The following is a 72,089-nucleotide window of genomic DNA, read 5'->3' as shown; positions in this document are numbered from 1 at the left end:
ATAAAATGCAGCAGCTATTCATGATAAATATTTTTGACACTTAGCTTTCATAAGTGTAAATACCAGACACCTATAACAAATATATGTACAATATAAGATACATAGTTCTAGAATAATTTACATTAAAGTCAGAGATAAAATTGTGACCCCTTATATAAATAATAGCATTGTACTCAAAGTCCTTCCCATTGCAATAAAACAAGAGGAAAAAATATGGAGTGTGGTTGTAAAAGAGAAGATGAAAAATATTGTTTGCAGACAGTATCATTTATGAACAATTCAAGATAATCAACTAACAAAGTACTAGAACTAAGAGAAAATTCAGCAGCAGAACATAAATTTATATTGACAGCTATCAATAAGATTATGCTATTTTATTACATTTGTGCTTAGTATACCAGAAGTAAGAAGGGAAACGGAAGCCTGTTGAGTTGGTTTATCAGGTGGTTTGTCAGTTGCATGTGGTTAAAAAACAGTAGTTTAATGATATTAAGGGAAATTATTTAGAAATAGATTAATCATTGATAAATGATTTTTTTTTTTTTTTGAGAGAGGCAGGGGTGGAGCAGAGGAGAGGGAGAGAGAGAATTTTAAGCAGGCTCCATGTCCAGCATGGAGCTGGATCTCATGACCCTGAGGTCATGATCTGAGCTGAAATCAAGAGTCAGACACTTACCCAACTGAGCCACCCAGCCCTGAGATATGAATTTTATTTTTAGACTTACTCCTTAAAGCTAAATCTACCAGATAATTGTCAACTACATTTCCAACTTTATCCTGTAGAGATGCAGTTTAAATGTGAATTTCCATTAGAGGAATCTAAATAAACCAAGAAAGTGAAATTTAAACCACAGACATCCTTCCTTGTTTTTGTTTTTAATACACTCCCAAAATGTTAGCCGAAAATCTCTGAGAAAGAGCAGAGTTAGTTTCTTTAGTGGAACAAAATGTCCTGACTAATAAAAATAATGTGTTCAGATCTCTTATTCAAAGGAATATGGGTTAGTTAACGAATGATAAGGAGAGATGAAATGATGTTCAATGCAAAACACAGCTACCATCATCAGAGATGCTACTTCAAGAATAATATATAACCTTTATTACTCCATTGATACATAGCTATGACAATAAGTAGACATTGTTTTGAGTTGATAACAGCATTCTATCAGTTCCTGAAATGTATGTGTCATGTAGTTTCTTGATTTAATGTACACGCGAATAAAAAGAAATCAATGCAAAACTCATTTTTCATATGGAGATGAAAAGGAATGAAGAAACCGAGATAACTACATATGCTTTGCTCAACCCTACTGCAATGAATTGTAGCACATTGAAAGCATTTTTATTAGATTTTAAACCTGTTGATTGATGAGCTATTTTTAATATTCTTTCTCTTGGAGATGCACTGGGTATGCACACACATAATGCAATTCATTTCTCATATACAGAACCACTTAAAGTTGAATAAAAACAAACAGCATTCTAATCTCATGACATTTGGAAAACAGCATGTGGAAAAGAAATTAGAGTATAGATTTGGCAGTAAAATAAAATGACAGAATTGGATTCCCTCCTCTATTCTTCTCCAGCTTGAGAGAGACCCAAATTTAAGAAGTTGGTAAAGAAGGTAAAATGAGCCAATTATAAGTAAAGCCAACTATTTAAAAAACATTTCACTTTTAAATGTGCCAGTGATTTATTTATCTACATATTGCTTAGCACGTTTCTTTAACTTGTAAATTTTGGAAGTTTGCCTTTGTGGCAAGTTACTGACAACGAGCTCAGGCTTTTTCAATTTAGGAAAATCAAGTCTACTTGAAACGCTAGCAAACTTTTACAAGAAATGCAATCCTGCCTCTACTGTAATAGATTTAGAAGCCTCCAATGCAACAGTGCTAATAATAAGATTGAAAGCAACTTTAGCCCAAGGAGTCAATGACCTGTTGAATTGATTCTACTTCACTGAGGGTGTATTAATATGTCATGTCTTTGGACTTCAGAAATAATAGATTTATTTCACTATAAATACAAAAGCAGTGAAGTCAACTTTATTTTTGATTTACTAAATTATTTCCTGTCTACATATTTTACAAAATATTATTTAGAATTAGATACTTGGGAACTACTTTAGCTCTTAAATGTGTATAGCTTCTGTTGAGTAGGAAAATTTTCCCTTTTACCCTTCTAGGTTCTTTGACTACTCTAATAATTAACAGACATTAAGAGGAGAAAAACAGATTTTTTAAGTAGATTTTATTTATTTATTTGAGAGGGAGAGTGAGAGAGCACAAGTTGGGGGGGAGGGAGAGGGAGAAGCAGACTCCCTGCTGAGCAGGGAGCCCACATGGGGCTTGATCCCAGGACTCTGGGATCATGACCTGAACCAAAGGCAGTCACTTAACTGACTGAGCCACCCAGGTGCCCTGAGAAAAACAAATTTAATTTCATAAGTACGGGAGCCCCATAAAAACAGACCCAAAAGCAAGTCAGGCATTTGGGGTTTATATGCCATCCTGAACTAACACATGGGATAGGGGCCTGGGACTTCAGAGGGGGGGAAGGTATTCACAGGACAATTAGAAGAGCAGGTATTTGGTAATTAGATATTTGTCCTGCCATACAGAGGGGTCATTCAGATAAGAGTTATCTCTGGTAATAGCTCTCTGTCTGAGCCAGGCCTCCTACTCTAAATTCTTTCAGGTAGTTAAGAGAGAGGTAAAGTTTTTCTTGAGTCTGCTGGGTCTTGATTGTCTTCAGCTCAAAATAATCCACATGCCAAAGTGACATATTCTGCTTCCCTCTGCTTCTATTGCCCAAATGCATTATTTGAATCTATTATTATACAAAAAATGTTCCTTTTGATAGGGTGTATAGGTAAGTTCTACTTTCTTGCTCCTTTTGATAGAGTGTATAGGTAAGTTCTTTCTAAGCTGACATTAAAGCAGTTATTTAGCATTCTGATGATAAGGACTGAGATTGATGGTATGTTTCCTGTAATACAGGGAAAATGAGAATATATTTAGGAACAATAAATTCAAAAGATAAAAACACATTGTCAGTTGTTGGTGCCATCTAGTGCTGACTGCATGGCAGAGGATGGGTGAAATGCTGTTATACAGAGGAAACAAAGAGTACAGAGCCATCTAGTGATTTTTTTTTAGCACTTCAAAATAGTCATATTAAATAGGATGTATGAATTGTGTTTAGGAGGTGTTCCACAAATGTATTTTCAGTTTTTAGACGGCATCAAATTTTATTTCATCTCATGGATCTTGACCCTCTAAAACAAATGTCAGCAAACTATGGCCTACAGGCCATATTTAGCTTGCTGTCTGTTTTTGTACATTGCATAAGCTAACGATGGTTTTTTCATGTTTACATAGTTGAAAAACTTAAAAGGAAGAATAATATTTTGTGGCATATGAAAATTGTCTGAACTTTCAATGTCCATAAATTTAATTGGAGCACAACTATGCCCATTTGTTTACCTGTTGTATGTGGTTGCTTTAGAGCTACAGTGAAAGAATTGAGTAATTATAACTCCGTGTGGCCCACAAAGCCTAAAATATTTACTCTCTGGCCCTTTACAGAAAGTTTGCTGACCCTGTTCTAAAACATACTGGATTTTGGAAAACACCCCAGGAAAGAAAGAACACATGCATATATTATACTTAGAATGTATAGTGTATGTGTTTATATGCATGTATGTGTATGTATAGACCTATTTCTAGTTTCTTTAGCACATCTATTTGTCGTATTATTTATTCAGTTATAATTAAACATCACTTTCCATGAATACAGGATATGATCCTTTTTTCGAGCTTTTCTCTCAAGGATTCTAGGGTACAAGCTTCAAGTTTGAGCTCCATTATTTTTTCCTTCCTTCCTTCCTTCCTTCCTCCCTCCCTCCCTCCCTCCCTCCTTTCTTTCTTTCTTTCTTTCTTTCTTTCTTCCTTCCTTCCTTCCTTCCTTCCTTCCCTTCCCTTCCCTTCCCTTCCCTTCCCTTCCCTTCCCTTCCCTTCCCTTCCCTTCCCTTCCCTTCCCTTCCCTTCCCTTCCCTTCCCTTCCCTTCCCTTCCCTTCCCTTCCCTTCCCTTCCCTTCCCTTTCCTTTCCTTTCCTTTTTTTCCTTTCTTTTCTTTCTTTTCTTTCTTTCTTTCTTTCTTTCCTTCGTGAATGGTTCTTGCCTTGTCCTGAGTGCACAAAGCCTCCAAGACATTCCTGCAATGTATAGCCCTCCATCCTGCATTGCACTATTCAGGAGTGTTTCACGCCATCTGGGTAACATTTTTAAAAAAGCCCTACATGGTGAAGAGTTGTTAATCATTGCTTGGCATTTCCAAAGGGGTGACAAAAGGGATGGAATTTCTATTAGCATTGCTTGAGTAGGACAGGCCAGTCCCCATCTTCCCTGTCTGGAGAGTTCGATAGAATGATGTCTCTATAAAATGAAAATAGGCCCAAAAGGAGGATAAAGATGCCAATAGTAAAGGTTAGAAAACTCCAATAAAATTACTCTAAGAAACATGCAGGCATTCTGGTTGCTTTTGACATGTAAAAAGGGAAGAATGGAAAATTGCAGGAGGGAGATGAATTAATGTATTTTTTACTGCCATGGACATCAGGCTGCTACTCTTGTGACAGAATGATTTTGAAACACACTTGAGATTTGTCTGATATTTATCTTCTCAGACTTCCCGGACATACAGAATTCATTTGTAATTTGGTTTGTAGAACAGTGAGACATAATAAAATACATTTTAAGATGAATGTTTTTGCAGATAAGCATTTAAAGTTTTATACCGCCCCCCCATTATACAGCCTTATTTTCCTAATTCCTGTGATATGGGAAGTTCATGCAAAAAGCAACCCTTATATGAATGGAGTACTTTATAGAAACTTCATACAAGGCCTCTACTCTAACCTCTCTGGCCCAGTAGAAGATACTCCTCATCAATATTCCTGTCAATGCTTTTTGGGAAACAAATGATTGGGGTCCCTTTGGGGAATGGTGTTAACAGTGCCTCTGAGCCCGGGACCCAGAATTACTTCAGTCCTACCTAGCCCTGAGGGATCTTCCATATCACCTTGCCAAGGAAGGTACATGAAAGGCACAGAAAATAAAGAGGTACTTGATTAGTCAGTGGTGCACACAGAGCAGGGCAAGATGACCTAGGTCACCTTAATCCTATAGTCTCGAAGAGAGATACTTAGAGCTTAGAATCAAAGCAGCTTGAGTGGCCTTCTTTCTGGCTTCCATAGACTTGCAATGAAAAATTTTTGTTTACTATTTCAACTAGACAAAAGGCTACACCCAATTGTCATGTTAAATCCTGGCCCTTAGACCCCACTTCTGTGAACAAGAAAAGACTTGTGAATGGTGTAAAAGGATAGAGGTGCTCGTATGAGGCTAACCCATGAGGGTGAAGAGGAAGAGAGAATATGGGGAAGGGAGGGAAATATCAAGTTCATTTGAGAAGGCCCTTAAAGCACTTAGCACTAAATCTAATCAAGGATTGACTCACCAGATGAGGACCCTTGCACATTGGGTGTACACATTTTTTGCCTTCATCATAACTCTTTATTGAAAAAAGAATAATAAGGTCATAGGGACCACTAGAGATTTACTAATGGGGGTTGCCTATTCATTTGTTTTAACGTTTGGAAACTTTTCCTTTTATTGATGAAAATTTTACCTCTATTTCCCTTGTAACTTTTTCTCAGTGATTGCTTCGAGGTCTGCCCTCTGGATGTACGTAGTTTTTCATGAAGCTGCTGGTGTTGTAGGATTCACCTCAGATGAAAAACTTGATTGCTACTCCCTCACTATACACATACACACAGGCAGAAAAAGCTAACATCTGAATGTTTGAAGAACCCTGACTTTAGGGGCGCCTGGGTGGCTCAGTTGTTAAGCATCTGCCTTCGGCTCAGGGCGTGATCCCGGACTTCTGGGATCGAGCCCCGCATCGGGCTCCATGCTCCACTGGGAGCCTGCTTCTTCCTCTCCCACTCCCCCTGCTTGTGTTCCCTCTCTCGCTGTCTCTCTCTCTCTCTGTCAAATAAATTAAATCTTTAAAAAAAAAAAAAAAAAAAAGAAAGAAAGAACCCTGACTTTAGGAAACCACAATCTTTTAAAGGGGGCTTCTAGCAACTCTGCCCAACCTTTGCCCTAGAAAGAAAGTCTTTATTGTGGCTGGCATCTGAAGTGGGGGAGGTGGGGCAGACATCCTGCTGGTGTCTGAGAATTGCTTGGTGCTGTGGGAGACCCCCCGCCCTGCACACACAAACATTAGAATGGGGTCCTGGAACCAAAAAGGAGGAGGTAATTAGGTTTAGATGAAGTCATGAGGGTGGAGTCTCCATGATGGAATTAGTGTCTTTATAAGAAGAGGAAGAAACACCAGAGCTTTCTGTTTCTGCCATGTGAGAACACAGCAACAAGGTGGCCTTCTGCAAGCCAGGAAGGAGGCCATCACCAAAAGCAAAAATCTGCTGGCATCTTGATCTTGGCCTTTCTTGCCTCCAGAATTGTGAGAAATAAATATCTGTTTTTTAAACCACCCAGTTTATGGTATTTTGTTACAGTGCCCAAGGTGACTAAGACAGTATTGGCATACCATAACTAATTAATAATTCCAAAGTATTCCCCCATTAATGCCCTTTTAGGTTTTTTCTCCAGTATCTTGTTGTTACCAAAAAAAAAAAAATGGGGTAAACATCCTTTCTACATATAGCTTTGTAAATATGTTTGAGTATTTCGGTAGGAAAAATTAATAGAAATGGAATTCCTTGATTAAAATGTGTACATTGAGAAATTTGAAGGATAGTTTCAAAGGCCTGTTTTCCGAAGAGTGCTCACATACTTATGATCCCACTAGGGATGAATCTATAGAAAGATATGATTTAAAATTAACATTGCATAGTACTTTTGAATTTAATATAATTTTCCCTTTACATCAAATTTATCCCTGCAGAAGTGCTGGAAGCTGCCTTTTATTAGTTCTAATTTTAGGTATAAACCAAGTAAGGCATTTCAGTAAATGAAGCTATGGAAAAGAGAGATGTAATCAGAACTTCTGTTGCTAATTTCTTATATTTTGTATTCGGTGCTGCTGGCTTCCCCTGACATAAATAAGGTGTGTGCAGTCCAAGAGGTCATATATCAAAAAGAATGCAAAGACTTTCAACTGGAGCACTTCTAGAATGTATTTCATTCCCCAAAGGCAGGTTTGCTATACAGCTTCATCACATTTTCCAAAATTGAGTTTCATGGCAGTGGACCTGCAGCCAGGGACTCATATTGAGCTCGAAGTCAGCTAAACCTCTAGTTTTGGTTGTTTGCTGCTGCTGCTGTTGTTATAGTCTTAACATAAATGACCACTTAGCCAGCTTTTCCCAACCCATTTATATATGCAGTGGATTTTTTGTAATCCTGAGTAAAGAAATTTATATGTATCCTTAGAGGATATAAATACATCACCTTGCTAATATTAGCTCATGTATCCACTTGTCAAGATCTTGACACTGATTCTGTCATCTGTTATATAAGCTGACTCTTCCATTTTTGCATCATCCATACATTTAAAACATACGTTCTGTGAATCCGTTCAACTCACTTATTAAAATGTTGAACAGGACATATCCAAACACAAGCACACATCTGTGCCACAAGCATCTTCTCTAAATGTGGACATCATTCTATGTCCGTCTGTCTCATCTTTTATCAGAAGAGCCATGGCCCTGAATTGAAATGGCTCTGATGTCACTAGCCCAGGTATGGGGTATAGGAGATGATTGTGGCAGAAAAAAAATGTAATAAAAGGGGCAAAGCTGCAACTTTTCATTCAAATCTGTATTTAAACTGGCCTCATGGGAAAGATAGTATAGAAGGACTGCATTTAAATTGAATTAAATTCTTATAAAATGAGGTGCCTTTCATTTATTTTTTCCTGAGCATTGGCATCATGAATAATTAAAAATGCCCATTCTTTTCTTAGATTTTCAGGACATTTTTCATATTCACTTGACAGGTTGATTTGCTGATATTGTTCCTTTTTTCAAAGAAGTCATCTACCTACTCAATTATATTTTTATCATTTTGGCAATTATGTTTTTATAATTGAGATATAATTCACATAACAGAATTCACCATTTTAATCATTTAAAAATGTACAATTCAGTGGTTTTATTATATTCACAATGTTATGCAACTATCATCAATAAATAATTCAAGAACATTTTCCTCACCCCAAAAGGAGAGCCTATACCCATTAAGCACTCACTCCATTATTCTCTCCCTGGCAACCACTAATTTACTTTCTGTCTCTATGGATTTATCTATTATGGACATTTCACATAAATGGAATTATGCAACAAGTGGCCTTTTGAAACTGGCTTTTTAATTAGCATAATGTTTTCAAGGCTCATCCATGTTGTAGAATGTATTAGTACTTCATTCTTTTTACGGTTTAATAATATTTCATTATACACACACACTACGTTTTGTTTACCCATTCTTCAGTTGGTGGACATTTAGATTGTTTCCAGGTTTTGTCTGTTATGAATAATGTTGCTATGAAAGTTTGTGTCCAAGGTTTTGTGTGAACATGTTTTCAGTTCTCTTGGGTATATACTGAGAAGTAGAATCACTGGGTCATATGGTAACCCTATGATTAAATTTTTTTAAGGAACTGGCAAAATGTTTTCTACACAAGTTGTGCCATTTTACCTTCACATTGGCAGTGTATGAGGGGTCTAGTTACTCCACATCGTCACAAATACTTCTTATCTTTTTTTTTTTTAATCATATCATTCTAGTAGGTGTGAGGCAGTACCTCATTGTGGTTTTGATTTACATCCCCTTATTGATTAATGATGGCAAGCATCTTTGCCTGTGCTTATTGGCTATTTGTATGTCTTCTTTGAAGAAATATATATTCATCTCAGTTGGGCTGTTTGTTTTTTTGTCATTTAGTAATGAGAGGTATTTATATATTCTAGCTTCTAGGCCCTTATCAGATATATAATTTGCAAATATTTTCACCCCTAGGTTTTCTATATGAATTTTCAGATCAGTTTATCTATTTCTGCAAATAACACATTTAGAATTATGATAGTGACTTTATTGAATCTGTAGATCAATTTGGTTAGTATTGCCATCATACCGAAATTAAATTTTCCAATGCATGAACACACAGGATACCTTTTCATTTATTTATGTCTTCTTTAAGTTCTTTCAACAATGCATTGTAAATTTCAGTGTACAAGTCCTGCACTTACTTGGTTAAATTTATTACTAAGTATATTTTGTTTGATGCTGTTTTAAGTGGAATTATATTCTTAATTTCTTTTTTTTGGATTTTTCATTGCAAGTGTGTAGAAATACAATAGCTATTTATATATCGATCTTGAATGCTGCAGCTATGCTGAACTCATTTATTAGCTCTAATAATTTTTGTGGATTATTTAAGACTTCTGTATAAAAGATTATGTCTTCTATGAACACAAAGTTTTACTGCTTCCTTTCAAATCTGGATGCATTTTATTTCTCATTCTTTCCTAATATCCTTGGGTAGAACTTCTAGCACAGTGTTAAATAGAAGTGGTAACAGAATGGGGTGCCTGGGTGGCTCAGTCGGTTGAGCAACCTACTCAGTTTCAGCTCAGGTCATGATCTCAGGTGTCTGAGATCAAGTCCCATATTAGGCTCCATGCTCAGTGCAGAGTCTGCTTAAGACTCTCCCCCCCCCATCCTCTGTGCTGCTCACATGCACTCTCTCTCTCTCCCTAAAATAAATAAATAAAATCTTTAAAAAAAAAGTGGTGACAGAAGACATCTTTGTCTTTTTTCTAATTTTAGGGGTATTCAGTCTTTCACCATTAATGTCATGTTAGTTGTGGATTTTTTATAGATGCCCTTTGTCAGGTTGAGGAAATTCCCTTCCATTCCTAGTTTGTGGTATGTTTTTATCATGAAAGAGTGTGGATTTTGTCAAATGCTTTTTCTGTATACATTGAGATAATCATGTAGAGATTTTTCCTTCTTCTATTAATATGGTGTATAATTTTGATTGATTTTCATATGTAGAACCACCCTTACACTCCTGGGATAAATCCCATTTGATCAAGGTGTCTGATCCTTATAACATGCAGCTAGATTCAGTTTGTTAGTATTTTGTTGAGTGTCTTAAACATCTGTAGTCATAAGAGCTATTTTTCTGTAGTTTTCTTATGATATCTTTGTCTGGCTTTGGTATTAGGTAATACTGACATTGTGGAACACGTTAGGAAGTGTTCCCTTCTCTTTTATTTTTGGAAAAGTTTGAGAGCAATTGGTGTTAATTCTTAAATGTCTTCTAGAATTCACCAGTAAAGCAATCTGGTCCTGGATTTTGTTTTTTGTTATTGTTGTTATAAGGTTTATAATGATCAGCATAAATCTCTTCACTTGTTATGGGTCTGTTCAGATTTTCTGTTTCTTTGTAAGTCAGGTTTGATAGTTCCTATTTATAGGAATTTGGCCTTCCCATTTAGGTTACATAATTTGTTGGCATACAGTGGCTCATAATGTTCTCTTATGATCCTTTTTATTTCTGTGAGGCCAGGAGTAGTGTCCCATTTTAATTGCTGGTATTAGAAATCCAAGTCTTCTCTCTCTCTCTCTCTTTTTTTTTTAAGATTTTATTTATTTATTTGACAGAGAGAGACAGCCAGCGAGAGAGGGAACACAAGCAGGGGGAGTGGGAGAGGAAGAAGCAGACTCCTAGCAGAGAAGCCTGATGTGGGGCTTGATCCCAGAAGGCTGGGATCACGTCCTGAGCCGAAGGCAGACGCTTAACGACTGCGCCACCCAGGCGCCCCTTCTCTCTTTTTCTCTATCTATCTAATGATTTTTCCTTTTTTCTTGATGTGTTCAAAGAACAAACTTTTATTTTATTGATTTTCTCTACCATTTTCTATTCTCTATTCCATTTATCTCCACCCTAACTTTTATCACTCCTTCTGCTTGCTTTGGATTTAGTTTAGTCTTTTTTCCCCTCTAGTTTATGATGGTAGCAAGTTACATTATTGTTTTGAAATCTTTAATTTTTTTTTTAATGCAAGCATTTACAACTATAAATTTCACTCTCAGCTCTACTTTCAATGCATCCCATATGTTTTGGTATGTTGGTTTTTCTTTCTTCATCTCAAAGTATTTTTCTAAGCTGTTATTTCTTGTCTCAGATGGCTGGGGCTAATATATTTGCCATTAAATGCTTTTGATAAATGCCCACTGGGAGGCTATCCAGCTGTGAGAAAGTTTCATGTTTGCAAAACAAAAGCAAGCCCTTGGAACTGAGCCTTCAGAGAGCCATCAGACAGGACAAAACTCCCAATTCTTTGTAAAACAAAATTTGTATTGCCCCCTCTGGTACCTATAAGCGACACTCAGAACTACTGGTACTGCAAAGCTGAAAGGGACATTGAGGAATTTTCCTCCTACAGTATTTGCTGAAACTTTTTTAATATGTATCTCTTATAACTAACAAAATATAACAAACTACAAGAGATAACAAAAATGCTGCCTTCTCTTCTGGACTTTAATTCCATAAAGTTGGATTGTGGCTTCAGTGATCCCTCATTCCCCAATAGTTTTGACAGTACCTGGAAAATGATAGCTGCTCAACAGATGTTTGTTCATCAGCTCATCTCTTTAAGGTAAAGAAATGAAGGCCCAGGAAGACTGATGTGACTTTCAGTGACTCACACAGCAACGCAGGAGGGAAACCTAGCTGAATTCCTGGAGCTTCCCGTAAAAATATTGTTTTGTTAGTTTACTACTTCGGATTTCAATCTTTCCTTGCTACTTCGATTTGCCCTTGAGGACACAGACCATGTATTGTACTCTTAGAATATTGTGTTAGTTTCTCTTTGTGCCTAACTCCAATCCCAATATGCAGGGATCGTCCCAAAAGAGATCTTTAATATATGGACTACTTTATTCTAAAAATTTTATCATTAAAAAATATTTGAAGGAAAAAATGTTTTATGGTGAATCTCAACTGCTATACAAGAAATTGCCACCCACCATATACCAGATTTCCTACAAATCTCAGGGCTAAGTAGAGACTACAGGGTAACAGTTTCTGCCTGTTGTTTGTCATCATCCAAAATAATATCTATACCTTTAATTTTCCATTCAAATAACTCGTAGTTAATGTTGCCATGTGACAATATATACCACCTTGAGGGAGAGAAAGGTACAAATGTGAACGACATGAAACTAAGGAACACAGATCTATTAGATTTGATATAATCAAGAGGAAAATCTTCTATTTCCTTCATTGTGCATAGCACTTCTGGGAATAGCGTCACTCTAAAATGGTAATCCTTACTCAGTGCCCTCATCCCCCGTAGGAGCAGTTCTCTCAGACAGTGGCCACTAGTTCAGTCACCAGTAAGCAAAGGCATAAAACTGATAAACATAAATCCCTCTGCCCTTAGCCAGGGAAACAATAAATAAATTCAACAGTATGTAATGAGTAGTCTGCCCAGCCAGTGAGCTCCCCAAGCAGGGATTTAAGTCCAAATATGCACCAGTGTGTTCCCAGCAGATGAAAAGCACACACGAAAGAGAACCAAGATAAAAGCTTGTAGGCCCCAAAAATTCAAGACGCTTAGTACCCAGTAATCATGTTAATCTGTTAAGGTCAAACACTATAATACTTACTGTCCTTGAAAGTCTCCATAGGTCCAGCCAACAACTGTATACAATTGTTTAAAAAGGGGAAAAAAAAATTTTTTTGAAGGAAATTCTTAATGCGGTGAGTAGGGAGACAGTATAGAAAGAAAAGGCAAACATTCATATGGCCAGTGCTCCATTGTTTGTTTTGTAGTATGTTGGTTGAAAAATTTACTTCTTGCTTCTGAGACTTGTTTTTCAACCATAAAGCTTTCAAAAATATAGCATATCTAACTCAAGGCCTTTAAAATTTATGTTACAAGATTTATTAGTGTTCTTATAAATCATTGCTTGATAGTAACAAATTATCAGAATGAGTTGTATATTAAAATGACAAATCAGAATTTAATAGTAAAGATAGAAGATGTTTTCAAGTCAGGCAGCCAAAGCAATAGCTAATGGGAATATTTGGAAATGTGACAGTGATTCATAGCAGGGCTCTTGGTGTATAAATCCAGCAGAAGATTTTGCATTTATCCACTAGGACTTTTGGTCTATTGTTTATAAATCAGGAAGTTAATGAAGAGTCAGAGGTCTGTAAATCCAGATACTAAATTAGAAATTGGTAACTTTTGTTTTATAAATAAGTAACCCAAGAATTACATATGTAACTAAGCAAAAAAAAAAAAAAAAATGGCGTTTAAAATCAGGTGAAGGTTAGCATTTATAAATCAGAGTTGTAAATAAAAAGATGACCAGTATCAACTCAACCAGTTCTACAACTCTGCATTTCATAAGACTATAACAGGGATGTGTGGGACAGCATGCCAACACTGGAACTTCAGTGAGATAATTACCCCTTTTATGACCCTTATAGACCTCCTGTTTGTTCATCCCCAAATATCTCCTGAAGGGAGAGGGAAGACTCTCATCACAAAAGAACACAAATGAAGCAGAATAGCATGGGACTAAGGAGCCCAGACAGACGACGGACTTGGAGATGAACTTGAATGGGGCACGTTTGCCTTTCCCTGGCTCTGTTTCAGAGAAACTCCATTGCTGGATTGTCTCCCTCTGAGTTACATCACCAGCGAAGGGCTGGGCCCAGTGGAGTTTCAGGGAGATTCATCCTGTCAAAGCTTCTCTGTCCCTTATTTCCACATCCCACCCAATAAGTCAAGTGCCTTATTCTCCTTTGGCTACCCTGAGGCTGTGGTAAAATATCCTGCCTTCCCATTCTGACTGCTTTCTGTCTTCTTCTCTCCATACATCAGTGTGTCACTGATCAATGAAATGTACGCTTCGGATTTGAATGGTTGTTAATCCATGACTCCATGTGGGCTACTAGCTTTATATGTTAATACAGACCTTCATTTGTCTGCAGACCATATGGTAACTTTTTGTCATTTTTAGAAGGGCTAGGTCAGGTTCCTTAGCGGCCCACCACCATCCAGACTAATTCTCCCTAGGAGCTTGATACCGTGAGAATATATCTGACCTCGGGGCCTAAGTTGACATCACCAGATCTCACGAAGCACTTCTTAAATGGCTTACCTTGCAGGCTTTCAAGTCAGGAAACACTGTTGCCTACACTCCTTATATGCCACCTCTAGACTTCTGATTGGCAATAACACTCTGAAAGAGTTATTTGGACTGTAGCTGCGTCTCTCCTCAGCTTGCTTTATGGATGAGTACCCTCTTGCACACATGTCTGTTATTGCATCGGAGAGTGACACCATGACTCTGTTTATGGAAAATGGCCCTAATTCTAGAAAGGATTCTAGAAGGCTCTGCCAGGCATGCCCCTTAGTTGCTGAATGGATCATATGGTAGTGGGGGGAAATGTCTAGGGCAATAACAAGGAGGTCTGGCAGCTCAGAGAAGTGGCTAATAATCCCTGGTAGTTTGATGACAAAATATAGCTTTTCCCATTAATAACATTTCGGCCCAGGTGAGGAGCCCAGCATAGTTACTAGGATACAGAGAACCAGCTAAGCTACTTGCAGGCTGTGTCTATGGCACGGTCCTTATTCTTCAAGATGTGGCTCTCCAGCAGCAAAATGGGGGTGATGGCACCTACCTCCCAGGGGTGTTGTGACGATCAAAGGAAATGGGAAAGTGCTCAGCGTAGTGACTACACGTAGAAATAGTGCAGTAATCACTGGAATATAATGTTACACTGGGAGGGACCCAGGTAAGGTCTCATCCAATCCTTCGTTGTCCACGTGAGAAACTTCACGTCCAGGGATGTTGTCACTTCCTCATGGTTACCCAATAGTGAATCAGGAGCTCAAGAGTTCAAGAGGAACGCAGGCTTCCCGTTTCCCCGTTGATCGTTCTTCATTCTACATTACACGGTATCTCCTTGATCCCTTGCAAATCATTTACAGTACCTTTGCCCCTCTGGTGCGTTAATAAGGTATGTGTTCACGTTAATAACTTTTTGCCACAGAACACGTAGTAGGCAAGAGGGGAAAGTAAACATGAAATGAGGTTTTACGCAGAAAGGATAAAACCTATGGAGATATGCCTATTGAAGGGACTTGGAGTGTGGTGTGAGGGGTTCTGACGACAATAGCACATGTTTCGGAGAGGCCGTGAACTCCTTTCAGGAAGGATTAGGCAGCATGATGCTGTTTTCACTTACTGCCCTCACAAATAGTTCCCAGCTCTTCTCCGACTTGACTCTCCAGAAGCTCAGGTCGAGGAGTATCTTGACAGAACACAGTCTTGCCTTGAGAACCGCTGCCGTGGAGTCCTCTATGAGTCTGCATTTCTCCACTGGCTGCTTCAAGAGGAAGTGGGTAAGCAGCGATGCTAAGTGCACAGCCCCAGCACGAAGAGTGCTTTCGCCACATTGGTCCACTCCTGACTGCTGGGCACAGCAAACTCCCGCTTAAAGAAAACTGCCTAATATGTCGCCCTACTCCCTGCTTTTCCTCTAATTATGCGACATCAGTAAATGGGTTTGTGTGTGGAGAAAGCAAAGGAAACGAGCATCAGGCCTGGGTTTTGGCCGCCCTCCCTTTCCCTGCCTCCTGCCTAATCTATAAATCTGTAAATGAGCATACCTTCCAAGAAGCAGAAGAATCGGTCACAATTTGTCAGAAAACAACTATTTACTAACTTATTCCAGAAGTACTAATCTCTGTTTAATATATTATTGATTTTCTAAACTGTTAGTGTGGTTTATAATCACATTGACCTACATGGTACCATGCTTTACATCAATTAATACCTAGTTTATTAAAACATGAATGTGTGCCATAGACAGTTAACTGACAAACTGATTGTGTGTATGAAAGAGACTTAGAAGAAATTTCCTAATGAACATTAAGTTTTTTTTAGATCAAGTCCCACATGGGGCTCCGTGCTGGGTGTGGAACCTGATTAAAATTCTCTCTCTCCCTCTGCCCCTTCCCACCCTTCTCTCTCTCTCTCAAAAAAAAAAAAAAAAAAAAAAAAAGGTTTTTTTAATGGCTTATGGGAGCTCTGTAGTACATCCCAGACTCTTACCATCTTTCTCTTTTCTTCCTAGAAGAAACAAGCCAGTACTATGCAAGTATGAAGCACCTCTGGGCTTCGTGATATAATCCAAAATTAACTTTTGGAAAGTGTGTGCATAATTAAGTAAACATCACTGCTTAAGGAATGTTTGTGTGCACACATGCACACGCATACATGCAGAGAACTTGAGAATAGGCTAAAGAAAAGACTTTTTTTTTTAAGATTTTATTTATTTTTGTGGGAGAGAGAGAGAGAGCGTGAGCACAAGCAGGGGGAGGGGCAGCAGGAGAAGCAGACTCCCCGCTGAGCAGGGAGCCCAATGTGGGGCTTGATCCCAGGACCTCGGGATCATGACCTGAGCCAAAGGCAGACTTAACCTACTGAGCCACCCAGGCGCCCCAAGAAAAGAGTTCTAAACTATGTAAGAATACTAAATGTTGCTCCACTGTTGGTAAAGGATAAGATTCATGTCTATTCTTTTAGAGGAAGTATCTTAGTCTACTGGGGCTCCCATAACAAAATACCACAGACTGGGTGGCTTAAACAACATGAATTTATTTTCTCACAGTTCTGGAGACTACAAGTCCAAGATCAAGATGCCATTAGGGTTGGTTTCTGGTGAGGCATCTGTGTCCTCATGTGGTCTTCCCTCCATGCATGGACAGAGAGAGAGAGAGGTAAAGAGAACATGCTCTGGTATCTCTTCCTCTTCTTATAAAGACACCACTCCTATTGGATGAGAGCCCCACTCTTATGACCTTATTTAACCTTAATTATGTCCTTAAAGGTCCCTTCTCCAAATATAGTCACACTTGGGATTAGGACTTCAACATATGAATTGGCGGGGGGGGGGGGGTGGGCACAGTTCAGTCCACAGCGGGGAGGTAGCATGGCATACAGAAAGTCCTGGACATGGGAATCTTTTTGACCTGGTTTTGAGTACCATTGATTCCAGTTGTGTGGCTTTAGACAAGTTGCTTCATCTCTTTGTGCCACAGTTTCCTCATCTGCCTACCTTGCATGTTGTGAGCCTTTAACAGATATAAACTAAATTTTCATCTTTTGTTTCAAGCAATTTCATTATAAGGACTTTACTTACTCTTAATACAACTTGTTAAAAACTATTATAATAGAGTTCTCTTTTATTCTCTGTGTGTATTTTGTTGTGTTCTTATTGGAGGTGTGTGGTTTACTTTCAATTTAGTCGTAAGCTCTTTGAGGACAGGGAACATTACATCTTGTTTATCTTTTTATCAGGCACCTAGCGTAGTATATTTTACACAGTAGACATTTAAGCAGGTCATGATAATTTGGTTGGTTTCAAAGTTTTGGCACCTGCCCTCTTGATTTGGGGGCTGTTTTCTCTACCCCTACACCTCCTTCAAGCATGGCCCTATTAATTAATTTTAGTGTATCATATGGGATTTCTGCAGTGCTTCAATTAATAATTAATGGTTGATGTTTATGCATTATTTCCCACCTCATTCTAGGAAATAGTTGTCAATATATGTTAAGTTTTGAAACAAAAAGGTTCACTTGTGTTGGTGTCAGCAGCTAAACTCAAGTCAATCCATTTTCAACAAAGTTCCCAAAAAGCAGGCACAGACTATTAAGTTTAACTTACTTATATTAGTTACCACACAGTAGTATTTTACCCATTTTTATAAAAGGTCTCTGTAAAATCTTTCAAGCCATTGTTATTTATAAATTACATCTGAAGACCATGATTTTCAGGAAAGGAATATGTGGACGTGATTGTGTGTCATTAATAATTTGAAGAAATAGCCAATAGTATTTATTACTGCTAAAAGAAAGGAGAAGACATATTACTTCAAGGAGCTTATGGTCCAGTCTGGGTGACAGAATCTAAGGTGATGTAACAAATGAAAATGTAATAGTCTAGTCAGGATTCAGAAGAGAGCACTATTTGACCTCATCAAGATTATAAGTCACCAAAAAGAAGGGATCAACCTACATTTTCTTGCATCTTCCACCATAACTGTTTCAGTGCCAAACATAATTAGTGTTCAGTAGACCTTTATTCCATGAATAAGCTAACCAGTTTCTTGATCCACATTGGAAAATTTTTTGACAAACATTCAGCTTCTGTCATTTTTTCTTCGTGATTCCAGATGATAAAGATTGTGGATATAAATAAAACAATATTTAAATGACTTGCACTGTCAAATATATGTATTATATATGTATTTTAGTACATGACTCAAGCTACACTTCTTTTATTAATAATGCAATAATAGTGCAATTTTTCATATATAATCAAGTTAATTAAATGTTTAACAGCGTCACTCATTTCTAAACTTCTCTGTAGCTTCCAGCTTAGTTTATCTTCTTAAGATCTGGGTGTAAACGGCTAAATTGTGCAGTCCCAGGGTTCTGCCAGGAGCTAATCTCAGGTATATTTCACACAACCACATGCCCCTCTATCGGCTAACTTTTTTCTTGACTTCTTCCTGTGAGTGTGAATGGTACTGCCAGTCTCCCGTCCTCATCCTAGCCACACTGGTCAACAATATCATTCATTTTCTACCTCTGTCTTTTCCTTTTCCTTTTCCTCCCCCCTCAAACACAAGCAATGGTTAGGATATGAGGAGTTCAGAGTCTGGCTTGATTGTTCTTTCAGTTTCCATTGCTTCTAGTTCAAATTATCATTACCTCTTACCTACCCCTAAGTGATCTTCTGGTCACCAGTTTCTCTTTGTTCCAGATACTAGCTTAGATTTCTCTGTCACTCAATATCTATATAAGTATGACCTTGATTCCGCCTTGGTGATGGAATCTCCTACCTCCGTTCATGCCCCAACAGTCTTTTGCTTACCCTATCCACATACTTGCTATGTCGCCTTCTTACCATTTCCACATACCTAAAGTGTGTCTCTTTTTTAATCCTGTCAAAAGCCTTTGTTTTCATAAAGTATTTCTTCTTTAAGCTCCTAGAATACCTCAAATGCACCATTCTAGTAACATTTATCACAGGCTTCCTATAACAATGGTTACTGCTATTTTTAAACCTCTTTTAGGTCATAAGCTGTATTTGATTTATATGGTGTCTAATCTCATGCTTTATGCCTAAATTTCATCATTACTGGCTTATACCCAGGGAGTTTAAAAAGGAAGAAAGTTTAAACCATCATAGGTTTATGGAAGAAATACAGTAAATACACAAATGTAACAAAGTTTGGGAACACAAGAAGTTTGGAACACAAAAAGGCAAAATCATATATTCAGGTATCGTGTATTAGAATATCAGGCAAAATCCTGTATTGCTGTGTTTCTTAAACAGAAAGATTCTTAAACTTTCCTAGAAACCACAATCATTAGAGAAACTTAAAGATAGATAGAAAAATAGAGATATTATATGTGTTCATCAAACCATTTTGTTGTCCCACCTTTTGCATTGAAGATATTACCGGCCTGCTCATAGGGGAATTCAGTACGCATGGCTTGAAACAATGGCTCAGTGGGTTAGGCTACATAATCTTCTTTTCAAACCCCAACTTAATTGAATTTATAAATATCAGTCCCTAAAATTTACCTGGGGAAAACATTTTATCATTGCATTAAGAAAGTGGTGGGGTACCGGCGTGGCTCAGTCGGTTGAGGAGCCGACTCTTGATTTCAGCTCAGGTAATGATCTCAGTGTCATGAGCTCTAGCCCTAGGTGAGGCTCCAAGATCAGCAGGGAGTCGGCTGGAGATTCTCTCTCTCTCTCTCTCATTCTCTCTCCCTCTCTGTCTGCCCCGCCCCCCACGCATACATTCTTTTTCTTTCAAATGAATTAATTAAAAAAAAAAGAGAAAGTAGTATATTTTTCTTCCTATTTATCAGAAATACTATAAAATACCAGTTATTAAAGAAAAAAGTGGGGTGCCTGGGTGGTGAGGTCCGCTAAGGGTCATGATCACAGGGTCATGAGATTGAGCCCCACATCGGGCTCCGTGTTCAGCACAGAGTCTGCTTGAGACTTTCTCTCCTTCTCCCTCTGCACTCTCTTTTCCCCTTACACTCTTTTTCAAATACATAAATCTTAAAAAAAAATTAAAATGTAACTAATTTTCTAAAGCACGTATAGTATGAAACAGAAGAACGGAAGTAATTACTTTGGTTAGGCAAAAAACAAAATCTTGACTGGGTCAAGATTTCAAAAAGTTCAGTTACAGAATAGTTGACTCATCAGATGCTCCAAGATAAAAAGAGTCAATACTAATATAAATAATTGCATTAAGAAATAAAGTGAGGAGAAAGTGCAGGTCTTCTGTACAGAATAATTCTAATTAATAAGTGAAGAAGGAATGAGGGAAATAGAAAATCACCATTAGGCAATCATCACAGTAAGAATTGGTACAGGCAAGAAGTGTTGATTGATGCTAAAATTAGTGGGAAAGTATGGTGAGAAACAAGATATTTGCATAGTCCCAAGAGCCTGTCCTCACAAGATATTTAATATCCACAAAAGGAAAAAATAGCAACTTTTTGTTTTTATCTAAAGAAATATAACAGACATCACCTAATCAAGGAATCACATTTAACATCACCTGCAATGAGATACTTCAACATCATGAATCCTGTGATATGATTCACTGAGAACAAATTATTTCTTTGGGATCCTTGCCAAAAATACATAACCTCATTCTAATCATGAGGAAAAAACAGATAAATCCAAAGTGATAACATTCTGCAAAGTACTGACCAGGGCTTTTAAAAGTGTCAGTATCATGGAAGGTGAGGAAAGAATAAGGAACTGACAAAAACTAAAGAGACATGGAATACTGAATGCAGTGTGGGGAGCTGTGCTGGATGGTGGACTCAAGAACATGACATTATCGAGAAGACTAGCAAAATTCACATAAGGTCTGTGGTTTAGTTGATGGTATTGTGTTTACATTAATGTTCTGGTTTTGATAATTTGCATTATGGTTATGTAAGAGGTTAACATTAGAAGAAGCTGAGTGAACGGTATACAGGAACTCTGTGCTATTTTTTGCAACTTTGTTGCTTCAGATAGACACTGCTTTTAGTGTCAGTGACAGAACATACATATAGAAATAAGGAATCATTGGTTTGTGATACGGATGTGTAATAAGCATTTTCTCTCTCTTCAAACAGATTGTAGGCAAATGTGTTTTCTCAACGCAAAGGTTCATACAGAGATGGGAAAAAAAAAAACCAAAAACAAGTGCTAAGAGCTCAGTTCTCCAAATAAAAGAGATGTATCACAGAAATACGAGGCAGCATGGCTTCATTGATCATTTGTCTACCTGGGATATCAGAATGTTTGTCTAGTACAACATAGATACTACGCTATATATGTTATCACGTAACAACGTAGAACATACAATGTCTGTGTTCTTACAGGCTATTTATTTCTGCTGAATAACTTGTAGCAGGGCTGTTAACAGAAAAATGAAGCTGCTTTTGGTGATGAAAATTGCTTTCCAGTGACTGATTGCACCGATCAGTCTTCTGAAGGGGAAATCAAGAGTAAAATGGCGCATAGTTCCATAACAGTGCAGTGCACATGAAGCTAAGTACCTCATGCAGAACACAAAAAAGCAACTGTTGAGAAAATGTTGTGGGACAAGTAAGTTTGGGAAGCGCTTCTAATTTGAAAATTCTCCCTGAATTTTTGGGACACCAAAGGTTATAAGAAGTAGAGAAACTGACTTTACTCTTTTCCATTCTATTTCTCAAGTGTATTTGATCACAGATTCTTTTTTTTCTTCATCAAACACCATGTAACATGTCCGGAGACCTATGTGTTCTGAGGATCTTGGGTGAGAAACGCTAATGTAAAGAAGGACCAGTCCCTGAAGGGGTGGTATGACCAGTGTTACATTTAGGACAAGGAATCCTGCAGAAGTGTGTCAGGTAACATGGAGAGGAAACGAGCAGGAGGCAGGGAGACCAAGTGTGAGCAGGGAGGCTGGTGGCGACAAGAAAAAGATTAGTAGTGCAGAGAAAACCAAGTGAGAACACACAAGGTGTGAAGACATTAGCTGGACAACTCTCTCCTATTTATAAAACAACTGGCATTAAATAGACCTTTTTATATGTGGAATTTCTGTTGTCAGGTCTTGGACTACTATTTGCCATAGCCCTGTATTACTTTTTTAAAATTTACTTTGGTTTATTTATTTTACCTGAATGTATATAAGATGTATTTTCCTATTTTATCTGAATGATGTATTTCTGATGGTACCTGTTCAAGAATTTAGCCAGTGGTCCCTGAAAAAAAGCAAATGACAGGCATAAAGAAGAGGATCTACAATTAAAAATATATTCTTAAATTCTTTATACCTAATTTCTGACCAGTGGCTAAGGAAATATCAACCTGTAAAGAATTCCTCCACACACCCTGTTCTTCCCTCACCCCACCTGCCCCAAATAGCTAAGCCTGTTTGACTCCTTATTTCCAGGAGACAAAAGTGAGAATTTTTGTCCTCAGCGCACTTCCTGGAAGCAGTTATTATGTACCATGGATCTGAAATTGCATTTAGATGAATTTTCCATCAAGAGGCCGGGGGAGAAAAATGCCACATCTGGTTGGAAGTTTCTAGTTTTCCAATGATAGGCGACATTCATTTCTATATTCAAGTTTTAGTGTCAGTGAGTTAGTTTGAAAGGTTTATCTAAACCCATCAAACTTGTTTGAACTATATCCATTACTTAAAATCTGTCTAAAATTAATAACAGAATATTCTAAGCTTTGATAACAGGTAATGCTCTGGAACTTTTGCTACCCCTGTGCCTAACAGTTCTCTGCCATGGCACTCACTCCAGCTTGAGTGCTGTAGATTTGTTCTGTTTTTACTTGAAAGCAAATCTGAATAAGAAATGGCAGTTGCATTTTAATTTAAGGTAACATTTAGAAATGATATAGAAAACTTGCATAATGAGAAAATAGGTTTCTAAGTCTAAGTCATTGGGACACTTGTTTTTTTTACCTTTTTCATGTTTGAAACAGGTTCTTAATAACATGGTATCAATCTGTTACAAGGCATTTATAAATGGCACTGCATAGAATTATTTACATGTCTCCTGAATGTGATAAAGGACACTTTTTATAAGAAATTATTATAGAAAAGGCAATGCGATTATTCATTGACTATTAATAAATAGCATATTTATCAGTGTTTCTTTATATTAAAGTAGCATGTAAGTAGATATTTAATATTGAAAAAAGTCCACTGAAATAAGAATTTTTCCAGATTCTCAACTCCAGACTAAAGTAGTTGAATTTTTACCTTTTAAAAATTCTACTTGTAAGTATGAATGTAGATGAAATGAACGTGTTTGAACGTTATAAGATATCCAGCCTCTAGAGTACAAAAAGAGCTCTGTGAGAATATAAGTGAGGTAGAAAAATATTTAAATTACGTTGTACACTATAATTCTAAAGCACACTCTACAATTCTTAGCCAGGAAAGTGTCTTTAAATATTTATTTGAAGATATTGCTATTTAGTATATTTATGCCATCTTCTGGCAGTGGTCCCTTAAGCTAGGAATATTCAAATTAACAGGCTCTGGTAGCAACAGATAATTTGGTATTTCCACACAGAATGTTAGCCAACGTTCTTTAGATCGTATGGAGTGCTGTAAAACCAGAATGAGGCCACAATAATGGCTCTCCTTAGTAAACAGAAATAGGGTGGTTCTAGAAAATCATTGTTCTTTTAGTCCGCTAGCCCCAATATACCAAAATAGACGCTAAACCCTCAAAAAAAAAACAACAAAAAACACCTGTAAAAATTAAACATTTGGAAATACCAAGCGTTTATGAAGAGCTGGAGCAATCAAAACTATTTCACACAGTGCTGGTGGAAGTGTAAGTTGGGAAACAGTTTGGTACCCTCCAATAAAAGTAAACAGGAGCACACTTTATGATCTGCAATCCCACTCCTTCGTACATAACACTTACACATATGCACTAAGCATTGCTTACAGAATGTTCTTAGCAGCACTGTTCTTAAAGGCAAGAAATGGAATCAGTCCAAATGGCCTTTCGTAGGAGAATGGACAAATATTCATTGTATGAATAAGCACTGGAATATTATACAACAGAAAACGTGAATGAACAGCAGCTGCATGCATCAATATGGATGAAGTTCAAAAAAGTCACATAAAAAGACATGTTGGGGCACCTGTTGGTTAATCATCTGACTGTTGGTTTTGGCTCAGGTCATGATCTCAGGGTTGTGGGATCTAGCTCTGCGTGGGCTCCCAGCTCTGCTTGGGGGCTCTGCTTGTCCCTCTGCCTCTCCCCCTTCTTGGGTGCGCTCTCTCTCTCTCACTCTCTCAAATAAATAAAATATTTAAAAGAAAGACATGCTCTGGGATTATATTCATAAAGCACCAAATGAGGTAAAACTAAATAGCAAAGTGTTTATGTATTAAAAATAGAAAATAAAAACAAAAGAATAAGTAATATAAATTTTTGAACTATGAGTATATCTAAATTGAAGAGAGGAAGGGGAGATGAGTAAGGAGCATACAGGGGGTTGTGAGGTACTGGTAATATTTTACCCTAATTTTGGTGTTGGGTACACAACCACTTATATAATTATTACTTATTAATTGATGTACCCCTTTTTGTAAGTATGGTAGTTTTCAAAATAAACAATGTGATTGTGAAGCAAATGAGTTTAGGCTTGGCAGTTTGCTCAGAGGCAGACTCTGTCAGATGTGGACTTGTTTCTCTAGAGTGGTAGAAATCATTTACAATATTTATGGTAATTTGGACATAATACTCTCTAAGGACCTACCTACGCCAACTTGGTTTTAATGCATAATTTCTTTATGCACTGTTGAATTTGATTTATTGATATTTGTTGAGGATGTTTGCATCTATGTTCATGAGGAAAGTTAGTCTGTTTTCTTGTAATGTCTTTGTCAGATTTTGGTATTAGGATAATGCATAAGTTAAGAAGTGTTCCCTCAGCTTCTGTCTTCTGAAAGAGATTGTGGAGAATTAATATAATTTATTCATAAAATGTTTGGTAAATTTCACCAGTGAACCCATTTGGATCTGGGGCTTTCTGTCTTGGAAGGTTATTAATTATTGATTCAACTTCTTTAATAGACATAGGCCTATTGGGGTTATCTATTCCATTATTTTTAAATAGAAAAAGAACTCAGATACTGAGGAGTCACATTGGATTTAGACTCTATCTAGATTTTTTTCAGATTTTTTGTAAGTTTTATTTTTGCTTTTCCCACATTTAATTTGACAGGTTTTTTTTTTTTTAATTGTCTCATCTTTATGGAATCACACCAAAGTATTCAACCTAGCTTTCATATAAGCTGCTCTCTCTTATATTGTTTGTGTTGCTTTTTTAAAAGATTTTATTTATTTATATGAGAGAGGGAGAGCAGGGGCAGGAGGAGAGGGAGAAGGAGAAGTAGACTCCCCGCAGAGCAGGGAACTGGATGTGGGATTCGATCCCAGGACCCTGAGATCATGACTTGAGCCGAAGGCAGACACTCAACGGACTGAGCCACCCAGGCGCCCCTGTATTGCTTTTAAAAAGTGATTAAATTATACAATTATCAGAACATGTGTAATACTATAAACAGGTATCATAACAAACACAGATCATTCTTGGTAAACATCCATCTCTGCATGGAGTGGGCCTACAGTAGAGTAGCCTATGAGCTCTGAGTCTTGAGTATGCCCTGGGCATCAGTTGGCTTGCTTTACAGAGACCTTGGAGAGCACTGGTTAATTTGGTGAATTGCTTGAGTAGATGCGGATTTGTTAAATGAGCTCCTGATTTATCAAATAACATATGAAGTATTGTGGTATAAAAGAAATCTGAACTAGAAAGTACAGGTGGCCTGCCCTTTATGCTCTCTCCCTGAATCTTGTAGGACTTCAGTTTATTTCCTTGTACAGTAGTGATAACAACCATACCCACTGAAGAGATGTTCTGGGCTAGGGAATCACTTGGGATTCCTGGGGGGATGGTAAAGGAAAGCGGAGAGGAAAACACATTTATAGTGCATGTAAAGAGCTTTGCATCCATTATGCAATACAGTATTATCTTTAGACTGCATATGTCTAAGGTCCTTATTTTAATCAATGCAAATGAAAAGGCTACTTCTGTAAAACAGGATTATTTTTACCACACAGCAGATGGCCACAAATAACGACGTTTTTAAACTGATTATAACAAAAATAAATTTTTTAAAAGTCCTACATGCCAGATGTCTTCATTCAAGACATCAACTTGCTTCTCTTAAAATGAAGACTGTCTCTAAAATATAAAAAAAGTTATTCCATGACAATCATGAGCATAAGCAATGCACATTAATTCAGTTTATAGAAAATAATGTGCCCCCCTCTGAGGCACACACAGAATATTGAAACATATGACCAGAAGAGTGTTCAAAGATTGGAATGAAAGTGACAGTGAATTGGTAAAAACATTCAAACCATTAACAAAATGTTTCAGTAGGCACTGAAGAGAATAATGTATCAAAGAAATATACGTATCTGTATATGTTTATGATTCTGCTATATCTTTCTTTCTTTTTTAAAATTTGTGATATCTTGTCAAGTAATAATAAAGCATTATCAGAAATCACACTTTCACTTCACTCCAAGGCAGTAGTCAAAAAATAGAACTCTGGTGTTGAAAAATTGCTCCCTGCAAGGTTTACCACCTTGTCTCTCAGTCTTAATTGTCAACTCTAATAATCAGTAAGTTTTATTTCTCTTTTACTTTTTTTTAAGTAGGCTCCATGCCCAGCATGGAGCCCAATGCAGGGCTTGAACTCACAGCCCTGAGGTCAAGACCTGAGCTGAGATCAAGAGTTGGGTGCTTAACCGACTGAACCACCCAGGCACCCCTCTCTTTTACTTTTTATGTGACCTACCAACTATTTATATAAATTGAGCTTTTATAATTTTATTTAAAGTAAACTTTACTTGTCTTTTACCTTAATTCTCTCTCCATTACCCAGTGATCTGGATTCCGTTCAGAATAACTTTTCCACCCAATAAGCTGGGGAGATGGGAGCTACCCTAAGATGCTGAGCCCCAGGGGAACATCTCTTGTGCAAGGTGAAACTGTGAAGTCCTATGTGCCATCCTTAGCTTAAATGCCATGGCCTCCCACCATTCTTACTTAGTTCCCATAGATTTAGTTAAATGCTTCTCACTTTGTTGTAAGTCCTTTGATGGATCTCTGGAGACTGAGTAATTGTCTATGCCAATTTCACCAGCTTAAGAGATGTCTCTCCAGGCGTAAGATTTCCCCAAACTTCTCATACCACCATTCTGGAAGTTCCACCTCCCTCAGAATCTGAAAGATGGTTATTTGAGATACCCTTCGTAAGGCATCATTATTTATCTTCATCCATCAATTAACGTATCACCAGATGCATGAGACACATAGCTCTCAGGAGTGGGAGCATAACAAAACAAAACAAGGTGGATGAGAACCAATGAGTCTAGAATACATTGATGCCAGTTAAGGTCCACAGTGCTGACTAATCATTGCCAGTGGCACCAAACTCAGTGACAGAGCCTGCTGAGAAGTGGGCATGAAAGAAACCCCATACACCTGGGCAGCAGGTAACGTGTTGAATGCTAGGGCAAAAAGTGGTGAGTTTTGATTTGCTTAGCAGCTGCTTTGATACCACTACTCGTAGTAGAAATTGAGCCCTGAGAGACCTGAGAAAATGATGTAGCCGATGTTTCTGAAACTAGAACTTGTACACGAATCACTGTGGATCCCGTTAAACTACACACTCTGATTCAGTAGGTTTGGGGAGAGGTCAGGGCTCTGAGTTTCTAGTGAACTCCCTGGTGATTCCAGCCCTGGTGGCATCCTTGGACCACACTTCGGAGTCGCAAGGATTGAGAGCACTGGGAATGGAATCTACTGAATGAACAGATGGGGAGAAGAGGGAGGGATGGGACTGACAGAGATGTGGGATAGATGCAGATCTCATGAGGTAAGTGAGACATGGAGGGCTTTACTTTTCGTAGTGTAGCACCGCTTACTTGTGACTTCTCAAGTAGTCCACAAGATTAGTAATTCAAAACTATATAGTTCTGGGGGGGAGGACGGTCTTTTCATCAAATGGTGCTGGGAAAAGTAGATATCCACATGAAAAGAATGAACTAGACCCATACCTTGCATCACGAAAAAGAAGAAAAATGAATCAAAGACCTAAAACTACAAAACTCAGTAGAAAATATAAAGGAAAGCTTCATGACACTGGATTTCTTAGATAGGACACCAAAAGCCCAGGCAACAAAAGTAAAAATATATAAACTGGCCTTCATCAAAACTAAAAGCTTTTGTGCATCAAAGGACACTATCATGAGAGTGAAAAAGCAACTGATAGAATGGGAGAAAATATTTGCAAATCATATATCTAATAAGGGATTAATATTCAGAATAAAGAACCCCTAAAACTCAACACAACACAATTTAAAAATGCGCAAAAAACCGAATAGACATTTCACAAAAGAAGATGAAAACTGGCCAATAAATACATAAAGAACTAAGTATCACTGATCATTAGGGAAATGCAAATCAAAACTATAGTGAGATACCACTTCCCATCCATTAGAATGGTTATTATAAAAAGCAAACAAAATAGAAAAGTGTTAGTGAGGATGTGAGAAATTGGAACCCTTGTGCATTGCTGGTGTGAAAGTAAAATGGTGAGTTGCTGTGGAAAACAGTATAGTAGTTCCTCAAAAAACTAAAAATGGAAATAGCATATGATCCAGCAATCCCACTTCTGGGTATATACCCCAAATCATTAAAAGTAGAAACTTGAACAGATATTTGTATGCCCGTGTTCAAAGCAGCGAGATTCACAATAGCCAAAAGGTGGAAACAACCCACATGTCCACGGACAGGTAAGTGGTTAAACAAAATGTAGTATATATATGCAGTAGTCCCCCTTTATCACCAGTTTTGCTTTCCACCTTTTCAGTTACCTGCAGTCACCTGAAGCCTGGGAAGCAGATGGTCCTCCTGAGAAATTGGAAGAGGAGTAGTAGCCTAAAGCTATGTCTAAGTGCCCATGCAATTTGCTTCTCTTCATCTCACCAGGTAGGCATTTTATCATCTCACATCATCACCAGAAGATGGGTGAGTACAGGGTAATATATTTTGAGAGAGAGACCACATTTGCATAACTTTTATTACAGTATATTGTTATAATTGTTCTCTTATTGTTGTTAATCTCTTACTGTGCCTAATTTATAAATTAAACTTTATCTTAGGTAGGTATGTATAGGAAAAAGCATGGTCTATATAGGGTTTTGTACTAACCCTGGTTTCAGGGGTCTTGGAGGGAACCACCCAGCAGATAAGGGAGGACTACTATACAATGGAATATTTTTCAGCATTAAAAAGGAATGAAATTCTAATACATGCTATAACATGGGAAAATTTAAAAACATTATGCTAAGTGAAATAAGCCAGATGCAAAGAACAAATACTCTGTGATTACACTCGTATGAGGTGCATGAGAGGGAGGACCTATTTTTCCAGCGCCAGCCAGGAGATGGGGGCGCTTGCTCCGAGCGCACCAGCCTCTGGGTTCAGAGAAGGGAACTGGGCGGGGAGGAGTGGCCGCACGCCAGCCTTTCGCTCCTGGAACAAGAGCCTGAGGCCAAGTGTGGGGTGCAAACAATTGTCCCTCCCCGCTGGGTGCCAGCCCTCCCGCCTCCTGCAGCCCCGGGAGCGGCTGGGCGGGGCGGAGCGAGCCCGGACAGAGTTTGTCACGGGGCTGGCTGCAAAGGTCCCCGGCGTGATCGGCGTCGCTGCGGCTGTGGAAGACCCCCACCCCGGCCGGTACCCCTTGCAGACCTACTTTTGCGGCGCGTGGCGGCTCCGCTGCTTCCCTCCAGAGGAGGTCCGGCTCACTGCTCTCCGGTCCCGCCTGGCGACCTCGCCTCCGGCGGGGCGGGCAGCTGCGGCGCCCGGGGCATGGCTTCGGCGGGCAGCGGCATGGAGGAGGTGCGCGTGTCGGTGCTGACCCCGCTGAAGCTGGTCGGGCTGGTGTGCATCTTCCTGGCGCTGTGTCTGGACCTGGGGGCCGTGCTGAGCCCGGCCTGGGTCACGGCCGACCACCAGTACTACCTGTCCCTGTGGGAGTCCTGCCGGAAACCCGCCAGCTTGGACAGCTGGCACTGCGATTCCACGCTCAGCAGCGGTGAGGACCCGGCGCGCCGCGACCCCTGCCTCCCACCCCGGACTGCCCCGTGCCCCACTGCCCGGACGGCCACCGCCTCTCTCCCCTCCTTCTGAGTCCCCTACCCTCGTCCACCCCGCTCTGTCCTGGCCCTTGGCGGGCCCTTGGGCTACAGCCGCCTCCCCGATCCCCAGCCTCGTCTCTCCCCGGTCCTGGTCGCCAAACCCAATGCGACGTCCCACGCCCTCTCCGTCCTCCCGTGGCCATTCCTCGGGCTCTGGAGTAACACGTATGCTGTTTGGGGTAATTGATATCATTTAAGGCCAGAACCGTGGGGCTGTGTTAAAAATGCGACGCCTTCCACACTCGTTAAAAAAGAGACAAGCAGAACCGCCCCAACTCCACCAAGACACCGGGTTCTCTGCTTGGTCTTCCCCACTCTCTTCTCCCTCCTCTCTCAAGGAGGAATTTGCCTGAGTTTACCTCTTAGTGCCAACGTTTCTGCCTGCTCTACTCCACTTTGTCTCGGTTTTCCCCAGGGAGTTTCGGTTTGGGTTTCCTTAAATTTCTGAAGGATATGGAGAGTTGGAAGAGAGACAGGTGTAATTTCCTTTTCTTTTTTGGTGACACGTCGTTGGTTGTGAGTTGCCCTTCTTTCTCTCTCTCCAAATATCTCCTCTCTCCTCCAGATTTTTCTTTCTCTTCAAGAACTATTTACAAAAGCCTGGAACTTCATAGTTTATTCAGCCAACACTAAAAGCTGCAAACAGATCTCTACTGTGAGAGCTCCTGAGACAGAATTGATTCTTGAATTAGATCTTGGAGTGGAAACAAAAGTGCTATGAAGGACATTATTAGAATGATTGTTGAGTGCAAATAGGGATATTAAATAATATTGTACCAATGTTAATTTTCCTGATTTGATCATCAGTAGTGGTTAAGTAATTTTTTTTTTTTTTGGAAATACACAGTGAAATTTTCAGGAGTAGAGGCACAATATTTGCAGCTTACTAGAAAAAGTGTGGGAGGGAGAGAAAACATAAAGCAAATGTGGCAAAATGTAATTGGCAAATATGAATAAACAGCATTTTTGCATTCTTAAAATTTTCTTGTAAATTTTAAATTATTTACATTTTAAAGTTCAAAGTAATATTCACTGGTATAAAGTACTTTCACACAATGCATTTTGAACAAGTACTTGCCTTTCCTTTAAAGGAAATTAGGAGGAAAAGTCATTAGCTTTGTGCAAACTATAGAATATCTAAAACTTATATTCATTGAAAAAACAATATGAAGAAACAGATTTTGTGTATGTTTTAAAAACATGAGCCATATTGTGTTTAAACACTTCATGATATTTGGTATAGGTAGTGAAGGTTCTAAATAACATTTAGGTCACATTTGCAAATGGCACTTTATTCTCTTTAGAATATATAATAGCTTAGGATTGGTCTAGGAATATGGCTAGTTTAAGCAAAGCCATTTGTGTTAAAACACACACATATATACACATTGGCCTGTATACTCACACAAAATCACGTGAAGCAGTACGAGAGTGACACACAAGATGTATTTGATTGTCTTCTAGCACATCTGACACCACTTGTTTAGCACCTAGTATTATTTTCATGGTCGGTTTGTTCATGGACTTTATATATGGACTATATATATATGGACTACCCCCGGTAATGTCATTTCCAACTCCAGAGCAGTTCCACAGAATTTATACCGCTGCCTTTTGCGTTCCCATCCCTGCTCTCCTTGAACAGCATGCCATCTAGAGTAAAGAGGGAAGGAGGAGTATTCTTAGAGTGGGGAAGGGAGTTCAAATATGGATATGCCTTTTCTTTTGTACAAGGAGAGATTTTAAAACAGTGTCAGTATCTATTAGGTGCCTCCACACTTTCTCCCTGATAAGGCAGAGTCAGGTGATGCTATCTCTAAAGTTTAATACTCTGATAGTAATGTCTGAGCAATATCTGTCCCTGTGAAGATCTTCATGATAGTTACTATAAGAGAAAGATAAATTGCCATTTTGATAGATAGATTATTTTGGTTAATGAAAATCATCTCATTAGCATTTATGTCTTCCTATTCCTTCTTTTAAAAATTATGAGTAATGCATGTTGTTTTTAGGAAAATTAGAATATAAAAATAAAAGGAAAAAAGATCATGAAATTGCATCAAATTTATTTTTATTTTTATTTTTCTACAAAATATGGTCATTCCTTTCATATTATTTTGAACCTAATATTTGTTTTTGTTAATAATATCCTTAGGTAAAAATGTTGTAATTAGCCCTAGGTAAAGTAACAAAAAATGTGATTACTACTACTGGGGTCAATATTAATCCTTTCTTTTGCAGCATTTTTCTGTTAATGTAGAAAGAAGAGCAGTAGTGATATTAAATGTAATATGTAGTGAGTTTTTTGACTTGCAAACCTGAGAACCAAATGCAATACCTGTGGGGACTCACTGAATTTCCTATTTTCATTAACTGTCTTTGGTAAGCTAAGATGCCTTCATAATAAGTCTGCCAGCTATGGAGTAGTGGTTGCAAAGTACTAAATGTTCTGTGATTTTTTTTTAAGATTTTTAAAATTTATTTGACAGAGAGAGGGAGGACAGTTGCACAAGCAGGGGGAACAGCAGAGGGAGAGAGAAAAGCAGGGAGCCTGACATGGGGCTCGATCCCAGGACCCTGGGATCATGACCTGAATGGAAGGCAGATGCTTATCTGACTGAGCCACCCAGGTGCCTCCTTATACTTGGTGTTGTAAGTGGATTTCTCCAGGCATTCTGCTGTTGGACACCAGCAACCAAATCACAATCCAGTCTCCAGACTACCAGTCTTTGTCCCCCTGAAGAAAAATAAATAAAGCTCCAACTGACCTAGTAATATAAACCCAGAGAACCCTTACTTATATGAAAAGAAGAGCTGACAAAACAATATCAAGAAATTAAGGTGAATTTGCCCATAATTCATTCCAAGGAATACTAAAAGTAATTTTGTCCTGAATGTAGTTAAGTTCAATATATTGTGACACTTTAAAATATCTAACCCGGTTCCACTCTCCTTCTGAAAAAGGAAATGATTCTTCATGATATTTAGAGATATTACTATCAATGCACACCCAAGATATCCTATACAATAAAAAGGCAATAGCCAAGGGTGCCTGGGTGCGCAGTCAGTTAAGTGTCTGACTCTTGGTTTCAGCTCAGGTCATGATCTCATGGTCGTGAGATCAAGCCCACATAGGGCTCTGTGCTCAGCAGCAAGTCTGCTAGGGTTTCTGTCTCTCCCTCTGCCCCTCCCCCTGCTCTCTCTCTCTCTCTAAAACAAATAAATCTTTAAAAAAAAAAAAAAGGGCAATAGCTATACACACACACTTATGGGGGAATTCTTTTTATTTTTCCATACAAGTAAATTTAAGCTACAATTCAATTACATATTTCTAAAAATTCTTCCTGGGGCACCTGGGTGGCTCAGTCGGTTAAGTGTCTGCCTTCGGCCCAGGTCATGATCCCAGGGATCATGGATGCCCTGAGATGGAGCCCCGGGATGGAGCCCCGAGTCACATCGGGCTCCCAACTTAGTGGGGAGCCTGCTTCTCTCTCTGCCCCTCCCTCCTGCTCTGCTCTCTCTCTCTCAAATAAATAAATTTAAAAATAAATAAAATAATAATTCTTCATACTTTGGAGGCATATATATATAATACCACCAGAATTTAGTCCCTCTTAATGTAAAGAGCTTAGAAAATTTCTTAATCTTATATAAGGACTTATATATAAATATCCTTATATAATCCTTATAACTTCTAAGATTAGAAAAGGCACATTACATGGGGCGCCTGGGTGGCGCAGTCGTTAATCGTCTGCCTTCGGCTCAGGGCGTGATCCCGGCGTTATGGGATCGAGCCCCACATCAGGCTCCTCTGCTGGGAGCCTGCTTCTTCCTCTCCCACTCCCCCTACCTGTGTTCCCTCTCTTGCTGGCTGTCTCTCTGTCAAATAAATAAATAAAATCTTAAAAAAAAAAAAAAAAAAAAAGGCACATTACAGACATTCCAAGATTTTTTTTAAAGTCTGTATTTTCCAAAGAATTTTTAAAAGTGTTCTTTTTTCAAAGAACATTTTGAAATAAATGAAAAACAAAAAATGAGTGCTTTTTTAAAAAAAATGACGAGGATAGCAATGAATTTAAATTTTACTTCATTATAGAACTGTGTATTTCATATAATAGAAAGTGTAGATTTTTCACCTGGTATTTTTTTTTTTTTAGAGGGGGTGGGGAGGGACAAAAGGAGAGGAAGAGAGAGAATCTTAAGCAGGTTCCGTGCCCAGGGCAGAGCCTGACATAGGGCTCAATCTCATGACCCTGAGATCATGACCTGAGCCAAAATCAAGAGTCAGATGCTCAACCGATTGAGCCATCCAGGCACCTTTCACCTAGTATTTTTTAAGTATCCAAATTAGAGTCAACTAGATGGCACTTGCACATGGTAACCAACGGTAGGCCCACAGTGACAGTTTCCATCTTTCCACACTTTATTCGTGTAGCCATCTAGAAAACAGACTTTGAGTGTGGCTGAGTAAGGGATCCAGCGAATTCTTTTCCCAAAAAGCAGTGCTGAACTGGACAAAATTGTCAAAAATAACTATTTTAGTACTACAAAAATTGATAAAAAGCATACAACAAATTGAGAATGTTTAGTAAAAAAAAAACCCCTGGGAATTTGTGGCATTTGTAGCCTGAACTGCTCCTATGCTGCCTCCCTGTCCCCTGCTCTGTGGTATAGCAGTTGTACTAAGATGCAGCAGGCCATGAGGACCAATGGTGTGGCTGATGGAGAGGGTTGATTTGATATACAATTTGGAAAAAAATCTATGCTCAGGGGTAATATTGAAAACAAGAACTAACTCCATGGCAAACAATTGAGGAAGACCAGTATCACAGCTAACCTAGGGCTGCAGTATGGGCTGGTGTGAATTACAGATAGGGAAATCAGCCAAAAATTTAACAGATCTGGCAACAAGGCAGCCATCGTAGACTTTAATAAGCTACCACACGGCCCGCTATTTTGGAAGGTGTATGCATCTGTAAGGCTGCAAGGGCGTGTGCACTCTCTGGAAAGACCAGAGAGGGCCCCAGTTAGCTACTTGTCTCTGGCTAAATGTGAGACCTTGCATACCAAGGAAGTAAAAGCCACGGCAGACTTGTAAACTTCCTGAACTTTGAGTGACTTCCCCATTTTATGTATGCAGATCCATCAGCAAAGGCTGAAAGTCTTACTGGCTCAGGTTATGTTTGGACTGAATGTGTCCCTCCAAAATTCATATGTTAAAGCCCCAATCCCCAATGTGACTGGAATTGGAGATAAGATGTTTATGGAGGTGATTAAGGTTAAATGAGATCATAAGTATGAAGCCCAATTATATAGGATTAGTGCCCTTATAAGAAGAGACACCTCTCCACCACATGAGGACACAGCAAGAAGACTGTCATCTATAAGCCAAGAGAAGAGACCGCAGTGAAACTTACTTGCCAATGCCTTGATCTTGGACTTTCCAACCTTCAGAACTGTGAGCACTCCAGAATGGTGGCTTTGTTTAAGCCATCAGTTGATTGTATTTTGTTATCACAGCCCAAGCTAACTAAGACAGGGTGTTTAAGCACAAAATCTGGCCATTCAAGTGCTGACCGCTAAGCTAAGGTGACACACAGATGACCTGTAGTTAGCCAGGTTTAAAAATAAAAATAAGAATAAGAAAATGAGCAGAGACATCAGCAGCCACACACAACAACGGATACTCTACAGGAGAAATCCAGGCAGAATCTGAAGATGCAAATATCCACTTTCCAAAAACAATTGTAAGAGGTACAAAGAGATAAGAATTTTTGACTAATACACAGGAAATAAAGCAATAAGTAGAAACTTTCTGAAGGAGCTTAAATAGACTCAGATGGCACAGATGTGAAAGGAGCTTTTATAAATATCTCCAGAAATAAAGGAAACAGTATTCAAAGATTAAAAGTTTGAATACAATGATTTGTCAAAGAAGAAAAATATAGAAAATATAAAAAAGAATAATCATGAAATTTTGAACTGCAAAAGTACAATAATTGAAATGAAAAGATTCCCCGGCGAGTCTTAACAGCAGAGGTGAGCTGGCAAAGAAAGAATCCATGAACTTGAAAGTAAATCATTGGAGATTCTATAATCTTAATCGGAAAACGAAAAAGTGAAAAATGAACCAAGACTCAGACCAGTAGAACACCATCATGCTCATCAACATATGCGTAATGAGATGAGAGGAAAAAGAATAAAGGGGCAAAAAAGTATTGGAAGAAAGAATCTATATAAATTTCCCAATTTTTAAAAAGGATTTTATTTATTTGGGACTGAGAGAGAGCACAAGTGGGGCTCTGAAACAGAGGGAGAGAGAGAAGTAGACTCCCCATTGATCAGGGAGCCTCATGCAGGGCTCGATCCCAGGACCCCAGGATCATGACCTGAGCCGAAGGCAGACGTTTAACGGATTGAACCACCCCGGCACCCCCATAAATTTCCCAAATTTGTGGATGAATACCTATAATTCAAAGTGATCAACCAAATCCAATTAGGAAAAACATAGAAATCTACCCCTAAATACATCACTTTTAAATTTCTGGAAGACAGAAACAATGAGAAAATCTTGAAAACAGCAAGAAAATATTCAGCACATAGAAGGGAACCAGAGTAAGAACTTAAGCTGCCTCCTCATTAAAAATAATAGAAGCCAGTGGCGCCCGGGTGGCTCAGTTGGTTGTCTGCCTTCTGCTCAGGTCATGATCCTGGCTTCCTGGGATGGAGCCTCAAGTCTGACTCTCTGCTCAGCGGGGAGTTTACTTTTCCCTCTCCCTTTGCCTCTCCCCCACTCATGCTCTGTCTCTTGTGCTCTCTCTCTCTCATCAAATAAATAGAAAATATTTTTAAAAAGTAAATAATGGAGGCCAGAAGGCAGTGGGATATTCAAATTGTTGCAAGGAAAAAAAAATCAACCAAGAACACTAATATATTAAGCAAAATTATCATTTAAAAATGAAGGCAATATAAAGATGTTCCTAGATAAATGAAGACTGATAAAAATCATTGCTAACAGGGGCGCCTGGGTGGCACAGTCGTTGGGCGTCTGCCTTTGGCTCAGGGCGTGATCCTGGCGTTGTGGGATCGAGCCCCACATCAGGCTCCTCTGCTGTGAGCCTGCTTCTTCCTCTCCCACTCCCCCTGCTGTGTTCCTTCTCTCGCTGGCTGTCTCTCTCTGTCAAATAAATAAATAAAATCTTTAAAAAAAAAAAAAATCATTGCTAACAGCCTTGGCTTATAAAAAATCTAAAAGAATTCTTATATCTGAAAGGAAATAACACCAGGCAGTTACTAGACTACACACAAAGAAATTGTTTTTAAAAAGAATTGCCTAAAGCAATAATTATTATAAACCACTGTATTGTTGGATTTATAACATATAGATGTATATTGCAATAATAGCACAATGGAGGATACAAAGAATGGAGCTATATTGGAACAAAGTTTCTATGTTTTACTGGAATGTATTCGTATTTTCTTTATTTTATTATTTCCTTAAGTAGTCTCTAGGCTCAATGTGGGGCTTGAACTCATGACCCCAAGATCAAGAGTCACATGCTCTACCCACTGAGCCAGCCAGGTGCCCCTGGAATGTATTAATATTAAGTTGAAGTAGATTGGGTAAAATACATATTGTAATTCCTAGACAAATCACTAAAAAATAACTTTAAAACCTAAGAAAGAAAAGCAACAAATGAATTAAAATGGTATAGTGGAGAATATCTATTTCATACAAATGAAGGGAGTAGAGGAAGAACAGGGAAACATAAAAGACAGGAGATACATAGGAAACACAGCAATATGGCAGATATAAATCAACCGTAACATTAATAACATTAAAAGTAAATAGATTAAACAATCAAAAGACAGATATTGTCACAATGAATAAAAAGAATATCCAACTATATACTATCTACAAGAGATACACATTATATTGAAAGACATGAATAGTTTGAAAGTAAAAAGAGAGAAGTTACATTATGCAAGCAGTGATCAAAGGAGAGCGGGAGTAGCTATACTAATTTCAAGGAAAAAATGTACATGAAGACAAAAACTCTTACTAGAGGCAAAGAGGGATATTTTATTTTTATTTTTTTAAAGATTGTATTTATTTATTTGACAGAGGGATAGAGAGAGCCAGAACGCAAGCCAGGAGGGAATGGCAGAGGGAGAGGGAGAAGCAGGCTCCCCGCTGAGCAGGGAGCCTGATGCGGGGCTTAATCCCAGGCCCCTGAGATCATGACCTGAGCCAAAGGTAGGTTAACAGACTGAGCCACCCAAGCACCCCAAAGAGGGACATTTTATAGTGCTAAAAAGTTCAAATAATCAGGAAGAGGTAACATTATTAATGTACATGTATATAATCAGAAAGCCTCAAATACATGAAACAAAACGGACAGAACTGAAGGATGAAATAGTAAGTCAGAAATAATAGTTGTAGATGGCAATTCCCACTTTTGATAATGAATGGCATAACTAGGAAGAAAAGCAACAAAGTAGAAGACTTGTCTAAAACTTTCAACCATGTAGGCCTAACAAAAATCTAGAGAACGCTCCACCCAACAACAGCTGAATACTTCTTCCCAAGCAGTCATGACATATTTTCCAGGATACAGTATATTCTAAGATGAGCCTCAATGAATTTAAAAGGATTGAAGTCATACAAAGAATGTTTTTTGACCAAAATGGAACAAAATTAGAAATCAATAACAGAAGACAACTTGGGAAATACACAAATATGTGGAAATTAAACAATACTTCTAAGTAACCAGTGGGTGAAAGAAGAGATCACGTGGGAAATTAGAAAACACTGTGTGATGAATGAGAAAGAAACACAGCATACCAATAATTATGGGATGCACCAAATGCAATGATGAAAGAAAAATGTATAGCTGCAAATGGTTACATTAAAAAAATCTCAAATAACATTCTAAATTTAAAGAAGAGAAAGTTCAGAGCCAAATAAACCCATAGCAGGCAGAAATAAGGGGATGGTAAAGATGAGAGCAGACATAAAAGCAATGTAGGACAGAAAAACAGTAGAGAAAACAATATCAAGTGGGGTTCTTTTAAAAACCAACAAAATTGGAGGCACCTGGGTGGCTCAGTCCGTTAGCAGCTGCCTTTGGCTCAGGTCATGATCCCAGGGTCCTGCTAAGCATGGAGCCTGCTTCTGCCCCTCCCCCCTGCTCATTCTCTCTCTCTCTCTCTCTCTCGCTCTCTCTCGCTCTCTCTTAAGTAAATGAAATCTTTTAAAAAATATTAAAAATCCACAAAATTGACAGTGTATAGCTAGACCAAGAAAAAAAAGGGAAAAGACAGATTATTAAAATCAGGAATGTAAGAAGGATATCACTGCCTTGTTTATTGAAGCAGAAAGGGAATACTGTGAACCAGACTAGATATGCCACCTAGATGAAATGGACAACTTCCTAGGAAGATACAAACTTCAGAAACTGACTCAAAAAGACTCAAGAAGAACTAGAAGATGTGAATAGACCTATATAAGAAGCAAAGTGATTAAGTTAGTAATTTAAAAACTTTTTACAGTCAAAAGCCTAGGCTTTTGATTTCACTGGTGAACTCCATCAGATATTTAAAGAATGAATACCTATTCTTCACAAACACTTCTGAAAAACAGAAGAGGAAATATCTCCACATTCACTGAGGCCAATGTTATCATGAGAGCAGAAGCACACAGAGGTATCACAAGAAAACTACAGAGCAATATCCTTCATGCAAAAATCTGGATTTGGCTTGTGGGCCATAGTTTGACAACCTATGCTATAAAACAAACCAGTTTGTGATAAAACAGCAAAACGGGTAAAAGTGTGTATGTGTGTGATCAGTAGTTCTTTTTTTCTTTCAAGATTTTATTTATGTGTTTGAGAGAGGGAGAGGGAACACAAGCAGGGGGAGTGGGAAAGGGAGAAGCAGACTCCCCACCAAGCAGGGAGCCCGACATGGGGCTCAATCCCAGGACCCTGGAACCGTGACCTGAGCCGAAGGTAGGTGCTTAACGACTGAGCCACCCAAGTGCCCCGTGATCAGGAATTCTTGATTCAATAACTCTTATTGAAGTTAGAGTAAATTTTTTGTGTGATTGGTCCAGTACTTGCATGATTATATGACTGAGTGAGTTGTGTAGATTGAGGCATTATTATTTTCCAGCTTCCCAGGTGATTCCACAGGGCAGCCGTGTTTGAGTACCAGGATGTTAATTAAACCAGTGACTTTCAGACTTCAGTGTGCATATTCGTCACCTGGGATCTTGTTAAGAATGTGGATTCTGATTCAGTAGTTCTGGAATGGGGTTTCAAATTTTGCACTTGTAACAAGTGCTCAAATGAGCCTGGCGCTTCTGGTTTGTAGACCGCATTTTGAGTAGCAAGGCGCTTGCACTGGTTTTCATTCCCTGGGATGTCTAGATCCTGCCCCAAGAGATTCTAGTGTACATGTTCTGAGATGTGGCCTGTGCCTCAAGATTTTTAAAAGCTCCACAGGCGACTCTAATGCCAGAAAAGCTTAAGAACCTCTGCTAAAGTTCCAGGTGTTTTTATAAATTTTAATTTTTATATTCTCAGTAACTCTAATATGGTTCTTTTTTCCGTTTCTCACCCCATACTACCCCTCTTCATGTCAAAACATCCATATATATGGTGAGAATCAGAGTGAGGTCTTTATCCTTTTGCTCTTATCCATCTCTGAGAAGTAAAAAGTAATTCAAGATGGAAAGAGAAGTACCAGCAAACTGGATTTGGGAAGAAGACGCGAAACATGTTCTAGGAGGCCATTGAAAAGGAAATCGGGTTTAGATAGAATAAGAGGGTTACCACAGAAAGTTGTCACAGTAAAACACTTCTGGCCCTGAACTGGGCAACCTGAACACAGATCTTCCTTGCTGAGTTCTGCTTGCACCCGAAGACCAAAGAAGCTACAGAAGATTGTTTTCTTCCCTTCTTGGTATGCAAAGTGACGAGTTAGCTAAATTAAATAATGTGTTCAAGTTTACCCAAGGTGAGTGGCTAAGCTGAGATGTGAACCCAGGCAATCTGACGTTAAGAAACCGTTATAGCAAAATGCCTCTCCAAAAGAGGAAAGTAAGAAGGATCTTCAGTGAACTGATAGTTTTAAACACACAAATAGATACTTGCCCTGAGCTTCCTCATATCTATGGGAGGGGTATATATTAAAGTATATAAATAAATACGTAAAATCTGAGACAACCTGGAGAGAGAAGTCCTCAAAGTGGGCAGAGAAAGAAATAGTGAAAAGACCAAGTTGGTTTGTTTGGGTTTTTTTTAAGATTTTATTTATTTGTTTGACAGAGAGACAGCCAGTGAGAGAGGGAACACAAACAGGGGGAGTGGGAGAGGAAGAAGCAGGCTCCCAGTGGAGGAGACTGATGCGGGGCTCAATCCCAGAACACTGGGATCACGCCCTGAGCCGAAGGCAGATGCTTAACGACTGAGCCACCAGAAAAGACCAAGTTTGACTAGGAAGAATAAAGGGTAATAACATCTTGAAAGGAGCAACCTGAAACCACACTTAAATCAGGAACAGGCTGATTTGGGGACACTGGGCATGGGCACAGATGATCACAGTCTGGAATGAGGTAATGGTCAAGGTAGGGCCAGCAGCTCTCTGGGTGTTGCAACACCTCAACCCATCCTTTAACGGTAGTTACCCAGGGCATGGGGCTGACTGTGCCACAGACTCTACACTCTCTTTCTGGTGAGCTTATCCAGTCTTAAAACCTCAACACTGTCTGTGACTGATGTCTCTTGAATGTTTATATTTCCAAACCTGACATCCCACCTGAGCTCCAGATTCATTTTTCTGACTACCTGTGTGACAGTTCCACCTGCGTATCTAATAGGCATCTCAGATTTTACATGACATGCCTTCCCCACCCCTCGTGTCCCCCTGCAAACATCCTCAAATTAGTAACTAGCATTACCATTAACTCAGCTGTTCAAGTACAAACAGCAGAACCTAGATAATTTTCCCCATTTCTCATTCTTCACCTGTGGTCCACGAGCAGATCTTGTTGATTCATCCACATCCAACTAGAATTTGTCTCTGTCACCCTTTCTTTTCTTTTTTTTTTTTTAAGGTTTTATTTATTTATTTATTTGACAGAGAGAGAGAGACAGCCAGCGAGAGAGGGAACACAAGCAGGGGGAGCGGGAGAGGAAGAAGCAGGCTCCTAGCGGAGGAGACTGATGTGGGACTCGATCCCAGAACGCCAGGATCACGTCCTGAGCCGAAGGCAGACGCTTAACGACTGCGCCACCCAGGCGCCCCTCTGTCACCCTTTGTTTAGCTTTCGCTCCAGTTCAGCCACCAAGGTCTCTCATCGGATCTGCTACAGTATCTCCTGATTGGCCTCCCAGCTTCAACTCTTGCCCACATTCGACGAAGCAGCCAGCCTCACTGGCTTAACATTCAGGGGGATTTACCCTACTTCATATTCAGTATCACAGATTCGAGCTTCAGTCTTGACCTTGTATTTTTCAGCCGTTCTGATAACGTAGTTTGGGGTTTTGGATACTCCTGCTACGTTAATGGAAGAAAGGGTACAACTGAAGGAGCAAATTGTATTTGGATATTTTGTAAGGGCAATATGCATGCCTAGCATGGTGACCTAGGAAGTCACTCCCCTGCCAATGGGAAGCCAGCCTAAGGCTCAGTTACACTGTTACTGTTGTCCAGGGCAAGCCTCTCAAAGATATAGTCTGTGATTCCTGCTTCTAAGACCCCCATGTTGCTACCCAGAAGCAACAATTGTTAACATGTGCATATTTTAGTAAGCTAAAAGTTTTCAAGTAAAGTCGAAGACTCCCTTTACTACCAGCCTAATCCATTCTTCACTTTTTCCATAGGGACAACCACTGTTGTGAGTTCTGAACCATATTCTTTTATAGTTTTACCATACATACACACCCACTGACATCCAGGGCCCCAGACCACCCCCCTCACCTCTCCCCACCACCCCCTGCCCCCACATCATTTATAAAGGGGAGATTGATTTCTGTTTTCCAGGGTCCCATGGAATACCTTCTCCCCCCATCTTCCAAGATCCTGAGCTGCACGTGGATGGGGTTGGGTGGGTTCAGAGACTCCTGGATACCTGTTTTAAAACTTAAAAGGTGAAAGATTTGTACGCGAATCAACCAGAGACTTTTTTTTTGTTTAGGAACCAAGTAACTTTATTGAAACCAAACAACTTTATTTATTTATGGCAAAACTGGGAGAAAAAAACTGGAACCTTTTGCAAAGCCAACACTGCAATATGCATGCTCGGCATGGTGATCAGAGAAACCAGGTGATCACCATGCACCCTGTGGCTATAGGGAAAACAGTCCCAACTCAGTTCTTTTTGTTGATGTCGCCCAGGGTGAGCTTGTCGAAGAGGTACTCCGCCATGCCGTCTTCCGGGGCCCGCATCTTGCGCAGGTTGGTGACATAGCCCCCCAACTCTTTGATGGACTTGACTTGCTCGTGCAGGTAGTGGCTCTCCAGGAAGTCGCACAGGTGGGCGTCGTTCTTGTCGGTGGCCAGCTGGTGCAGGTCGAGCAGGCTCTGGTTCACGCTCTTCTCCAGGTGCAAGGCGCACTCCATGGCCTTCAGGCCGCTCTCCCAGTCGTCGCCGTCCGGCTTCTTGATGTCTCGGAGGCGGATGCGGCCCCCGCGCTGGGTCTGCAGCTGCATCAGCTTCTCGGCGTGCTCGGTCTCCTCGCGGGACTGGCGCAGGAAGAACTGGGCGAAGTTCTTCAAGGCCACGTCGTCGCGGTCGAAGTAGAAGGCCATGGACAGGTACACGTAGGAGGCGTAGAGCTCCAGGTTGATCTGGCTGTTGATGGCGGCCTCGCAGTCGGGGTGGTAGTTCTGGCGCACTTGTGAGAGTGGTCCAGTGGCCATGACTGGCGGCCCGGGCACCAACGCAAAGGTGAAGGCACTGCGGAAGCGAGGGCTGCGGAGCGGGCAGCGGCGGGGCCGAAGGCGGTGGCGGCCTCGGAGATTTCCCAGCGTGAATGAAGAGAGAGGCCGGAGGCAGACAGACTCCGTACCAGGCGACAGGTCTGAGATGAGGCCAGTAGTTAGAAACCGTTACCCGGAAGTGGTGGGGGAGGGGGAGGGAGGATCCGTTATGTGGGGGAAGGGGAGAAGGAGGTGAAGGATGAAAGAAGTGGGTGGGCCAAGTGCTGAGTTCAGGTTCTATCAGAGTCTGTGTAAGAGAGGGAAACTGCTGAGCGCCTGGCTTCTAATGCGTTTTTAATTTTGCATTAATTTTTCTAGTTTGGAAGAAGTTTATCTTATTCTCAAATTGTTCTATAGCAGCCTTTTCTTGTTTTATAAACTAATTTTCTTCCCTTAAAATTTTGAGAATATGAATTTAAATTTTTTGGTGAAGTTCTCTTCTGTTTGCTGTATTATATCTGTTCCCCCCCCTAAATATTTCTGTTTGCTTTTCATGATTTTCTCTTTTAATTTTGTCAAATATCTGCCAAACCTTTGTTTACTTATATTTAGGAATAAATGACTTGTTTAATTAGCCTAGGTAATTAGCAAAGATCTGATCTGTAATTGTGATTTTCATTTCACCAACATGCTTCTCCTCCAAATAGAAGGGCAGGATATGTCAGTTATTCAGTGGTTTTCTCCTTTGTGTGTATAAAGCATGGAGCTTGGATAGGGACCCTCCCTGTTACCAAAATAAATATATTTTTGACTTCGGAAGAGTAATCTTTTTTCCTTTTGGGTAGATATGTCCTGTTGTTTTCTCTCCTGTGGAGGTCTTTAGTTGTCTTGAGCTCATTCACTCTTGGGAGATTAAAGGTGTCAGATGAGACAGGTGCTTACTTCCCATTGTAAGTAAGAGTGGGGGAGGGTCAGAGCAGGGCAGGAAAAATAGGTCTGCTGTTCACAGCATGGGTCTTTGGTCTCACAGCTGACCCTGGAGCCTCTACACTGCTGCAATTTCATTTACTCTGGTATTAGAGTTTCTCTGAATGTGACCAGGTTTTCTACTGCAGGTCTTGCAACTTCTCTGAATTAGCCAATCTGATAGACGCTCTTCCTGTTTTTCCAGAATTCCTTACAATTTTTGGTGTCCTAATGGCACCCTTTTTAGTGTGTCTTTTTGTGTGTGTGTGTGTGTGTGTGAGAGAGAGAGAGAGAGATTTTGTGTTTAGTTCACTACCATGATTCAGTTATCTTTTTCAAAAACCGTTAAAAACGAAACTCTACTTTCTGAATTGGCAATGTTTCTACACAGTTCAAAAACCATTGAGTTTTCTCTGAAGGCAGCCATTAGTATTATTTGTGATAATCAGTAGGAGAAAAAGAATGAAAAAGAAGAATCCTACTTATGCTAAGAAAAATCATAGAGTCAGAGTTAAGAAACTTCAGAAACATATTCCTTAGGACATTTTTTTAAATGTATGTTGATCATTTGGTAAGACAGACCAAATTCTAGACCACAACACAGATACCAATAAATATAAAATTACTCATATCATGAACAATATGTTCTCTGATCACAATAAAACTAGATTAGAACTTATTAACATAAAGATATCTGAAAAACATTTAAATATTCAGAAGTTGAGGAGCGCCTGGGTGGCTCAGTCATTAAGCGTCTGCCTTCGGCTCAGCACGTGATCCCGGTGTTCTGGGATCGAGCCCCATGTTGGGCTCTTCCGCTGGAAGCCTGCTTCTTCCTCTCCCACTCCCCCTGCTTGTGTTCCCTCTCTCGCTGGCTGTCTCTCTCTGTCAAATAAATAAATCTTTTAAAAAAATATTCAGAAGTTGATAATACATTTCCAACTAACCTAAGGGTCAAAGAAGAGGTCAAAAGGAAATTAGAAATTATCTGGACTTGAGTGAAAATAAAATACAGCATATCAACATTTGTGACATGTAGCTAAAGCAGTGTTTGCATGCTAATTTTTGAAAGATTCAAAAAATTCTTAGAAAAGAAGAAAGGTCTCAAATCCATTATTTAACCTTCTACCTTAAGGAGTAAAAGAAGACCAAAATTAACCCAAGTCAAGCAGAAGGAAGGAAATTATAAAGATATGAGCAGAGTTTGTTTTTATACATATGTGTTAAAATGAGTAAGTTATGAGTTAAACTGGTTCAGTAAATTGAGGAAAATTGGGTCCTAATGTTTAGGAAGTTTGCTCAGTGTACTAGAGATGCCCCAGAGTAAGAGGACCTGAGCATAAGGAGTAATTTTATAAAGAGGTTGAAAGAATAGGGTTGTGAAAAGAGGGAGAAATCTCTGGTCATTGACCGAGGTAGCAGGTAAAACAGGAGTCTGGGTCTAGGTAAAATGCCTCAAGATGAAGATATTTAATCATTTCAGATTCAGAGACAGGTAGAGATGAGTTTAAATTTTAGCTCTTTCATATTGTAGAAATGTGATTTTTGTCATATTAATAAAGCTATCTGAACAACAATAAAAAGATATGAGCAGAAAACGGTGACATAGAAAACAACAAAAGTAAATAAAAACAGTAGGTCAAATCAATAAAATCAAAGCAGGTTCTTTTAGGAAATTAAACAAAAAAATAAATCTCTAAACAGACTAATCAGGAAAAAAGGGCAGAGAGAAGACACAAATTACCAGTTTCAGGAAAGAGAGAGGAGATATTACTACAGATCATGTACTCATTCAAAGGATGATGAGGGAATGTAATTGTGATATGAGATATATATTTCGATTTTTCATCTCCAGTTCCTCACCAGAGGTTCTAAAACCTTTGTAATTTTCTAAGTGATAGGAGCAATAGAACCATCTTTGTTATAATAATCGTTTTTTCCCCTAGCTCCTGGAACAGCTCTGGAGTGATACAGATGAAAGAAGCATCTTTTGTTAGTCATAGCAAACTCCTTTCAACCACACCTGAATTTATAATAATGATGTGACTTTTGGAAAGCCCCTAAGGATGGAGGACTGTTTGCCAGAGGAAATAACCACATTATTTCAGCCCTTCCTCCTCACTCGAGGGGAGAAAGACTAGAGGTTGATTAATTGATTTAATTAATCATGCCGAGGTAATAGGGCCCTCATAAAAACCCTAATTGAAGAGATTCAGAAAGCTTTCAAGTTGGTGAACACACGGAGGTGTTGGGAAGGTGAAAAACCCAGAGAGTTTCCATGCCTTTTCCCCTTATACCTTGCCCTATGCATCTCTTCCATCTGGCTGATTCTGAGTTGTATGTTTTTATAATAAACTGGTAATCTAGTAAGTAAACTGTTTCCTGAATTCTGTGAAACACTGTAGAAAATTATCAAAGCTGAAGAGGAAGTCATGGGATCCTCCAATTTAGATTTGCAGTTAGTGCCTGAAGTGGTTGGTGGGGGGCAGTCTTGTGGGACTAAGTCCTTAGCCTGTGGAATCTGTGCCAACTCCAGGTAGTTAGTGTCCTAATTGAATTTTAGGACATCTAATTGGCATTGGGAAAATTGGAGAATTCGTTGGTATAGCGAAAACCCCCACATATTTTTTATAAATGAACAACTTTATACCAGCAAATTCAGCAACATAGATGAAATTAAACTACAGGCTAATCTAATGTATGAACAGAGATACAAAATCCTATATACAAAAGTTACCAGAACAAATCCACGGTGACCGTGTTGTGCACGTGTAGGTACTAATGTTCATTCAATAGGAAATGAATGTTTAGTTAAAATATTCCCACAGAGAAAACTCCAGACCCATTGGCTTTATTGATGAATTCTGCTAAATATTTAAATAAGAAGCAAGTAAATTATACAAGCTCTTCTAGAAAATTAAAGAGGAAGGAATACTTCCCAATATATCTTATGAGGCCAGTGCTACCCCGATATGATAACGAGACAAAAAAATTACAAGAATGGTGCAGACCAGTTTCCTTCATAAATATATGCACAAATACGGCGCCTGGGTGGCTCAGTTAGTTAGGTTAAGCATTGCCTTTGGCTAAGGTCATGATTCCAGGGTCTTGGGATCAAGTCCCATGTTGGGCTCTCTGCTCAGTGGGGAGCCTGTTTCTCCCATTCTTCTGCCTGCTGCTTCCCCTGATTGTTCCTGCTCGCTCTCTCTGACAAAAAAAATAAATAAAATATTTAAAAAATATATATATAGGCACAAATATTCTTAATGTGTTAGAAAATTGAATCCAATAATGTACAAAATAATGGCATATTGGCAAGTGACCAAGTGGGTTTCATTTCAGGAATGCAAGGCTAGTTCAACTTTAAAAATAATCAATGTAATTTATCATATTAACAGGCTAAAGAAGAAATATCATACAAGCATCTCAATAGATTCATAAAAAGCATTTGACAAATTCAAATATCCATTCCTGCTTTTAAAAAAAATCTTAGCATACTAGGAATAGGAGAAACTTTCTCAACCTGATATAGGACTTCTTTAAAAACTATACCTAACATCATATTTAGTGGTAGAAGATTGAATGACTTAAGGTCAGCAGCAAAACAAGGATGTCCATTCTCATCACTCCTAATTAACATTGAGTTGGAGGTCCTAGCTTGTGAAATAAGGCCAGAAAAGGAAATAAAAGGCACACAAGTTGGAAATGAAGAAATAAAACTGGCTCTACTTGCAGATAACTTAATTGTCTATATAGAAAATCTTTAGGTATATACAAAGAAGCTACTGAAACTAATAAATGAGTTTAATAAGATCTCAGGATATAAGGCCAATATACAAAAATCCATCTTATTTTTATATACTAGCAATGAACAGTTAAAGAGGGAAAAAAATTAATGTTCAGTTTAAATTGCACCCAGAAGGCCCACATGAAATGCTTAGTTACAAATCATAGAAAATATGTTAGGATTTGTACATTGAAAACAACAAAACGGTGGTGAAAAAAATCAAAGACTACCTAAACAAGAGGAGAGATACACTGTGTTTACAAATGAGAATACTTAATATTGTTGTCAATTTCCCCAAAAACTGGTCTGTGTATTCAACATAATTCAAAAAAACCCAAGCAGGGCTTTTTGTAGAAATAGGCAAAGTATTAAATTACTATCGAATGGCAATGAAACTAGAATAACTGAAACAATTTTTTTTAAGTAGGCTCCACAGCCAATGTGGGAGCCCAACACGGGGCTTGAATTCACGACCCTGAGATCAAGACCTGAGCTGAGATTAAGAGTTGGATGCTTAGCCAACTAAGCCACCCAGGCACCCACTGAAACAAATTTTTAAAAGAACAAAGTTTGAAGACACACTCGAGCCTTACTATAAAACTACCATAATCAAAATAGTGTGATACTGACAAAAGTATATAGAAATGAACAGAAGTATAGATGAATAGAATAGAAACAAACTCATATCTGTATGGCCAGTTAATTTTTGACAAAAATGAAAAGGCCATTCAATAAAGATAGTCTTTTCAGCAAGTGGTGCCATAACAAGTGAACATCTATATGCAAAAAATAAAAATTAAACTTAATTCTTTTCTTTCAGCACATAAAAATAAACTCAGTGTGAATCACACACCTAAATGTGCAACATGAAGCTATAAAATTTCTTGAGCAAACATAAGAGGCAATCTTTGAGACCCTAGGTGAGACAAAAATTTCTTAGACACAAAACCAAAGCATGGTCCATAAAAGAAGAAAATGATAAATTGGACTTCATTAAAATTAAGAACTTATGTTAAAGGCTCTCTTTAAGAGAATGAAGGGCAATGCACAGATTGGGAGAAAATATTTACAAATCACATATCTGATAAAGAACTTTGTGATAAAGTACTTTGTATCCAGAGTATATACAGAACTCTCAATGATAAGGAAAAAAGGGGTGGGTGAAGTGAGTGAGAGATTTGAACATATATTTTCAAAAAAAAAAAAAAAAAGGATGACAAATAAGCATATGAAAAGATTGACATAATCAGACACTAGAGAATTTCAAATTAAAACCGCAGTGAGATACCACTACACAATTATTAGGATGTCTAAAATCGAAACACCATCAATAAGAATGCAGACCACCTCGAACTTTCATAAATAGCTGGTGGGAGTGAAAATGGGACAGCCATATTGGAATATAGTTTTGCAGTGTCTTACAAAGATCCACATACACTTACCATCTGACTCAGCAATCCTAGTCCTAGGTATTTATTCACCTGTAAAGGAAATATATCTTTACACTAAAACCTCTATGTGGCTGTTTATGTCTGCTTTTTTGTAATTGCCAAAACCTATAAAAAGCAAATATCCTTCAACTGACAGATGGATAAACGGTGTCGTTTCCATATAGTGGAATTCTAGTCAACAATAAAAAGCAGTGAATTACTAACCCAAGCAACACTGCGGGTGAATCCCTACTGCATTATACTAAATAAGGAAGACTCAAAAGGCTGTATACTATGTGATTTCATTTATATGACATTCTGGAAAAGGCAAAACTATAGGGATGAGTTTTCTCTAGATCGGGGAGAGGTTTACTACAAGGGAGCACAAGGTGGGAGATTTGTGGGAATGATGGATGGTAGTTATGCAATTGTATGCTTTTGTCAAAACTCTCAGAACTAGACATAAAAAATTTGGATTTTGGGGCTCCTGGGTGGCTCAGTTGTTGGGCGTCTGCCTTCGGCTCAGGGCGTGATCCCAGGACCCTGGGATCGAGCCCTGCATCGGGCCCCCTGCTCTGCTGGGAGCCTGCTTCTTCCTCTCCCACGCCCCCTGCTTGTGTTCCCTCTCTCGCTGGCTGTCTCTCTCTCTGTCAAATAAGTAAAATCTTTAAAAAAAAATGTGGATTTCTTTGTGTTAAATTATACCTTAGTTTAAAAAATCAACTAAGTCATAGGTACAGAGGAGAAGAAACTAGGATTTTAACCAGGGAAACACAGCAACACGTGTATACACATGCATACACATATACACACAGTCACATATATAACCTAAAAGCATTTACAAAGAAATATTCAAATAAATACACGTTCATGTGTGGTAATATGAATGGCATCCATAGATGCCCTAGAAAGATATTAAACCAATGATAAGTACCTCTTGTAACAAAAATCATAACTCTGTTGAGAACTATTGGTGGTAGATGGTTTAATTTTTCCCCAGTTTCTGGATAAAAGTGTGATACAAACTGAAAAGCCTAACGTACTCCACATCAAAATGTGGATAAAAAAATACTTTGAGAATATACTTGTACTTTATAAAAGTAATACATGTTGATCTTTTGAAATTTGGTGACTTAAAGTATTAACTTCACTTTTAGCAAAAAAGAACCAGTGATTAATGCATATTTTCTATTTTGATCACTTTTGTGTAATCTTTTGGCCTTATCCTCATTGTCAGGAGGGAGCCGTAGGGGAATTTGATGACTGTTTTTCTCTTTTGGAAAGGAGATTATAATATTTGTGTGTTTATGTTTCACCCTGCCTGTGTAGAGAAAATGAGTTAATATTTTTTCTGGATAGGGAAAAAATCTGTAGCATAAAATAAAACCTGAAGATAATTAAATCACTGGTACCTGCAGCATTTTGTAAAATTCTGGAGTGGCATGTGGGCTAAACACAAATTAACCTAAAGAAATCCTCTATCGTGCAAATTACATTCATTTGCATGAGTCTCCTGAATATATAGTACTCTTTATAGGAAGTTGTTTTTATGGAGAAACTGTAGACCATTTTAGAGAAGAGCCTTGTCCAAAGAACACCAGATCAGAGACAAGTAATGCACAAGATTTATGGACTAATCAAGTAGTAAAGAGACTTAAGATTTGAAAAGTCTATTTGTTAACTGTATAGACTTAGGATGGGAAGAGATGATGCGAACCTGCCTACCTACCACTTGACAAGCACTGAGCTGTACACAGACTTACCTTTTCAACTTTAAAACAGCAAATCTATTAAATAGAACCATATATACAGGAAAAATTGGTAAGTATTAATAGTCCTATTTTACAAATAAAGAGACCAAGACCCAAGATAACTAAGTTGCCCAAAGTTATATAGCTAGTGGCAGAACTAGGAAGTAAATCCAAGTCTACCTAATGCAAAATTACTTTGTAACTGAAAGATACAGTTTCTGAAGACAGAGTATCTAATTATTCGAACTAAGAGAGTCTAGAACAGCACTGTCCACTAGAAATATAATAGCCACAAATGCAAACCATATACTTAATTTTTAATTGTCTAGTAGCCACATTAACAAAAGATAAAGAGAAATTGGTGTAATTAATTTTATTAATATATTTATGTAACCTAATATATCTAAAACATTTAAATTTCAAGATGTAATTAATATAAAAATTAATGAAATACTTTGCTCCTTTTTAAACGAAGTCTTTGAAATCTAATATATACTTTACATTGCAGTGTGTTGTAGTTTGGACTAGTCACTTTTTAAGGACTCACTTGACACGTGTGGCTAGTGCCTATGGTATTGGGCAGAGCACTTACAGAGGCAAACATGGCCCAGACAGCATCTTGCAATTGAGTTAGAGGAGACAAGCACTGGCAAAGAAGAAACTTGCATCAACTCCAAGGTACTACAAACAGAGAAATGAAAAATACCAGAAGCTGCTGGGTTCTGTAGAAAGTCAGGAAGTGTTTTATGATTTACTTTATGACAAAGCTAAGAAGTTGAGGACTCTAAAGCAATAGTGAAGAAATGTACTCCTATTGAGGACTGATCCCAGAGAAAGGCCAGTGGGTCAGCTTAAGAACCGTGGCTGGGCCAGTCATTTGGACTAGAGGTCTATGTGGGATTCTGTTTCCACTCTATTTTGCCAAAGCACATCAAAAACATGGTATAGAACAAGTTTTCCTGGTAGGCTCTGGGCCAAAATGAATTGAATCAACTACCCAAGTTTGGGGCCTTTGAGAGGTCTGTTTCTGCATGGCTAGAACCAGGTGGTTATACAGTGCAGCCAAATAAAAATCAAATGTTGTTCTTGCTGATTATCTTCCCAACCACTTGGCCCTAGGGAAGATATAAAAATTCATCCTTCAGGCTAAGATTGCCCTTGAGTAACATGATTTTTCCTTTCTAACTTGTCGTAATGTTTCTTTTAATTTGATTGGATCTGTGTCAAAATCTTCAGAATGAAAGGAACGCTATGATTTTACCAGGCCCTGCACTTGCCCCTTCACTAGGGAGGGTTTATATGTTTATACTGCAAATTGGAAAAAGATAGACATGTCCTGTTGCTCTCCAGAGTGCTCAGGTTTCTCCGCAGGCAAAATTCTGCACAGTATGAATTTGAGATTTGAGAGAGGAGTGGTGGTGATAATGGTGGTCATTGTGTTGTTTTGGGAGCGTGCACACATGGGCTAGAGATACAGCTGTGTAAGAGAGAGAGAACAGGCTACGGTCAACCTCTTTTTTGATGAAATGGAATTCAGAGAGTTCTGGAGAGCTTAAGTCACTGGTAAAAGAGCTGTTGATAAGGACACAAAATTGAATTTAGTAAAAATTACCTGGAGATATATCATATATGCCTTGCATATCTGGGACTATATATTACCTTTCTTTCCTTAATTTTCATTCTCTTTCCTTCACTATCAGTTTCTCCCTCCCTCCTTCTTTCTCTCTTTCTCTCTTGCTCTCTCTTTCTCTTTCTCTCTCCTCTCAAGTTTCTGTACCTATAGATACAAGAAGCGGAGTGATATTGAGGAAGATGGAAATTAATAATTAATAGAATGACTTACATAAAGTGGGAAAATTTTAAATGCTGCAGTGCCAGAATTAGAAAAAGACATCACAAGAAAGGGAAACTACAAATCATTATTGTTTATGAATATAGATGAAAAAAATCTTAAACAAAATCCTAGCAAACTGAATCCAGCAACATAGAAGAAGAATTATACTTCATGATCATTTGGGATTAATCCCAGGAACGCAAAGTTGGGTTGACATCAGAAAATCAACCAGTGTAACACACCATATTGGTAGAATAAAGGACAAAATATTTGTGACTTTTCTCACTATATGGGAAGGGCAAAATGCAACAATCTTTCATTATAAAACAAAAGCAAAACAAAACACTCAACAAACTAAGCATACAAAGGAACTTCTTTAACATGATAAAGGGTGCATCTAAGAAAAACCCACAGATGACATCATGCTTAATGGGAGGAAGATTGGATGCTTCTCCCTTAAGATCAGAAACAAGAGAAGGATCTCTGCTCTCACCACTTCCATTCAGCATTTTACAAGAGGGTCTCAACAAAGTAATTAGGCAAGAAAGGAAAAAGAGACATCCCATTTGGAAAGGAAGAAATAAACCTATCTCTGTTTGTGAATGACATAATCACGTACATAGACATTCCCAAGGAATCTACCAAAACCTATTAAGAATAATAAGTGATTTCAGCAAGGCTGCAATATTCAAGATTAATCTACCAAAATCAGTTGTATTTCCATACCCTAGTAATAAGCAATCTGAAAAAGAAATGTTAAAATTTCAATTATGGAAGCATCAAAAATAATAGAATACCTAGAAATAAATTTAAGAAGTGTAAAATTGTACACTAAAAACTATAAAACATTGTCAAAAGTCATTAAAGAATACCTAAGTATTCAGAGGGGAGGGGGGTGGGGGAATGGGATAGCCCGGTGATGGGTACTAAGGAGGGCACATATTGCGTGGTGCACTGGGTGTTATACACAAATAATGAATCATGGAGCATTGCATCAAAAACCGGGGATGTACTGTATGGTGACTAACATAACAAAATAAAAATCATAAAAAAAAATAAAAAAGGTCATGGCGAAAAGGGGGAAAAAATGAGATCAGTGGGAAAAAAAAAAAAGAATACCTAAGTAAATGTAGAGACATCCCCTATTCATGGATATAAAGACAATACTAAGTTGCAACGCTCCCCAAATTAATCTACAGATTCAGTGCAATCCCTATCAATATCCCAGCTGCCTTTTTGTAGGAACCAAGGTGTATCCTAATTCTAAAATTCGTATGGAAATTCAAGGAACTCAGAATACACAAAATAATCTTGAAATTTCAGTAGTTAGTAAAAAGCTTCAGTAATCAAGACAGTGTGGGGCTGGCATAAAGATACTCATATAGATCAAATGAATAGTTTTAAGAGTCCCGAAATAAACCCTTTCTTTTATGGTCAATTGATTTTAAGCAACAGTACCAACAGTTTGATCGGGGAAGAAGAGTCTTTTCAAAAAATATTGCTAGGACTACTGGATATCTACCTATGAATGAATGAAGTTGGATCCGTACTTCACACTTCACACAAAATTAACTCAAAAGGGATCATAAACCTAAATATAAGAACTAAAACTATTAAACTCTTAGAAGAAAACATAGGAGTAAATCATCATAACCTTGGGTTAAGAAATGACTTCTTAGATATGATAGCAAAAGCACAAGCAACAAAGCAATATAAATTCCTCAAAACTAAAAACTTTTGTGCTATAAACAATACCATTAAGAAAGTTAAAGATGATCTATACAATGGTAGAAAATATCACAAAACATGTATCTGATAAGGACTTATATCCAAAATATGTTAAAAAATAACTTTTTACAACTCAGTAATGAAAAGATAAATAACTCCATTTTAAAATGGACAAAGGGTTTGAATAGACAAATGAAATTCAATGAAGAAGATCTACATACAGCCAGTAACTACATAAAAAAAAGTTCAGCATCATTAGTCACAAGGGAATTTAAAATCAAAGCTATAATGAGATAGAACTTTACATACACTAGATGGCTATAATAAAAAAAGAGAAAATAAAAAGTGAAATACTTGAAACACTTCTACATTGCTGGTGAGAATACAAAATAGTATACAAATGGGAAACATTTTGGCAGTTTCTCAAAATGCTAAACATACGGTTAACATATTACCCAGCAATTCCACTTCTAGATACCCACCCAAGAGAAATAAAAACATACTTCCACACGAAAACTATGTAAATGTTTATAGCAGCGTCAATAATAATAAAGCATTTGAAAGAAACCTGATGTCACCAACTGGTGAATGCATGAACAAAATATGATTTATCCACATAATAGAAAACTTCGGCAATAAAAAGGAATGAAATACTGCTATATACTGAAACATGGATGAACTTTGAAAATTAAGCAAAACTGAAAGAAGGCAGCCTAAAGAAACCACATTTGTATGAAATTTCCAAAATAGGCAAATCTATAGAGACAGAGTATAGATTAGGGGTTGCCTAGTGCTGGGGTCAGGGAGATTGGGAGTGGCTACTAATGGGTTGCTTTTTGGGGTGATGAAAATGTTCTAAAATTGGATTTTGGTGATGGTTTCATAATTCCGTGAGTATACTAAAAACCACTGAATTTTTTACTTTAAATGGGAAGATTTTATGTTTTTTGAATTATATTTCAATAAGGATTTTTAAAAATTAAAAATGTAATTCCTCTCTAATGTTATTGAAAAATAAATTCCCACTATGACACTTTGGCTACTTCAAGTCTTTTGACATGGTTGAAAGTATGATTTTTATTAGGTGAGTTGAAACTATTTACTGTTAACCTACAAAAGCCTGTTAGTTTCTGCTTATGTACTTTAAATACAGATATTATTATATCAGGCTTATTCTACTAGTGGGTAGAGGATAAGTGCCCTGTTTGGGTAAGTTACACCTACTGTGCATAAATGAGTTATATCAGATCTCCTTGCAATGTGAGACCTTGACTAGTGTCTGGGAACTTCAATTTTGGGAACGTTCCTACCCTTCCTTAACTGATAAAAAAGCCTCCTTGTGCCAAAATTGTGAAAACAATATTGTTTATGTTGAACACATGTGATCTTTCTGTTTGTATGGAATCTTGGTACTTGCTAAGCGGAGGGTGCCTACATGTCCATATCCCAATACAGACTTTGAGCACTGAGTCTCTAAAGAGCTTTTCTGGTAGATAGCATTTCACATGTGTTGTCTCACCTTGCTAGAGGAATTAAATGTGATCTGTATGAATTCATTGGAAGAGGACTTTTGGAAACTTCCACCCGGTTTCTTCCTGGCTTTTTGCTGTGTGTCTTCCCCTTGCTTGTTTTTCATTGTAGCTTTTCCTTATAATAATTTATAGCCTTAAGTGTGACTATTTATGGTGTCCTGTGCGTCCTCCTTGTGAATCAAACCTGGCAGTGGTCCCAGAGACCCCTACCATTGGTGGCAGCAGTAAGATATCCTCGAATGACCCTGACTCACTGAAATATGGCAAAAGCATGGTTTGGGAGATGGAAGGTTGAGGGAGTGGGAGGTGACAACCCTTTGGTGCCTGGGTGGCTATGGAGTCATCTCTAGTATGAAAACAGCAGTTGAGCTACTCTCTGTTGTGATAAATCCAACACCAGGAGAGTTGACCTGCTGGTCCTCTGACTAATTTGACCATGAAGGCTAACTGAGAAAAATGCGTAAAAAGCCTTTGGTTTTTGTACTTCCTCCAGACTGCAGGAAAAAGGACCCCCTTGTTTCCAAAGGTATGCTTGGGCCAGCCAAAAATGTTAAAAGTCTGTATTTTTCTTTCCTCCAAGTGGGAGGAAAATGGTTAAATTCAGTTTCCAGGACTGGAGCAAAGCTTTAGATAAACTTTGAGGAAGAAAGGAGGGAGGGGAACACTCTAGCCATTTCTTTGGCTTAGCTGCTACCAAAACAGCAGCTAACTGCTGCTCCTCCCCACACCACATTCTAGTCTGCATCTCAGGGATCTGTAATGTTAAACCTGTAAATCTGAATTTCTTTCTTTTTTTTTTCTTAAGATTTTGTTTATTTATTTGTCAGAGAGAGAGAGAGCACAAGCAGGGAGAGCAGCAGGAAGAGAGAAGCAGGCTCCCCGCTGAGCAAGGAGCCCGATGCGGGACTCGATCCCAGGACCCAGGGATCATGACCTGAGCCAAAGGCAGATGCTCAACCGACTGAGCCACCCAGGCATCCCTAAATCTGAATTTCTTGTTAGGGGGTTGAGTGAATTTGCAATGAGAAAAAGAAAGAATTTTTTTTTAAATAATTTTTATTTTGTTATATTAGTCACCATACAGTACATCCCCAATTTTTGATGCAATGTTCCATGATTCATTATTTGCATATAACACCCAGTGCACCATGCAATATGTGCCCTCCTTAGTACCCATCACTGGCCTATCCCAATCCCCCTCTGAAGCCCTCAGTTTGTTTCCCAGAGTCCACAGTCTCTCATGGTTCATTCCCCCTTCTGTTTACCCCCCCTTCATTCTTCCCTTCCTTCTCCTACCGATCTTCCTGCTATTTCTTATGTTCCATAAATGAGTGACACCATATGATAATTGTCTTTCTCTGCTTGACTTGAGGAGATTATGCTATGTGAAAGAAAGAATTTTTGAAAATGTGTTTATGGCTATTGCATCAGGGTGTTACCATAAAATTGATATAAAATACTGTATGCTTGTAATTATATAAATGCTACAGGAATCATCCCACTCAGGGAAAGCTTTAAAAAATGGGTTAGTCAAACACAACGTTCTTACTTTTTGCCACTGGTGGGCTGATTGGAATTTGAGCTTTTTGAATATTGAAAACAATAAATTGTCACGATTTTTGCCTATTGGGTTCTCTGGAAAAAGAGAGACAACATGAAAGAGAAGCAATCTCCAAATGGAGATACATTTTTGGAGTTTTAGAATGCAGTTTTTGGTTGTTAGTGAGCTCTTATGAAATCAGCTGTCCGGCCCTTAGAGGCTGATGATTTTCCAGTCTGTATATTTTTTAGTGGGTCACGTGCAACTCCAAGACTGACGGGGCTTAGGCAAGCCTTGATTGTCACCTGGATTTGGAACAAAGCTGGAAGTCTGGCCTTGCAATATCTAAGCTTTTTTAACAATACCGAATTCATAGATCTTGACTGCCTGGACCTGACTAAAAGCTGATACTGTCTGTCATGGGCTATTTAAGCCTCAGCACTAGCTGTGTGGAACCAAAATCTGCGAAGTTGCTTTACTCAGTGAACCAGAATCAGATTCTGAGTCTTTGTTCCGGATTTGGGATACTCATCTCAGAGGCCCTCAACTATAAAAACATTATGGATGCTGCTGGGCTGTCTGGTTCACATAGACATGCTTATGGAAAAGGGCTTGTTCTCTGATGGGACCATGAAATCAAGATGCTGACCAGCTCTGTATTTCTGCAGGGACTGTTGCATTCCTAACTTGTGATTCCTGCTAAAAGGTTCTGCCCACTTTTGACAGAATTAACACTTGACCCCTCTCAGGTATGTCTCATGGCAATTAGCTTTTTGTGTTAGATGTTCCTGATTAGTTGCAGTTTTCAATAATAAATGGACAGCCTTAGTCTACATCTCTCACCTTTCTCCTCATATACACACCTTAGAAAAGCAATTTGATTATTAAATGTAATACCTTTGGATTCAAACTGAGTGCTAAGCCTAAATCACAGCTGGCAGCACTGACTATGAAACAGCAGGAGATGGCCCCAGCTCCTGCATTGTTTCTATACGGAATACCTTCAGATGTTTTGCATAATCATGAAGAGGTTAAATAGATGTTGTGGACAAGCAAAACTGGAAGTGTATTTGTTTGTAAGGACTGCCACAACAAAACACTGCAAGCTGGATGGCTTAAACAATAGAAATTTATTTTCTCTGTTGTGGAGGCTGAAAGTACAAGACCAAGGTGTTGGCAGGGTTGGTTTCTTTTGAGGCTTCACTCCGTTGATTTCAGATGACCCCTTCTTGCCATTTCCTCACATGGTGTTTCCTCTATTTGTGCCTATCCCTGAGGTCTCTGTGTATCCAAATTTCCTCTTATAAGAAAACCAGTAACATTCGATTAGACCCACTGTAACATCTTCATTTTAACATAATCACCTCTTTAATTTAAATGCGTTTCATATTTGGAACCATCCTTGTATTCCAGGAAAAAAATTCCACTTGTTCATGGTATATGATCCTTTTAATATGCTATTAAATTCAGTTTGCTAGTATTCCGTTCATGATTTTTACATCCATATACATCAAGGATATTGGTCTCCGTTTTTCTTTCTTCTGACATCTTTTTCTGGGTTTATTGGGGGTAATGCTAGCCTCATAAAATGAGTTTAGACATAGTCTATCATCTCCAGTTCATTGGAAGCAATTGATAAGAATTGGTGTTATATCTTCTTTGAATGTGTGGTAAAATTCATCAGCAAAGCCCTCCAACCCTGGGCTTTTCTTTCTTTGGAGATTTTTTTTTTTTTAAGATTTTATTTATTTATTTGACAGAGAGAGAGACAGCCAGAGAGAGAGGGAACACAAGCAGGGGGAGTGGGAGAGGAAGAAGCAGGCTCCCAGTGGAGGAGCCCAATGTGGGGCTCGATCCCAGAACGCCGGGATCACGCCTTGAGCCAAAGGCAGATGCTTAACGACTGTGCCACCCAGGCGCCCCTCTTTGGAGATTTTTGATTACTGTTTCAACCTCCCCACCAGTTATGTGTCTGTTCAGGTTGTCTATTGCCAGAACTGTAAAACTCCTAGAAGAAAAGATAGGGGAAAAGCTTTATGGCATTGCTCTTGGCAGCAAATTCATGGATGTAACAACAAAAGCATAAGCAACAAAAGCAAAGGTAGACAAGTGGGACTATATCAAACTGAAAACCCCACACAGCAAAAGAAACAATCAACAGAATGAATAGGTAACCTGCAGAATGGGAGAAAACATTTGCAAACCATATATCGGATAAGCAATTATTCCCAAAATATGTATGGAACCCTACAACTCAAGAAAATTAGCTATCAGATTTTAAAATGGGCAGAAGATTTGAGTAGACATTTCGCCAGTTAATATATACAAATAGCCAATAGGTTTATGAAAAAAATGCTCAATGTCACTAATCATCAGTGATAATTAAAATTTTTTAAAAAGACAACAATGTTGACAGGGATGTGGATATATTGCAACCCTTATATACTTGGTGGGAATGGAAAATGGTGCAGCTTCTATGGAAAATAATATGGAGTTTCCTCAAAACATTCAAAGTAGAACTACCATATGATATAGCAATCCAAATTCTGTGTATTTATTCAAAAGAATTGAAATCTGAAACTGGAGGAGATATTAGCATTTTTATGTTCATTACAGAACTATTCACGGTAATGAAGATGTAGAAAAAACATAAACGCCCACCTACAGATGAATATATTTTTAGAAATGTGTTACATACCTACCATAGACTACTAGTCTGCCTTAAAAAGTAGGAAATCCAGTAATATTGGACAACATGGATAAACCTTGAGGACATCATGCTATGTGAAAATAAGCCAGGCATAGGAGGACATCTACTGCATTATTTTACTTGTATAAGGTATCTAAGATGGTAAAACTTATAGAATCAAAGAATAGAATGGCAGTTGCTAAGGGCTAGGAGGAGGGGAAAATGGAGAGTTGGCAATTAATGGGTATAAAATTTCAGTTATGCAAGATGAATAATTCTGAAGATACGCTGTACAACATTGTGCATATAGATAACAGTATTGCATTGTACACTTATAAATCTGTTAAGAGGTCTCATGTTAGGAGTTCATACCACAAAAAAAGGACATAAAATTAAATATTTTTGAAAATAAAATTTAAAAATAAGGAAGTTCATTTTTAAGTGAGTTATATTTGAGTTGTCTAATAGGTGAGAAGGTCCAGATGCTGGCAGGTGGTTAGATAAGGTCGTGGAGTCTGTGAAATCCTCTTCTGATCCCTATGACTCTCAGTGCAGTAGAAAGCAAGCCACTAGCTGGAAGTAGGGGAGGAGGTGTTAGAAGTTTGAAGAGAGATATTATGGTACAAAATAGTCATCTAGAACCTTGCTATTCAAAGGTCATCTGTGTTGCACCTTACCTGGAAGCTTGTTAGAAACACAGGCTGTCGTGCTACATAGCAAGATCAAAAAATGTATTTATCAAGATACCCAGGTGATCTCCCACTAAGGTTTGAGATACACTTGAGGGGGAATGACTGGATTAGGGAAGAACAGTCTAATGGCCCAGCTGCATTAAGGGCCCACATGAGGTTTGCAACTTGAGTTTAAACAGAGACCCATCTGTATGGTTGTGGGTTGTACTCCAGCCAAATGCATTAGCAGGGCACAGCTGTGGAATAGGTAGAAAGCTGGTTGCGATTAGGGTTTTCGTTGTTTCAAGGAAGTAAGTTTGAATAAGAATAAGTCAAGGGAGTTAAGAATATAAATAAATAAAATGCACATATACGTGATGGGGATATAACTAATTTTTTTCTTACTTATACAAAGTCAATATTTTCTTATGCAACTCAGTATTTTTTTACATGAGACAAAAACTTTAAAGAACCCTGAATCACATGATATTAGCGAAAGCTAATTTTTTTGCACACTACCTTATTAAATGTGAAAACCATGGTTACAACACATGTCTCTGCGGGTACTAGTGAAGACAATGGGATTTCTGTCCCACTCACATGGGTCAATTGCTTGATCCTTCAAGCTTAACTAAGGCCAACAAATGCTGGTATTTTATTATAACATTTCTTTACTTCTTTACATCAGCTACATTTCAAAAGATGACTTGCTTTCCCTCTGAAGTCCAACCAAGGCTTTGTTTAAATGAAGAAATCGTAGGTGCTTAACATTTCCTAAGCTTATTTCCACTAGTCAGTCACTTGAATCAATTTTCTAAGCCCTTTCATTAAATGCTAAATAGAAGTGGCCCTGATGAGATATGCTCTGCCTGGGATTACTGGCTTTAAAAATTATGTCCTCCTTTAACTCTAAAAATTTACCACTAATGTCTCTGAGATAAACCAAAGCATGAAAGAAAACTCAAATGTTATCCATGTAACCTTGATTTTATGGGATAGTCCAAATTTCATGTGTTAATATATAGTATTAAGTGTCAAATAATACAGGCTTGGTAAATAGATTGTAATATATCATACAATGGGCAGCTATACAGACATTTATTTTATTTATTTATTTTTTAAACCCTGTCATCTATTTCACCACCCTTGCCACCAACCTCCCCTTTGGTAACCATCAGTTTATTCTCTATGTTTATATAAAGAGTCTGGGGGGGGTTGTTTTTTACTTTGTTCATTCGTTTTATTTCTTAAATTCCACATATGAGTGAAATCATATGGTGCTTGTCTTTATCTGATGTTTCACTTAGCATTATACCCTCTAGACCTATCCCTGTCATTGCAAATGGTAAGAGTTCATTCTTTTTTATGGCTGAGTAATATTCCACACACACTATATCTTCTTTATCTGTTCATCTGTCGATGAACACTTGGGTTGCTTCCATAATTTGGCTATTGTAAATAATGCTGCAATAAACATAGGGGTACATATATCTTTTTGAATTAGTGTTTTCATATTCTTTGTGTAAATTCCCAGTATTGAAATTACTAGATCGTATGGTAATTCTATTTTTAATTTTTTAAGGAATCTTCATACTGTTTTCCATAGCATCTGTACCAGTTTGCATTCCCATCAGCAGTGCAAGAGGGTTCCTTTTTCTCCACATCCTCACCAACAGTAGTTATTTCTTGGGTTTTTGATTTTACCCATTCTAACAGTTGTGAGGTGTCTACGGCCATACCACCCTGAACGCGCTCGATCTCGTCTAACAGTTGTGAGGTAATGTCTCATTGTGTTTTTGATTTGCATTTCCCTGATGATGAGTGATGTTGAGCATCTTTTCATGTGTCTGTTGGCCATGTGGGTGTCTTCTTTGGAAAAATGTTTTTTCATGTCTTCTGCCCATTTTTGATTGGATTATTTGTTTTCTTAGTGTTGAATTATATCAATTCTTTATATATTCTGGATATTAATCGTTTATCATATGATCATTTGCAGATATTGTCTCCCATTCAGTAGGTTGCCTTTTAGTTTTGTCGATTGTTTCCTTTGCTGTGCAGAAGCTTTTTATTTTAATGTAGTCAAATAGTTTATTTTTGCTTTTATTTCCCTTGCCTCAGGAGACCTATCTAGAAAAATGTTGCTATGGCTGATGTCAGAAATTACTGCCTGTGCTATCTTCTACGATTTTTATGGTTTCAGGTCTCACATTTAGGTCTTTTATCCATTTTTGAGTTTACTTTCACATACAGTGTAAGAAAGTAGTAAATTTGTTCTCTTGCATGTAGCTGTCCAGTTTTCCCAATACCATTAGTTTAAGAGACTTTTTCCCATTGCATATTCTTGGTTCCTTTGCTGAAGATTGACCATATAATCATGGGTTTATTTCGGGGCTCTTTATTCTGTTCTGTTGATTTATGTGTCTGTTTTTGTGCCAGTACCATACTGTTTTGATTGCTACAGTTTTGTAGTATATCTTGAAATCTGGGATTGTGATACCTCCAGTTTTGTTCTTCTTTTTCAAGATTTCTTTGGCTATTTGGGGTCTTTTGTGGCTCCATACAAATTTTAGTATCGTTTGTTCTAGTTCTGTGAAAAATGCTATTTGCGTTTTCATAGGGATTGCATTAAATCTGTAGATTGCTGTGGGTAGCATGGATACTTTGACAATACTTGTTCTCCAAATCCATGATCATAGAATGTCTTTCCATTTGTTTGTGTTGTCTTCAATTTCTTTCATTGATGTTTTATAGTTTTCAGAGTACAGGTCTTTTACCTCCTTGGTTAAGTTTATTCCTAGGTACTTTATTATATTTGATGCAGTTGCAAATGGGATTGTTTTCTTAATTTCTCTTTCTGTCGCTTCATTATTAATGTATAGCAATGCAGTGGATTTCTGTACATTGATTTTGTATCCTGTGACCTTACTGAGTTCATTTATCTGTTCTAGTAGATTTTTGGCGAGTCTTTCAGGTTTTCTATTTATAGTATCAGATCATCTGCAAATAGTGAAAATTTTACTTCTTCCATGCTAATTTGGGTGCCTTTTATTCCTTTTTGTTGTCTAATTGCTGTGGCTAAGACTTCCATTACTATGTAGAATAAAAGTGGTGAGAGTGGACATCCTTGTCTTGTGCTTGACCTTAGGAGAAAAGCTCTCAGTTTTTCACCACTGAATATGATGTTCACTGTGGGTTTTTCATATATGGACTTTATTATGTTGAGGTATGTTCCCTCTAAACCTGATTTGTTGAGGGTTTTTATCATGAATGGATGTGGTACTTTGTCAAATGCTTTTTTCTGCATCTATCGAAATGATCCTATGGTTTGTATCCTTTCTCTTGACGTGATGTATCACGTTGAGTGATTTGCGAATATTGATCCACCCTTGCATCCCAGGAATGAATCCCACTTGATTGTGGTGAGTGAATTTATTAATTTATTGTTGGATTTGGTTTGTTAATATTTTGTTGAGGATTTTTACGTCTATGTTCATCAGAGATAGTGGAGCAAAGTTATTTTTTTTTGTAATGTCTTTGTTTAGTTTTGGTATCAGTATAATGCTGGCCTTCTAGAATGAATTTGGAAGATTTCCATCCTCTTCTGTTTTTGGGATAGTTTGAGAAGATAGGTATTAACTCTTTAAATGTTTGGTAGAATTCACCTGTGAAGCCATCTAGTCCTGACTTTTGTTCTTTGGGGTTTTTTTTGATTACTGATTCAATTTCATTGCTGGTAATTGGTCTGTTCAAATTTTCTGTTTCTTCCTGTTTCAATTTTGGGAGGTTATATGCTTCTATGAATTTTCTTCTACGTTGTCCAATTTGTTTGCATATAATTTTTCATAATATTTTCTTATAATCCTTTGTATTTTTGTTGTATCAGTTGTTATTTCTCCCTTTTCACCTCTCATTTTGTTTATTTGAGTCTTTTTTTTTTTTAATTAGTCTAGCTAAAGGTTTACCAGTTTTGTTGATCTTTTCACAAAACCAGCTCTTGGTTTCATTGATCTGTTCTATTGTCGTTTTAGTTCCTATTTCATTTACTTTTGCTCTGATTTTTATTATTTTCTTCCTTCTGTTTTGGGTTTTGTTTGTTCTTGTTTTTCTAACTCCTTTAGGTGTAAGGTTAAGTTGTTTATTTGAAAATTTTCTTGCTTCTTGAGGTAGGCCTATATTGCTACAAACTTCACTCTTAGAACCACTTTTGCTGCGTCCCATTGATTTTGGAACATTGTGTATTTATTTTCATATGTCTCCATGTATTTTTTGTTTTCATCTTTGATTTCTTGGTTGACCCATTCATTGTTTAGTAGCATTTTATTTAACTTGCATGTATTTGTGTTCTTTCCAGATTTTTTTTTTTTTTAAGATTTTATTTATTTGACAGAGAGACAGCCAGCAAGAGAGGGAACACAAGCAGGGAGAGTGGGAGAGGAGGAAGCAGGCTCCCAGCGGAAGAGCCTGATGTGGGGCTCGATCCCAGATCGCCGGGATCACGCCCTGAGCCGAAGGCAGACGCTTAACGACTGCGCTACCCAGGCGCCCCTCCAGATTTTTTCTTGTGGTTGATTTCTAGTTCATAGTGTTGTGGTCCGAAAAGATGCATGCTTTGACCTCAATCTTTTTCAATTTGTTGAGATTTGTTTTGTGGTCTAACATGTGATCTATTCTGGAGAATGTTCCAAGTGCACTTGAAAAGAATGTGTATTTTACTGTTTTAGTATGGAATGTTCTAATTAATATATCTGTTAGATCCATCTTTCCAATGTATCATTCATAGTCACTGTTTACTTGTTAATTTTCTGTTTTGATGATCTATCCACTGATATAAGTGAGATGTTAACGTCCCCTACTATTATTGTCTTACTATTGATTACTTCCTTTACATTTGTTATTAGTGGCTTTATGGATTTTGGTGCTCCCATGTTGGGTGCATAAATATTTATAGTTGTTATATCTTCTTGTTTGGTTGTTCCCTTTATGATTATATAGGTCCTTCTTCATCTCTTTTTACAGTTTTTGTTTTAAAGTCAGTTTTGTCTGATGTAAGTATTTCTACCTTGGCTTTCTTTTCATATCCATTTTCATGATAAATGGTTTTCCACCCCTTTATTTTCAATCTGCCTGTGTCTGAAATGAGTCTCTTGTAGGCAGGATACAGATGGGTCTTGATTTTTTTTATCCATTCTGTCACCCTATGTCTTTTGACTGGAGCACTTAATCCATTTTCATCAAAGTAATTATTGATAGGTGTGTACTTATTGTCATTTTGTTACTTATTGTATGGTTGTTTTTCTACTTCTTCTCTGTTTCTTCTCTTGCTTTCTTCTTATCTCCATTTTGTTTAGCTCTCGTGCTGTGATTTTGTCCTGTTCTTTCATTTGGGACATATTCCTCTATCTTCTCATTTTGCCAACTTACTGTGTCTGTTTCTGTATGTTAGGAAAGTCAGCTATGTCTCCTGCTCTTGAAAGTTGTGTTCTTATGAAGAAGTGGTCCTGTAGTGCCCTGCACTGTAATGTGCCCTCTTCACCAGACCCTGGCTCTTCAGGAGTGTCCTCTACGTGTGTTGTGTGCACCCTACTGTTGTGGCTGAGCTGTGTTTGTTTTCAGTCCATTCATCTGAAATGGCTCTCTTCACCTGTTGCAAGCAGGGTTTGGTCCCTGTATTGTTAGTGGGCCAGTCTGGGACCACCTTGGGCTTGAGTTGAGTTAGAACAGGTGTTTGCCAGAGCTCCAGTATCACAGAACTGCGGGGTGCTCTCCCTGTGTTTTTCCCTGAGAAGCTTTTGCTGGTGGATAGAGCCTACAGTTAAGCAAGATGTCTGTTCCAAGCCTACTGGTGGGGCTGCAGTTGGACTGGTTTGTGAGGTTATCTTCTCCTCTCCCTTGAGCAGGAGTTACTTTGGAGGGCTGCTGGCCCCTGTTGGGGCTGCTTGTGCCCCGTCAGGCCTGTGGGACTGCTTTGATTGGGCTCTGGCCAACGGTGTATTCGAGGGGGCAGGTCTCCAGGAGAACATGGGGGTGGGTTGTGTGGTGCAAGCAAGTTGTATGCTGGTCTACTGTGGGAGCTGACCTGCAGCCACCTGGGAAAACTGCTCAGGCTGGCTCGTTCAGAGGAAGCAGATCTGCAGAAGCACGTGAGGGCAGAGCACAATGTTAGCAAGATATGTGGGGAGTGTTGGCACTGTGTTGTTCCTAACTGGTGTCCTTGTAACTAGGCTAGGGGGCAGGGAAGGGAAATGGTACCCTCCGGCACTTTTATTCTTGGAGATACCTTCCAACGATCCCTGCTACTCTAGCACATGCTCTGAGATTGCTAAATAAATCTTTCCTCTATATCCCAGGCTTTTTTCAAACTGCTGCTTCTGTGCTTCATCTCAGCGAAACTGTTTGTTGTGTTTTCTCTGTAAGAGTGGTGAATCAGTTTCCTATTGCCCTCTGGTTCTCCCAGAGCAGAGCCACTGATTTTTAAAGTTTCTGCTGTTAAGCTCCACTGATTGTAAAAACTCACAAAATTAGGCCCCTCTGGTTTTCAAAGCCAAATATTATGGGGATTTGTCTTTCCAGTTTAGGTCCCCTGTGCCTGGGGTGCCTGGGGTGCCTGGGGTGGGATCTTCTCCTCTCTCCTCTCTGCACCTATGGTTTCCCTCCCTCCCACTGACAGTCCCGCAGGTCAGTTTGGCTCTTGACCACGTCTCTTCTCCTGACCTTCCTACCCTCTTCTGTGTGGCCACTTCTTTACATTTTGCTGTGGAAAGTCTATTCTTCCAGTCTTTGGGTCATTTTCTGGCTTATTTACTCTGATACGGATGTCATCTAGTTGTAACCATGGGACAAGGTGAGCCTAGGATCCTCCTACTCCACCATCTTCCCTGGAAGTCCTGAATGTTTCTTTTTAGTAGGGGTTTTATGCAAATCAGCATATTTTTAAGATGCAGAAAAATTAATTTTTAATGGTAAAATGTGAGGGATTCTGGCCAGTTGGTGCTACGGTATTTCCTGATGTTTATTGAAATCATATCTAAAATCTAATAGGTTCCCTCATTGAAGTAGTGTTTTGATGTTAGTCACATAATCCTTGAAGATTAATTCTATAGGTGAAGGGGCGCCTGGGTGGCTCATTCAATTAAGCATCTGACTCTTGATTTCGGCTCAGGTAATGATCTCAGGATCATGAGATTGAGCTCCGCACTGGGGGCATGGAGCCTACTTAAGATTCTCTCTCTCTCTCTCCCTTTCACTCTACCCATTCCCTACCCCCACTTGTGAGCTCTCTCCCTCTTAAAAAAAAAATTATATAGGTAGAAATTTTAAGCTTGAATGACATTTTTGTCTCCATATTTAGGGCCTTGTATCTATGAGGAAATGTTATGAAATGAGCCCTCAGTGCTTGTGAGTGTACCCATGGTTCTTGCTCCAACACTCAGTCAAATTCAGAGACACTGGGCAAAGATCACTCTTGCTTTTACTTTGGCTTTCAATTCAGCAGCATCTAAGTCATAGACACAATGAAAAAATGTCTAAATCAATAAAACCATAGGGTCAACAATTTTAGAGTGGAAAGAGACTCTATAGGTCTTACAGCTCAGTGTCTTATCCGGTATAGAGATATGTGTTCCTTCAGCTAGGCGAATGCTTCCATTATTGGGAAGCATGTTTTTGCCTGAGTCAGCTAATTCCAGAGTTGGGCTCTTCTAATTCCTTTTTATATTGTCTCTGCATCTGCTTCCCTAAAGCTGCCACTGTTGTTCTCAATTCTGCCAAATGGAGCAAAAGAAAATAAATATGACTCATTTAAAAATTTTCAAAACCTCATTTCAAAAATGTTAAGACTGCTCACATGTCACCCTAGCGACCCACACTACTCACTGTATTGCTCTTATTTATTCATATTTGTATTTTAATAAGAACCTTAGAAATGCATTCATTTTCCAAATGATGTCTGATTATTTCAGAATACCATGGGAGTTCTCTGTCCATTAATTTGGACATGACACCCCCATTAATCTATAATAAGATTCCATTAGATTTTCTAGTGGCTCAGTTAACACTGTTAATTCATATTAAGAAGCAAACTCTTGTGGGTTTTTTTCATATCAATTGCTGTCAAGCTGGGTCTTCTCTAGTAATCAGTATTATGGACTTTAATGCAAAACACTCATTTTCCTTAGTGGGTTTCAGCTTGTTGGCTTCACCTCATCATTCTTTCCCATCAGATTCTTTAATACCTGATTCCGTTATCTGAGGTCTCTGCCAATTGTCCTCTGCAGAGAAGAGTTAACATAGCAGACCTGAGACTGGTATCCTTAGGAAGGCCTGCTTATAAACTTGGCCCTTGGCTAGTGTCTGGGAATTGAGGTTTCAGGAGAGTTCTTTTTTTCTTTACCAGATATTAAGATTTATCATAAGGTTATAGTAATTATGGCAGTGGGGTACTGGTGTTGGGTTAGAATACTCAGGTGGGAAAAGAAATGACTATTCTTTGGGATGGTAAATGGTGATGGGATGATTGGGTTACCCATAGGCAAATAAAGGAGTTGTCTTTCGGTACCACTCCGTGCAGAAACAAACATCATATGTGGATTAAAGACTAAATTGTAAAACGTAAAGCTTTTAACCTTTTGAAGGCAATGCAGCACATGATCTCTATAATGTGGGGTAGAAAAACATTATAAAACAAGGCCCACAAAGCACATACCATAAAGGAAAAAGTTGACAAATTCAGCTCTATTAAAATTAATAATGACTGTTTATCAAAAGATACCTTAAAGACAGTGACCAGATAAGCCACAAATGAGAAGACATTTTCCACACATATCGCTATATTGTACACCTGAAACTAATATTACATTGTATGTTAACTAATGGGAATTTAAATAAAAATTTTTTTTAAAACCCAAAAGTCAAAAGATGACTTAAAGACAATGGCCAGATAAGCCACAAATGAGGAAATACGTTTTCCACACACATATCCCAGAAAGGATTAGTTTACAGAATAGGTAAAAAATCTGAAAAAGCTATATGATAAACTCATATACAACCTGATAGAAAATTAGGCAAAAGATAGGAATTGTATTTCTTAGCGAGGTACTTTGAGGCTTGAGTCCCTATAAGCTGGCTTCTCTGCCCTTTTGGCATGTCACCCATCATTCTTTGAGTACTTATTAATGCTACAATAGGATGTTCCAAGCTCATTTGCACTTTCCCTTTCCCAGTTTTAGAATCAGCCATTTCTCCAAGGAAACCTGATTCCCTTAGGGGAGAATAGTATTTGGAAACCAAGATGTGCATGCTTCGTGCGTAAATTATTAGTATTATGCTGTTGCTGCTCCTGTTTCCTCTGTTTGGACAGAGGTAGGTAGGGAATATTTGTACACACACATACACACAGATACATACACACACATACATGCACATACACATTTATATCTGTGTTTATATCCATGCATATCTACGATACTGAAAACCATTACTTTCCATTGACACCTCCAATTTCAATCCATCACTATAATGTTCATCTCATTTTCTTCCTGGATCTCATTATCCTTAATACTTTCACTTATTTGATCATTTCCTTATATGCACCAATTTCCCTCTTTCACAACTACTTCCTTACCCCACTGGGACTACAGGGCTGCTGCCGCTGGATGCACTATGTGGACTCTGTCTTCATCCTACGCAGTCTCTGACACCCTGAGCCAGTCCAACCTCATGTATGGGCACCGTATTCACCCTGTTCAATCTCCATCACCCATGGTA

At 38.5% G+C, this 72,089-nt stretch overlaps 1 protein-coding gene and 1 non-coding gene across 2 annotated transcripts; one reads left to right on the top strand and one right to left on the bottom strand.

Moving 5' to 3' along the window:
* The first annotated feature begins 26,890 nt into the window (after positions 1–26,890).
* Positions 26,891–26,949, top strand: LOC121103843. The gene has a single exon (XR_005836139.1). It is a non-coding gene; the product is annotated as a U7 small nuclear RNA (small nuclear RNA).
* A 16,883-nt stretch (positions 26,950–43,832) lies between these two features.
* LOC103668221 (ferritin heavy chain-like) lies at positions 43,833–45,211 on the bottom strand. The gene has a single exon (XM_040633101.1). The coding sequence runs from the start codon at positions 44,397–44,399 to the stop codon at positions 43,848–43,850; it is 552 nt and encodes a 183-aa protein (XP_040489035.1). The 5' UTR covers positions 44,400–45,211; the 3' UTR covers positions 43,833–43,847.
* Between the last annotated feature and the right edge of the window lie 26,878 nt (positions 45,212–72,089).

The sequence above is a fragment of the Ursus maritimus genome (genome assembly GCF_017311325.1).
Source record: "Ursus maritimus isolate PB19 chromosome X unlocalized genomic scaffold, ASM1731132v1 scaffold_X1, whole genome shotgun sequence".
In the NCBI taxonomy this organism is placed as follows: domain Eukaryota; kingdom Metazoa; phylum Chordata; class Mammalia; order Carnivora; family Ursidae; genus Ursus; species Ursus maritimus.
Note: the sequence above shows the minus strand (reverse complement) of the source record. Positions and strands in the feature narration are given on the sequence as shown.

Excerpts from the sequence above, each read along its gene's own strand:
- LOC103668221 (XM_040633101.1), bottom strand. The coding sequence starts at position 44,399 with ATGGCCACTGGACCACTCTCACAAGTGCGCCAGAACTACCACCCCGAC.